We start from the raw sequence: 72,089 nt of genomic DNA, 5'->3' as shown, positions 1-72,089 counted from the left end.
CAAAGTAAGCATGTATTATTAGTGTTACAATGTCTCTGTAATTGAATCATTCTGGTAAAATGTGTTTTCTGTCTCAACCTTAAATTTTGTTTTTAGTTTGTGAATGGAGGGAGTGAATGGAGAAAGCCATGCTTGATAAATGTGAAGCATTGCTGGCTTCAGTAGCAGCTGTGCAGGTATAATAATGTGTCCATATGTTTAACAGAGTCAAAATACCTTACTTTCTTCATAAACTTAGTCTTTAATTAGATTTTGAATTCTAGATTTTATATTCATCAATTGTAACTATGAATGACTAATGGGATCAATAATAAGATGTTTACTTCCATGAGGTGGAGCAGGGCTGATTCTATTATCCTAGAGGTCATGGATCTGATCAAGGTCTTTCTGAAACAGACCAAATTTTACATGTATTTTCTTCCTAAAAAGGGTCTAGTTGTTAACGCCACCCTTAATTTTTCTGGTTGCAGGGGTGGAGATCATGTGCAGTGACCACGCTGGGTAGAGATGGTAGTACGTGATTTGACAGCTACAACCATTGGTAAAGCACGTTGGCAGGAACTTGACCATGTTGTGGAAAAACTGGAGAAAATTTTGTTGTCAATCTTCAACACCGATCAATATCTCATTGAAAATTTGCAGAAATCATCACTAATATTAGAGAAGGTGTTGTACTGTGTTTTGCCAAGTACTTAGAAAGCATTCCCTATTTTCTTTTGTTCTCTGGTTGATGACAAGTGTTGTTCAATTGATCAAACAGGGTTATCAGCTATATATGTATTTGAATCTGGTATTCATGTTTTGGTGCATTTTATATAAAATTTATTATTTGGCTTCTTTTGCACCAAAAATAAAAATCTGGTATGCAAAATTGCATGCCAGGTTTTTTTTTAATCAATGATATGCATTTTGCGACGGCACTGTTGCCGTCGCCAATGACCAACGGCGACGGCAATGTCGCCGATGTCGTTGGTGGCATCGCCATTGCTATTTGCAAAGGCGTAAATACCATCGCCAAAGTTCATGCAACGGTCAAATTGCCGTCGCAAATACCAATGGCGACTCCACCAACGACATCGGCGACATTGCCGTCACCGTTGGTCATTGGTGACGACAATTTGGCTTTCGGCGACGGCCTTGCGCCGTGGCCAATTGAATTTTTTTTTGTAGTGATTCTCATGGGACGAATTTTATTGTTGATCAAAGGATTTGTTTGTGCCTCATTCGCTCTCTTTCTAGGGTAAGAATCCTTCGAACCAACCGGTCTATATCACTTCCTCGCGGGACCTGCAGCCATAGATGCCACATCACTGCCAATTTGGGTAGTGGCGCCATCTCCTGGTATCTCAGGAGCGCCGTTACGTCTTGTATTAGGGACGTCAATCCTTACAGGCACATTGGCAGAAGGTATATGTGATCTCGTCACTTTGACAGTATCAGAAAACGCTTCAGGCAGAGTATCTGCTACATTCTGAAACTCAATAATTCTTCGCACTTCAAGTTCGGACTGTGCGGTACAAGGATCAAGATGAGACATAGTGGGGATAGACCACGACAATTCATGTCGTTCCTACTTCATTTGTGTTCTTATCTCCCCCTAACAACGGGAAGACTATCTCATCAAAGTGAGAATCCACAAATCTAGCAGTAAAGAGATCGCCTGTCAAGGGTTCCAAGTAGCGGACGATAGTTGGAGCCTCATATCCAACATATATGCCCATTTATCTCTATGGACCCATCTTAGTACGCTATGGCGGCGTAATAGACACATAAATGGCACACCCAAAAATGCGTAAGTGCGAGATATCAGGCTCGTATCCAGTCACTAGCTGTAACGCAAAATAAGGTTGGGTGACAGTGGGTTGTAGACGAATTAGCGTCGATGCATGCAGTATTGCATATCCCTAAGCGGAAACAGGGAGATTGGTGCGCATAACCAATGTCCGAGCTATCATTTGTAGTCACTTAATGGAGGCTTTTGCGAGACCATTTTGGGCATGAACATGAGGAACCAGTTGCTCTACATCAATCCTTAGTGACATGCAATAGTCATCGAATGTTTTCGATGTAAACTCCCCTGCATTATCAAGTAGAATTGACTTAATTAGGTGGTCCGGGTAGTGAGCCCATAAACGGATAATCTGGGCTAGGAGTTTAGCATAAGCAACATTTCGAGTGGATAATAGTGTGATATGTGACCAGCATGTCGATGCATCAACCAATACCATAAAGTATTTAAAAGGTCCGCAAGGTGTTTGAATTGGTACACATATATCCCCTTGGATTCTCTGTAAGAACGGAATGAGTATTTTGGGATCCTTTGTGTAGGACGATCTTGGTCCTAATTTCCCTAAGGAATAGGCTTTGCAAAATGAGTGATGGGCCTTAGAAGTAACCAATAAGGATTTTGGTTGGGCCTGAGAGTCTGTAGCGTTATTCGAAGCAAAATTGGTGACTACATCACCCATCATGGCGTTGGGACCATGGAAACTGGCATCCATGGAGCCATGGCCATGGGGATTGGCATCCATGGAGTTATGGCCATGGGTGACGCCATCTATGGCGTTATCAAGGGGGACTGTAGCAGCCTTAAGCCCGCGGTGGACTGCGGGGCGCCAGAGGTGGCTGCGGCGGCGGTCACACTCAGTCCGGAAATCAATATTTGATTCTTGCTTCATTTCGCTCGAAAGAATGGATGTCCATGTGAAGTCTTTAGTATATCATATCACGACCAGGATGTCATAGTCGGTCATGCCAAAGCCAATATGTGTCAGAATCCAAGAAATCTTCTCTTATCACATTATTAGATTCAATAGGTCGAATTATAGTGACATAAAGTCCACTAGATTGACACATAAGTTTCTCTAAGATGCGCTTTCATCCTCAATCATTAGAGGTAATGCTAAGGCACTTTTTTCGTTCTCCGTATGAGTTTCCGCATGGAATCTATTGCCTTTGATGTCTTTAAAGCTCAATCAGGTTCGATTTGCCTTAGAATCGTAGAGAGCTTCAGCAACATTTATCAAGGTGCCGTTTGGCAAGAGGAATTGGGCTATTCCATGTCCTTGAACCAATCCTGATGGCCCAACCATCGTAGTCATAAAGGAATATGTAGGCAACATCTCTAAGAAATTACCTATGGCGGAGAATGGTGTGTGTAGTTGCATTATTCGCAAGACATTGCAGTTCTCCAAGATCCATTCCTAGAAGAAAAAGGTCGTTATTAAAAAGGAGTCATAATGAAAAGAACTCAACATTTATTAATAAGCCAAACGGAATTACATCATTGTCTCTTTAGCTAAAGAAAATATAATCCAATGAACTAGCTAATGCAAAACAATAGTAGTCGTCTAACTTCTTTCGGTAACTCCAAAATAAATGTGACAAGGTGAGTAGAGAGATTTCAGTGGAGCGAGACTCGCTTTAGTACCACTTATATCAAAATCTTCCTAGACATCACACTTACTTTGGATGAGCCTAGTTTGAAGAAAGACCAAACCATGGGCATTTACTAGATAATAATATGGCAATCGCCTATATCTCTTGGAAAATATAAAAGATTTAAACAAAATGGCCAGTTTCTTGATCTTGGCCTTTGAAGTCTTCCACCCTCAGATCGAGATTGCCATCTTGATCTTCTTGCTCTATGTAATTTGCTTCCCTTGCTTCATGATACATCTTGTATGCGTTTGCAACATTCTGGGATGCTTTACAAGCTTTGGCCCAATGTCTGGACGCTCCACACTGAAGACAAGCATCATTATGGTCAGGCTCCCTTGATCGGGGTGCTTTAGGGGCTCAATTATGACAGTTATTACCCTTGGTGGCATCACCACCATAACCGGAGGCTCAGCTTCCCTCTCTCTTCACACATTGACCTCCACGGTTTTGTGCACGCCTGTCTTGGCCGTTTCCTTCCTCCTTGCGGTGAGAATATGGACCAAAACATCCAAAATTATCCCTGGTCCTAGGGTTTCGCTCCTTGCACCCTCCCTTAGCGTGACTATAGATAGACTCTGGAATAGGCTTGGTTCCCATGGGTCTAGAGTTATAGTTCTTCACAAGGATATTGTCGTGCTTTTCAGCTACATTCATGGCTCTAATTAGCTCATGAAACCTTGTGATGTGTCCTACATTTACATCGATTCGATAATTCTTGAAAATCATCAATGCAGAGACGGGGAAGGTAGAGAGAGTCTTCTCGATCAACATCGTATCAGTGATGTTCTTTCCACAGAATTCCATCAAAGACTTGATACGAAGGGCTTCCGAGTTGTAGTCAAGTACAGACTTGAAATCACAGAAGCGGACGCTATGCCATCTCACTTCTAAATTAGGAAGTAGGGAGTCACGAGCGTTGCCAAATCGCTGCTCGAGTTCTACCCATAGCTTTCTAGGGTCCTCTTCATTGAAGTATTCACTCTGGAGTGCGTCATTCATGTGCCTTGTCATGAGAATGATGGCTTTAGCATGGTTTGTCTCCATAGTAGCTCTATTCGCTTCCAAAGCAGCAGCTTGTTGAGGAGTAAGCACGTTATGACTTGGCTCTAGGATCGTATCCAGAATTCCTTCAGCCTTAAGATGCTGGCGCACATCACAAACCCATTTGTGGTATCCTGCACCTGTTGTCTCTAAGGGAGCAAAGCCCAACTCGTTCAGGTTACTCATCCTGAAAAAACAACAAGAAAAGATGGTTAGTTTCGGAGCAAAAAAGGCTACCACGAAAACAATAAAAATTTCTGATCATAATCGCTCCTAAGAAATAATAAATTTCCGAGCGTAATCGCTTCCAAGAAATTAGGAATTTCTGAGTCGCTGCCAAAAAAATTCAATTCCAAGAGGTATTGGATTAGATCGAAACAATAATGTGTTTATGGTCGATCATAACTTCTCAACAAACTCTAGGTTCGAAGAACTCTACAAGCTCCAAGTTTGGAGTGAGCACGAACCCCCACAGTTCAGCTTTTGGTCTCCCATATGAAGAAGAAAGGGGGTAGAAGAAAGGAAGTTGCAAGTCCTCGAGAAAAAGAAAAGAAATTGAAAGTACAGAAATCAGAAACGTCTAGGAAAAAAAAAATTCTTTGAATTTGACTGAAAGTGTGGGCCGCTTCCTCTTCCTTTTTTTTCTTCTGCCAACATGGGCCGCTTCCTTTTTTTCTTTCTTTGCTCCCTTTGACTGAAAACGTGGGCCGCTAGCTTTTTTTCTTTCTTTCTCTTTCTGCCTTTGAGCGTCTTGCGTCTTCTAGCTTTTTATTTTTTCTTTCTTTCTGACTTTGAGCTTCTTCTTCTTCTAGCTTCCTTTTTTTTCTTTGACAGCAGTGCTGCTGCGTTAGTGTCGAGGGAGCGCAAGCGAGGCTGTTGTTTGTGCTGGGCTGGGCTGGCCTGTAACTAGGCTAGGTGGAACTAGGGACTGGTGCAGGTTCAGTGAACTGGTTCTGGGAGGCTGACCGGTTCAAGAATGTGCAGTACTTCCGCAGGTCGGTTCTATAACTTTACAGCCGGTTCTGGGTGTTATGTTTTTGGTTCTCGGATTCTGGAGTCAAGGCGCCGTTTGTGACCAAATTTGACGATAGAAGGCAGTATAGAAGGTTGTGAACCAAGAAAGGATCTTTTTTCTCTTCTGGGAACCGGTTTGGTACTTTTCTGGCTTGTTCCGGTGACTCCACTGTCGGTCCTGGGCTCCTGAGATTGAAGTCTTCGAGGTGTGTGGCGGAGGTTGCTAGGGTTTGAAGGCTATGATATTAGGGTTCCAGGGTTTGGCCTTCGTGCTAATAATGTGTTTAAGGAAATCGATATTTGGGAGAGAATTTGTTGTGCTTTCATTGATAATAGGGGCCTCTTTATATAGAGGATTACAAGCATAGAATTAGAGTTGTACATGGAAACATTTTTTTTGAGGTTTTTCGATCCAAGTCCTTTTTGTTATATAAAAGTTGGATGTAGTCCGCGCATTTTTTTCATGTTAATTGCGGTTCATTTGCTTTTTTTAGTAGTCTATTTTACCCTTAGAACCAATCAACACCAAATGAGGTAAATAATTTCAAATTCACTGATTAAATCACAATTTTCGCTCAATTTTAAATTTCAAATTCAAATTCCAAAATCTAGAATTCATGAATAAATAATTTTCAGACATATAAGATTAAATGCATTCCTTAGATATAGAGATATACTGATATAGAGAAGCTTGGAATTTTTTTAAACTTGTGAAATTAACAAGGCATGTAAATGTGAAATAAAAATGTCTGATCAAATTTTATGACAAATGTTACCTATACCGCCATGATCGATTCTATATCAAACGTAAACGAAAACTTCTTACCAAGTTTATAATAAAGATTGCTGCAAATTGAAGAAATCACATTAGTCAGACCTAAAAACAAATTAATAAGGGAGAAGCCGCACAAAAAATACAAATATGAGAGAAAAACAAATAAATGAAAAAATGAGAAGTATGTGTTAGAAAGAAGATATGCATGGAAGAAGAAGAGGAAAAAAGAGATGATTCGGTAGAAAAGAAGAAGAAGAAGAAGAAGAATAAGACAATATGTAATAGGCAATAGCAAGGAAAAATAATGTCTTAATTAGAGGTGGCAAACGGGCCGGCCCGGTCCTGCCCGACCCATTTTAAGCAGGCCTAGTCGTGCTTCGTGCCGTGCTTGGACCGGCCCATTTATTATCGTGCCGGGCTCGTGCCGGCCCATTTACTTAAATATTAAGCCCGGCCCGGCCCATGGCCCGAGCCCATATAGTGCCGGGTCGTGCTCGTGACGGGTCAATAACGGGCCGTGCTCATGCCTACCCACTATAAAGTACGATTTTAAAATCTTAATTTGAACAAATAAAAATTAATTTTATTTAACTATTTAGAAAATTAAAATAAATTAAGTTCTACAACGTTTTTCTTAATCTTAGCTTTTTAAGATTAGATTTCTAATAATTTTTTATATTCCACTATAAGAAAGAAAAAAAAAAACTCAAAATATATTGTTTTTAGTATATTATTGTGAGATTAATCTTTATTAATATAATGAAGATTTAGTATCTATTATTCTTTCCTTCATTCTATAGTTGTATTATTATGAGATTAGTCTTTATTAATAAACATATATTTAATATTTAGAAAAAATACTTATGTCAAAACAAGGATATAATGTTTTGTTTCATTATTTTGACAATATAAAAGAAAGCATTGGTGAAATTGTCATAAGATTTTAATTAAAATGTCTCATATTCAAATCTCATCATTGTAGTTTTTTTATATTTTTAAAAACAAAATGAATTTTTGTGTGTTGTAACGGGCCGACCCACAATATGTCGTGCTCGGGCCGTGCCGGGCCTATTACGGGCTCGGGCCGGGCCGGGCCAATGGGCCAATATTCTTAGGCCCAGCCCGACCCGTTATTCTAACGTGCTCGGGTCGTGCCGGGCCACTAACGGGCTTGGGCCTTGCCGGGCCGCTTTTAAGCGTGCCGGGCCCATGCCGTGCTCGTGTTTAGTGGCCCGTTTGCCACCTCTAGTCTTAATATATAATGATTGCTCTTTTGAATTCAATCAAAGATCTCATAATGTTAATTAAAGTCAATATATTAAAATTACTAATTTTACATTAACAAGATTGCAATAATTTAGGATTACAATTAATATATTGATTTTTATTGTTTATTGTGTAGAATATATTAAATAAAGGTATGTTAGGAATGTAAAATCTATGTGTTGAGTCAATAAGATAGAAAATGAAACAAATCCAACATGACAGCTGAGTCATAGGACCGCGGTTAGTAAAAAAATTCATCCGGACTACATCTAATATGGGGTGTGAATTTTGGACTTAATTTTTTTTTTTTAATCAATAAAGAGGATCAAAGGATTTCACTTCTATCCCCATGGTGACTCGACCCAAGACCTGGATCCTAGGCATGGAAACATAATCGTACAATGATCGGATATCTACGAATATCTCCGAGAATATCTCTAACATTAACTCTATTACAACTTGCATAAGTAATCTAGAGTTTAGGCCAAACACATATTTTCAATATACTTAAATAGAGAGTGAATAATTCGATATATTATTCAATGATGTGTCAAGGGTTATATAGAACACAAGTACTACGTGTAGTAAAGCACAAGTATTCTTCTCCTACAAGTAAACTTCTCTTACAAGTAGACTTCTCCTACAAGAAAACTATTAATAACAGCAACAATATTTTCATTTCAAAACCGCACTAGCACGGAAGCCATAGAACTAGACAGCAAAACCAAAGCTTTTCCACATTTTTCTTTCACATCTCCTTTTCATTCCGTTCTACTGGGAAAAACGATCGAATTTATAACCAAACTATCTGTATTTGGTTCTCAAGGAAAGTGTCATTTGACACACGCAGAGGATATTTTAAAAGGTTAGTCTGTGATTTAATTGATGGATATATGTGTGTTGGGCATTTACCTCATAACTTAGATTAGTGGTATTTCTAGTGTAATTAAAATCACTAGTTGCAGATGGCATGTCTTTTGCATTTGATGGAGTGTTAAGTACTATGTGCATGAATATATAAAGTCTAATGATAAAGAGGCGGTTGAATATAGCTGCAGGTGTTGATTAGCATGATAAGTGGAGGTGTCGAACACACAAGAACAAGCCGCTCCCAACTCACACGAAGCAGCCAAACTTGGTTCTGCAGATAAAGATGATCTCATTTCTCTGCCGCCTCTCTTAAACCATAAAAAGGCTAGGGTTTTAAAGAATTTACAAGCATAAATTGAAATAACAAATAACCTGCACAAGTGTATCTCTTACCCCAAAAACATAAATACAGTTTAAAACGAAAGTATAACCTGCATAACCGTGTAGTTCGATTACAAACAGTTATTTGCGACTGTTTGGATGAGATTAAAACCGCTCACGACCCTTCGAGTTCTACCGCTCACGAGTCACGACCCTTCGAGTTCTTGCCTGGTAATTTGCTTTTCATGATATATGATGTTTTTTCTTTCATATTTTTGTGAAAAATTTACCTAGAACTGTGATTCTTGTATTTAACCTTATAAAGGTAGAGCATGCATGCAAGTTCAGAATATTAGACTATTTTCTATTTTTTTAATTAGGTAATGAAACTTGGATCTCTGAAAACCTTAACAGTTCCATTAGTAGTTAGGTATCATTTTCTTTTGATATCTTGACGAAGTTTGGCTAGCTAGAGGGTAGTCTATAGTCTGTTACAGAGGGTACCATCTTTTTATAAACAGGGTAGTCTGTAATGGTGCTATACTGGTACACTGAGTGATAGGCATAACTCGTCTATCACTCCTTGACAATTACCTGGGAGAGGTAAAGTCTAACGACATAGTGATAGGCTCTTTCCTCTCTTTTTGTTTGGCAAAAAGAGGTTCTTATTTTTGTGTTTTTATTTTATTTCAATTATGCTTGGAAGGAGGATCAAAATTTCTGAGTTCATCTCAACTTCATCCTACACTGATCTCTTCACAGGTGTTCTTGAGTCCTCACAAAAACAAAGATCAGAAGCCATTATGGCCATGGTGAAAGTACATGGAACAATACACCATGGTTGCTTTATTCCCCTGAAGAGGGCAAGAGTTGATGTTATTCGACACCTTCCTAGAGGGCGCGGATCAAATGTTAGGCTGCAAAAGGGTGAATGCGAAGATCTTGATTATATCGTTGAACCTACTAATAAAGATGATGAACCTGCTGCGAAGATTGATAAGGTGTGTGCGCCTCGTGAAAGGATTGATAAGGTACCATCGATCTAAATTTTAGTGTATGTATTAACGTTAACCCTATATATACCTAGAAAATTTTTACCATCAACTTTAGGTTGCTAAAAGATTTTTCTATATCGAGCAAGGAAAATCAGTATACAAGGCACACAATATTTAGCAAGGTTGCACCAAGTTCTATTGCCTCAAATAATTGTCAGAGACTGGAGAGCAAAAGTTTACCACCACCGGATCGCCAATGCCATAATGAGAAGGTTTCTGTTGCTAGTTAGCGGTTGACTGATCCTGATGTGGAGTCCAAAGATCGTTCCAAGGTGAAGAAGACCCTTGATGCATATAAGGAGATACTGACCAAGTTCAACAAACGAAATTGCTCAACTTACATTTTAGCAGCAATTCGTTTAAGGAATGAAGGAAAATGGCTCAACATGAGGAAACAATTAGGAGCCATTCGAGGAGTAAAAGTTGGTGACAAGTTTCGATATAGAGCTCAACTAAATATCGTTGGGCTTCATCGACATTTCACCAATGGAATTGATTATATAAAGAGCAGAGATGGGAAAATACTAGTCACAAGTATTGTTGATTCTGGTCGTTATGCCAACAATATGCAATGTTCCGATGTATTGATCTATTCTGGTGAAGGTGGAAATTCCCCGTTTAATAAATTGAAACCAACAGATCAGACACTTGAGCGTGGAAACCTTGCATTGAAAAATAGCACAGAAGCACAAACTCCTGTAAGGGTAATCCGCACCTTTAAACTTTCAAAGAGTTCATGTTATGTTTACTATGGTCTATACATCGTAGAGCATCTTTCAAAAGAAAGGGGGCAATTTGGTAAGATGGTTTATAAATTTAGGTTGAGAAGGAAGGCAGGACAACCAGAAATAACATTCAAACTGTAACTATAATTCTTTTATGCACCGATAGTACGTGCAAATGACCTACTATCTATCAGGTGATGATCTCAACCCTTATTAATTCTATATCAGTTTATAAGTCTATGTATTTATCTTAGGTAACTCAGACACCTTTTGAGGTATCCTTTGCTTTGTTTGATTTGGCTTGTGAAGAATGAACAAAGACTTATATGTACACTCTTATCCAAAAACAAAATTAAAATGATATCCTATGATTTTGTATGTGTTGTAAATTATATTAGCTGTATGGCTGTTCATGTAATTATTATGTACTATCTCATTGGTTGATATATTCTTGCTTTGTAAACTGTAACCCTATAGTAGAAGGTTAAACCTTAATTTCTCATTTTTAAGAAATAGTTTTACAGGACTGTGAGAGACATATAGATCTCGATTATATGTATATATAGAGTTTAAAATATGAAATTATAACAATAGTGTTGTAAATATTATATATATATATGTGTGTGTGTGTGTGTGTGTGTGTGTGTGGCTGTCCACTGTAAATACTCATTAGTTATCTCCTTTTATGATGTAAACACTACTCCTATATAAAGAGGTTTAATGAGAATGAAACACAAACTTCTACCTCCTCCTATATTCTGTTTTTCTATTCTATCTCTCTCTTATTCTTTAGTTTATAACATGTTATCAACATGCATTTACTCTTATTTTCTTCTTCTTCTTCTTTGAACTCCATGATGATCCGCAAGCCAATGGTGCAACATAGTTGCCTATGACCAAGGCTAATGATCTATGAGTTTTTCTCTCATTTTCAACGAACTGCTTCATATATAACATAGATAAATTAGATTATCGCATAACAGATCTAGATTTCATGTTTATCATTTTTGTTCCTATTGTATATTAACATCAATTTTTTTTATGTGATCATTTACATATATTTGTATGTATTTCATATTCGACTTTGAGAACCATTGTTCCAATAGTCAAGACTCGAGTCTACTGACTAAGTAGTCTTAGACCTATGACTCTACAGACATCACACGAATGTTTCTCTCGTGTTTCCATATAAGATCCATTGTTCATATTTATGAATAATTCAAAACCTCTGTTTCGTATATGAATTTTCTATCATTGTTCATAGAACATATAGTTCTAATACTTATGGATCCTAATATATCTCGTCTTTTGTCTTTGTAGAAAGATGATATATAATTAGAAAGAAAACATGTAAAACATAACCCACATTTTCCCCCACAACCTAAATCGAAACCCCTCTTTTTCTTCTTCTTTTTCTTACCACGCTCATTACAGAACTCCTCCTTCCACCAGTCCTTCGACTTCCTAGCCTTCTCCTTCTTAACCTTGTCTTCATCCAAAGACACCCATCATTCCAATTTTTTCATGCACTTCTTGGCTCACTATTAGTGCTCAAAGAAGCAACCTACTATCTTTTCGGCCTCTCTTTCTTGATCTCACTCCCAATTCCTAGACTCAAACCCACCTCCTCCATTCTCCTGCTTCCACCACCAATCCCTCCTCGAACTTCCTTTAATCCTCTTCCCACTAACTAGTTCTGTGGATACTAAACTTCTCCGTGTCAATACTAAACTTGTCAAAATCCCTAGTGAATTCGAGACAATCACTCGCTGAGATTAGGTCTCGATCTCCTAAGTCTTTTTTTCTTTTTCTTTTTTCTTTTTAGGGCAATAGGTTAGTATTACCCCTGCATATCCAATTTATTTACACAATTACGTATCTGCATAGGATACGGAAGTATCCATAATATTCCAAAATCAGGATCCGCATGTCCTTGCTTATCCATGACATATCACACTCGTATCCCATATCGATACAGGATTGTAGACAATTTGGCGTATCCGTGCATTGTAGCTTATAGTACGTCAAAAAATTTTCATCAGATGAGTAAGGGCCCGTTCGGTATCATTTTACGATACATTTTTTGTTTTACAAATTCAAAGACTTATGTAATTCACGTTGGTGCATTCAATTTTTTTTTTTTTTTTTTTAAAAGGAAACCAAATGTTAGGATACAACTCAGGGACTAAGAATAACAGATTTGCTCATCTTAGGGACTGTGAGGGACAAATGTATCTAAACCACATGTATTAAATATAAAAGCAGAAATTATAACAACTTAAAACTGTGTATTTATTTTCAGCCGTCAGATTCACTTGTCCCTTAAAAACTGTTGCTTAGGTGAGCAGACATATGAAAACCACTTTTTTTCATTTTCGTTGGGAGAATAACCCATCCTGCAAATGAAGAAATTGATTTATTTTTTTACTTTTATGCACATAGATCCTCAAGACTCTTCTCCTCTTTCTTTCGGTCATTCTCTCTCTCCCACAACTTCCATTGGAATTTCTCCTATCTTCTCCTCTACTTTATCTATTGGAGCTTACAAGGACAACACCTTTGTTCATGCCATTGTTTTAACTTTCTTCTTTCCCATCTCTTTCAATCATGAAATTTGAAGAGCTCTTTCATGTGTTAGACTAATTTGTATGGATGATTACTTAGTATTTTCTGCTTCAATACAATTGCATTATCTTATATATGGGCTAAAGGAATTAACACCTAAGGTTGGGAGATGTGATTGAATTATCTTCTTGACCCAAAGAGTCAAGAGCTTGCAATTTCAAAAGATATATTTTATAAACAAAATTGACGAATTTGGTTCTTCTTGTTCAATCTCCTTCATAATACTCTGTTTCTTTTCTTATAGCATAGAGGATTCATAATCAATATTTTAAACAAATTAGTCAATCTTTCATGATTATTGAGGAATACTGACAAATGATCTTTTCTCTTCGATGAAACAAAAAAGAGTTTTAGATTGTTTATAAACTGAGCCAGACATATGTTTTTGATATTTCAAATACTTCTACCGAACACATATTTAGATCTTAAAAACTTATTGTTTATTTCCCCGTTTTTTGTTTTGCAATCCAGTATCACTTTAGACCTATTGGACTATGAAACTTCTCTCACTACATTTCACTATTTCAGCTAAGGTCCTCACTTATCTTCAAAAACCATTCATGCCAAACATCAATTCTAAGGAACAATCTACCTTTGTTTTTGGAGGAGAAATTCATGATAATGTTGTTGTTCTTCTTGAAGTTTATCACCATCTCAAATTACTATGAACGGTTTCTAACTAAATTGGGAATCAAGTTCGACATGATTAAGCCTTATGACAACCTTAAATGAGATTTCCTCTAAGTTGTTCTACATAAGATGGGATTCTCTCAACATTGGACCACTTTGATCATGAATTTTGTTTGGTCTGTGAACAATGGAAAACTTTCTGAGCTTTCACTCCTACTAGTGGATTACACTAGAAAGACCCCTTGTCCCTGTTTATCTTCCCTTTTGACAAGACAACTTGTTACCATGTCTTTGGGAAACAATAGACCTATGATCAGTCATCTCCTTTTCGCAAATGACACGTTGTTTTCATCAGAGCTACTCAACAAAATTGTGAGTTTCTATCATACATTCTTAAGGCTTATTTGACAGGACCGGCTCCGGATTTCATTATGAAATCTGGACTTGCGGGGCTCACCTTAGAAGAAAATTCTACCAAAAATTTGGTGGAACTTCCCCTAAAAGTGGACTACCTAAAATTTGTAAAAATAATCTAACACTCCTCAATAATCATATCCATCCTAATCTCCTGAAGCTTACCTGCTCCCCACAATTCATCATCAACTCCCCAACAATTTCAATAAATTTAAATTTACTCAAAATATAAAGTTATACAAATATTGGTAACCAAAGCAACTAGACAATAACTGAATAGAATGCAAGTAGGTTAAACATATAACCTACATCAATGACGGGAGTGGCAAACACTATGCCGACTCCTACATACGCTCGACCTCAACATATCTGCAGACTGAGCATGTAGACCCCGTGAAATTCCGAACATCACTTTTTGACGGGATAATTTTTCGTGACCTTTGTTTGGCCAAAGACTTTTGGAAATAGTTTGGGCTTGGGCCTAAGAATAGCATAAGGATAGAGTCCAAAATTTACTCTGGACACCCAACAGACAAGTATGCTAGTGAACCTAGCTCAATAAGTTAGTCGACCTTTCACCCGAACATCTCCCTTGATCCAATATGGTCCTTGTAGCTCATAATGACATCTTTGCATAATTTTGAAATATACTTGTGCGTGCGTTTACGATTTCTCGTTTTACCTTATTCCTTACCCGTTGGTTGAATTCCTACTCGCCGTACCCGACGCTTACTCGTCAACCATCTCACCGACTTTCAAAAGCATAATTTATTTACTCCTTATATTTTTCAAACTCAAAAAAAATTCTGACCAAATTTACCCTGCCATTTTTCTATCTACATACAAGTTTGGCAAGGCCCAATTCTTATTTAGTCTTGCCAACATTTTTAATTTTTGAGTTTTCTTTTTTTTATTTGTTCAACTTTTATTTCCCCATCATATTAGTTTTTACACCCTATTTTTCCTATCAATGCCTTAGCTGATCCAAACCCTTTTCTGCCCACACATTGAGCTTGCTTCTACCTATACAAAGCCCAAGTCTTTCCTTCTTTCCTTGTTCACGTCAGAGTTGGGCAGAGAGAAAAGTAACGTCGTTCAGCTCTTCCCTTCCACGTTATCACCATGCATATGGCAACTCCTCCAAGAACATCACTCCAGACCTTCAAAAGGGAGAGTCCCAAACTAGAGGTCGATGTCCACCCTTCTTTTCTCGCCCTTTTTCTCTCTTTGCTGGGCATAACAGTGTGTTTTCATACCTTGAAACTCCTAGTTAGGGACCTTCGATCAAAAACCTTTCTTCAACAAAGTTGTTCACCTATGTCTCCTCTATCTAACCTCCAAATTTTAGCTCCATCGGAGTCGGTTTGAGACCTGTACACCCCTCGAAGCAGAAGCTATGCGGAAGCGAGCCTGTTCCGGATTTCTGCATGAATTTCCTCTCTTGCTCTACCCGAATCCCTCACATCTTACTTGAGACTGATACAAACACTTGGTAAGATTTTGGAACCATCAAGTTCCCCTTTCTTTCTTCAATTTTTAGGCTCAATACGTTCAAAACAACTATTCCACATATTGAGAAGTTTTTGTTGCACTCTGCATGTTCGAGATTGAGCGAATTTCTTGACCTGCAACTGGGCTCGATCCAATCAGCTCCCTCAGTTCTCTTTCCTGTTGAAATCCTCAAGAGAAACTCACCTTTTTTATTAGTCTTTGGTGAGTATCATCTTTTCCATAAAACTCTATATATTTTTGGTTGTTATTACGAATCCTTGAAGATTATGAACTTGTCACTGCTGTTGTTGGTATCTTGCTGCCTTAATTTTGATTTCTCATCCATTCTAATGTCTAGGGATTCTGCTAGGTCATGGCTACACCTTGAGTATTAGAATCGTATTTGGTTCAAAGGTTATTTGTTGTTTGTAGCTGTCCAAATATCATGTTTCAATGCATTATGTCATCGAGCTACAGCACCTGCCCATATAGTATTAGAAAGTAACTTGAGCTATAGATCATGAGGAGCATTAGACATGCCTCTTAAGTGTGTTGGGTTAGCTTCGACTGGCCATATTGGGTACCAAAAGAACTTTGAGCAAAAGAGCAACTTTCTGCAGTGTTTCACTTTTCGGTACATTCTGACCCAGTTGCATTTATTCCAAAACTGGTGCTAAACCGCTAGGAATTTGGATCAGTTTCTTCTAGAGAAATATAGTAGATACATAGATGAACATTCCGGATTTTGAATCACCTCAAAAATATTTTTCTAGAATTAGTTATGAATTTTTGAAAAAGGTGTACAGAAGCTGGTATTTCTGGAAAGAATCTGCACATTGTTTTACTTTAGCCTTTAAAACCTTTACTCTTTGTTTGGTTTCACTTGAAATTCAATATCCATTTCAATCTTACTGAGTTGGTTGTCAAGCCATCCTTCTTTCAAAATTTCTCAAGAATTTACCTTAAGTATTTTGAACAATTCCATGACCCTTGACAACTCCTTTAAAACTCAGTTTTCAGTTTTTAGCAACTTGTCTTTTAAAAAGTGTTCTTACCCCCTCTTCCTAACAACAAACTCCTTATTGGAACCCAAATGGTCTGGTTATTAGTTAGTAATTAGGTTAAGGGAAATGTTTTCTTCGGAGAGTATTGAGAGTGAATAGCTAGCCTAGTTTATCGTTATTAACGTCGCTTATTGATCTAGGCTTGATACTGTGGTGGAATCTTGTGAAGTTGGTGGTTGCTACAAGGTTGCATTGAGGCCAAGTGCTGCAAGAGAAAGCTCGAGTTCCAGGTAGGGGATGCCTTTAACTCTATCTATGTTTTTCTTGCATATACTATGTTTTATATGAGGCCTCTTGCATGTTTTGGAAATTATATGTTTTTACAACTTGAAATGGTTTGCGTGGATTGGATTGATGTGTTGGCAATTGATGGGCATGTAAGGAGAGGTATGTTCCTCCTTGAGCCACCGGTGGTGGGCAGTGTGCACCATGCCCTTGTTATTGAATACCCCCCTTTGTCTCTAGCCTTGTGATTATTGAATTCCAGAAAGTGATTGGCTAGATGGACGGTTGTGATGGAAGTGTGAAAGATGATCAATTTCCGTGGGATTGTAATTACGTGGTGTCGATCACGTGGAATCGCAAACCAGTTTTTATCTATTACTTTTTCTCAAAATGATAAATCATATTTTTTTAACTTAGATATGGGGGTGGGCATGGGCAATGACTGGATGTAGGAGCCTAACCCCTACTTTAGTTTGTTTTGCAGGCTGTTGTTGTCGAAGCTTGGGTATGGAGGATAATCCTTGGAGGCCAAAATGTGTTTTGTTTAAAGTTTGTTTTTATTTGGCTTGTTCGATCTCGTAAAATTTTTGTAACGTTATGTATGGTTGATGATGCGTGTGATTGTTTACCACCAAAGTGGAACCCTAGAGTTAGAACCTCCATTTGAGTTTAGGTCCTAGTGGGCTAGACCTAGAAGACTCACGTAAATTACATTCAATGAACTTAATGCAAACTTAGGCTAAGAACTAAAAATTGACATAGGTTCTAAAACTCAACACAACACCACCTTCCTTTCCTCTTCCTCGCGTAGTTCGTAATCTTGTGGTTACGAGCCAAGCCCACTATACGAGCCTAAGAATTTCGGGCTTATAAATATCTTGTTTTCCAACCTAAAGACCTTGTCTCTTTGAGGAATTCTAGGCCCAAAACACTTACTCTAAGTGTTGCGGGTGTAGGGTTCCTTGGGGAGGCGGCGCTGTGGTAATCCGGTCTCCGGGTCGCCACAGAGCATGTAAACCGAAAAGCCCAGGAAAAAACATTTGAAAACTGTTAGAGTAAGTGGACGAAAAATAAATAATTTCAATGAATTAAAAATAGAATTTAATGCTTTTCCATATTTATTTTCTGATAAAATAGAATTTATGAAAGTGAAGCCCCCGGTCAAACCGCATTTGTTGCTGCCTGTATAGCTTTCTAGAGCAGAGATCTAGAACCGCATTCCAGGCACATATCATTGGTAAGAAATTCAGAACTCTTACCTCAAAGGAAAATCTTTCTTTCTTTCTCATTTGCTGCCACTCAACAACAGGTCTCGATCACTATAATTTCGTAAAAATATTTCTAATCATTCTCTTACATTGAAATCTCAAAATATGCTGATATCTCACCTCAAAATCATTTCAAAACCTCACATAATTCAAATCATTCTAGAAATCTGAGAAATCTCGAATATACTGTAAATCAACTAAAAAATCTGTTTCAAATCCTATAATAAAGATATTTAAAAATCAGTTGTAAATCATCTCTTTATAAAATAGGCGATGACTAGAGAAAACTGCCGACTAGTCATCTCATGCCACCTGGCGCATCAGAGGGTACTGCTGACCAGAATATGAGGAGGCGATGGCTAGAGGGTACTGCCGACTAACCATCTCATGTCATCTAGAGGGCACTACCGACCAAATGACGCATCGAAGGGTACTGCCAACCGGAATAGATAGTTAGAGGGTACTACCGACAAACTATCTCATGTCGTCTAGAAGAAACTACTGACTAGATGATGCAACGGAGGGTATTGCCGACTGGAATATATATTCTGAATGGTACTGCCAACCAGAATATTGTCTGGAGGATATTGCCGACCAGACTATTACCTAGAAGATATTACTGACCGGGTAATGCATGTATGTGTTATCATACTCATCTATCATAATAACCCCCTCAATTCATAACTGAACTCATAAATTTCTCATTTCACAAATTAACTCATCAACTCAAAATATTTAAATCTCTGTTTTACGAAAAGAAAATTCTCAATAACACGACGTGCCTTTACCTTTGCTTTACTAACCACCTTTTCAACAAGTTTGCCTTCTTCCTTGTAGAAATCAGTCAAAGTATCATCCAATTTCCTAATACAAAATGAAACAAGAGACATTACTCAAAAAAAAAAAAAAAATCACTACATATTAATCATTTACTGAAAAAAACAAAAAAAAAAAAAAACAAAAAATTCATAAACTCAAGGTCTAAGCCATATTAGTATTCCTAGAGTGTCAATTTCACATTAACGTATATGCAAAAGCAAGATCTGCTATGATTTTAAATGGAGACATATCATGTTCAAGTGTTGGGCTTTCACTTTTTCACTTCAAGTCTAACAATTTATGACAATTTCAAACAGTAATCATGTTCAATCGACCTCAAGAGTTGAAAGGTCAAGAACAAAAAAGAAAGAATGAAATTTTAAGTTCTAAGAGTGCAAAATTCATATAAAAAATTAAATGAATCAAGAAAGTAAAGTGAGAAAGCATGAAAACCTAAATACCAAATCGAAGAGAAGAGAAGACCCATCTTTTCTTAGCAGAGGGTTGAGGAATGGGTAGTCGTTCTCGAAGTTGAGAAGGTTATTGAAGTCCATCATACCGTGAAGAGAGGCGCAATGTAATAATCACCTTGCAGGTACTGGAAGGACCTGGTGACCTTCTATCGATAATCAAAGACGATATCGGAGTCTCGATGAGGGATTTGCCGACAAAAAGATCATCGACAACACCGCCCCGGGATCCTATGGCGATGTTCTTGTTATTGGCCTCTTTGCCCAACTTGTATAAGTAGTCGTCGCCCATAGAGTCCTCACCACTTCGCCTTCCCTTCGCCCCACGAGTCTACGCCAGGTCGCACCTCCTCCTGCCAAGCCTCGAAGCATCTCTTTTGCAAGAAAATTTTCATCAATTTCAACCTGCAATAAGAAAAATCATGAGAATAATGTAAGAAACCAGATAAACCCCAAAATCAAAAGAACTCTAAACACCCAAATTAAAAAACTATTGTCTTTGGGAGAGAAGCCTTCTGGGGATTGGATCTGAACAGAGGCTTGAGCCAGAAGAGGAAGAGGCATAGTTTGGGGCATGTTGGTTTTTGATTAAGAGTGATTGCAGTGGTCTGTTGGGGAGGTTGCGGGGTTTTGGGGAAGGAGATGGAGAGGAAGAGGGGGTTTTGCTGAAGGAGAGAGAGTTTTATGTTATGCCAAAAGAGACCTAAAACAAAAAAAGTCAAACTCACCTTATTCAGACAACACAATTTCTTAACTGTGTTATCTGAATATCACCCTATTGATTAGTCAGCTATAGGGTTTGGGCACTTGAGAGGGAAAAGACTCAACTTGTTGGAGGGAAATCTAAAATTTCTGCTAGGGTTTTTTTTTCCATCTTTTCAAACAACATATAAGTGTCGTCTCAAACTAGCTGTATATTCAAAATAAAACAAGTATGGTTTCTATGTGTATTCAGACAACACATTTAATTTATATGTCGTCTAAAAAATCATCATAAAAATCATGATAAAAAATCTCAATAGTTCATTAACTTTCCGAAAGAAAATCTTAATAACTCGAAATTCAATTAACTCGATAATTAATAAAACATTTCAGAAAGTAAAACTCAATCTCAATTTCATCAACTTCGTAAATCATCAATAAAACATAGAAAACATAAATCATGATAAATTATTCATACTCGAATATAATTATAAAAATTAATAAGTTAATTAACACTCAAAAATATATATTTCATGTAATTAAAACGTAGAAAACATAAATCATGATAAATTATTCATACTCAAATATAATTATAAAAATTAATACGTTAATTAAATACTCAAAAAAAATATATTGCATGCAATTTAATTTAAAAGCAAATGTCCACTCAATGAATTTTGATTATGACGGCCATCCGACAAATTTCCTCATCGAGATTGATCTACACTTTATCCTAAACAAATTGATATTATGAATAACGGATTTCGAGAATCGAAATTAAATTGATGATAACAAACTGAAACCCCTAAACGGTAATTTGTCGAAATCTCAAATCACGTCGTAATGAGCTCGAATTTCATAGGCTAGGTTAACTTGATAATTCTAACAACCTACCCAAAAATGGGGTCGATCCAACGGTTGGATCTTCCCGAATCGAAACCCAAATTTCAGAAATTCTTATCGATCCCAAAGTTCATCATATGGCTACCGAACTATATCCACATGCTTGTAATGAGTTTCCCATAATAAATCAAAACATAAGGCCTAGAGTGCCCAGATGTGCCCCCACGTACTGCCACCAGCGACCATCAAATCGTGGTTCAAGAACTCTGTCAAAATCTTCCTTACAACATCCAACAATTTTTACAACGGCCACAACGTCCAATTTCAATCGAGGGAGTTAGAATTTACCTTAAAAGTTTTGGTGGCTGGAATTGTTCAATTATGAAATTCATCTTCCTCAGGTTGAATTGAGATGTGAAACTTGATGGATTTGTAGAGCATCGCAAGACAAACAAAGCCCCGTTAGTCTCAATGCCCAATTTGGCCTGAGATGGCCGGAATTTGAAAAATATGTCGGAAAAGGGTTGTACCATCTTTTATTCGATTGATCGTGTACGGTGAATAATATAGTGCAAGGCTTATATGGATGGAAAGACACTCCCCAACCAGAAGAGTGACAACGAGGGCATCGAGCCCTACGTGGGGAGGGGGGGGGGGGCGAGTGGAAGTGGATTGTGAGATCCCACATCGACCGGGAGAGAGGAGGTGATATGCTTTATATGTGCAGACTGATCACCTCCCCATATTAAGTACGCGTTTTAGGTGGGAACCCAAAGACAAAACTATGAGGGCGGGGTCTAAAGTGGACAATATCTTGCTATGCAAATTGGGCTATGATAGAATGGTATTAGAGCCACTTCCCAGCCGAAAGAGTGCCGACGAGGGTAGCGAGCCCCTACGCTGGGGGGGGGGGAGAGTGGAGGTAGATTGTGAGATCTCACATCGGCCGGAGGAGAGGAGTTGATGTGCTTTATCTGTGCAGACCCACCTCTCCATAGTAAGAAGCATTTTAGGGAATCCAAAAATAAAACTGTGAGGGCGGGCCCAAAGTGGACAATATCATACAATGCGGACTGACTGTGACAGAATACGAGTTTTGTTGAACTTGTCACCAGGCTAAGTTGTTTACCTCACCACATAGGCGGATGAGCTATGATGTCCTTGCCACTAACGCAAGGGTTCACCTCGCCATAGAGGCGGAGAACAAGGCATTAGGCAAAGCCATCTTATAAAGAATCATATTACCATAACATACACATAGTATGGTGAGAATAAAACATGAAATTAAGTAAAAACACACATTTCCCAAAAAATCTTGCACCTATCAACAAACCCATCAACATAAATCTCAACATCTCAAAGCATTTATTAATTTCTCATAACTCAAATCATAATGGAACTCAAAAGCGAGATTTTTATCTAAAATAAAAAATCAACCGAGAATTCAACTTCAAAATATCCAGCGAATATCATAAGTCAAAAATATCATTCAAATATGGAATTCTTATTAGACATATAACCAAAGCAAAAGTCACAAATCATTTTTAAAATCGCAAATCCAATAAGCCATAAAGATAATAAGAGCATTTGTTCAGATCAGAGAGATCAGGGTGGCTGTGTGAAAGGGAAAGATCAAGTCGGTAGTTGGGTATTAGTTGTTGTCTCACTAGGCTAGTTGGCATAATGGTTTGGCATTGCAGGTTCAGAGGTTGACTAGCAGTGTCGAGTCCGTGGAAGCGCAGATTGGATCAGATCAGACTCATCCGATCTGGGTTGCGCTTTATGGATCCGATCTGGGGATATGTTTCTTTGAAAGAGGCGACGCCTATCTTAGCATGGCGGGGATGGCGAAATCATGATGGCAGTGGTCGGGCAACAGTAGAGGAGTGAAGCAATGGATGGTCCATCAGTGGTGGGGTTAGGTTAGGCTTGGTTGGCGACATTTGCTCTTCCTTTTTCCTGGGCTGAGGATTGGGCCCTCCTTTGGGGCCCTTTTTGTGATATATTTATTTATTTTGGTTCGGTTTATTTACTTTATTGTTTAGTATTATCACGTCTTAGGCGTGTAATAAGTCTCTGCATGTATCTTGTAGGGCTAGTGAGGCTAAATGCTTGTATGTGCACTCTTAGTGTCTTGTCTAGCCTAATGAGGCAACGTTCCATTCTAGTTAAATGGTTGCAACTTTCTAGGGACATGATGAAACTAAGCGTCATCAGATTTATTCTCTGACGACATCATAGTAGAAAAGCTATGATATTGGTAATTATTCTTTGTTATTGAGTTATCTTTCCGTTATGTCACTACTATGTCAAAGTAAATGGAATAGCCAGTAGAACACTCTTTGCTAGTTGGTGCCTGTTAGAATACATTTATTTTATAGAGACTCTTGATATCATTTCAGGATATGCATATACATGTCTGTTGTAGCCTTGTATTCGGCAGTTGCATTAATTAAGGCTTAAGGGCAACCGCACCAGCCCTTTATACAAAAAGAAAAAGAAAAAAGATAATGAGAGGATTTATATAGAAAAAGGATTGCAAGCATTTTATTTAAAATAAAGGTCTACTCACAGTATACGACAAAGTTAGCCGTGCGTAGGGATCTTCGTCGAGTGATGGCTAAGCAGGTCATCCAGTACATAATGATAATTCATAAACAATAATTCAAAGATTCAAAAGTTAAATACGAATTCTAGAATGAAACCCATAAATCCCTAGCAAAATAATTCGTCAAATATCTAAAATCATATCGGAATGACTCAAACTTCAAGGGCTTCATCAACTCAATTATTCTAAAATCCTAAGGAAAAACAATTATGATCTAACAGAGGGATTTTCCCAAATCAAAACCCAAAAATTCAAACTACAAAATTTTCGATTGATTATTAAACATTCACCAAGTGTAACAAAAGTTATATCAATGTGTCCTGAATACTAAGCTATAACCCAACGAGCAAAACCAGAAGGCCAAAGGAGGCGGCACGCTCTCCCACTCGCTGCCATCTCAACCCTCAATTCGGATAGCAAAATTTGTATCAAAATGTTCTTTACAACAAGTTCAACACTTCTTTCAACTACAACAGCGATAAAAAACAAGTGGATATATAAGCCGGAATTTTACCTCAAAGCTTAGGGAATAGAAATCTTCGAACCCTTGATTCCCCGTCTCCAATAGAATCTAGCTATGTCGTTTGAAGGGTTTGATGTACGTCGGGAGAGCTTCAAATCCCAACTGGTCTAATCGCAAATGGTGGCTGGAAAATGGAGTTCCGACCAGGTCTTGTCGCGTGGCCCTCTTAGAAGGTTTTCACTTTGATTCTCCTTCCTCAGTGTAAGTTGATCCAAATCACTTCCACAGAGCTCAAGGGGAACAAGATACGGTTCAAATGAGACTGGTGGCGTGCGTTTGGTGGCCGGACAACAGATAACCCGACGATCACTGATTCGAGTCGGGTCGCTTCGCAGGTTAGTGTCATGAGAATATGGTGAAACTGAAATCGACTTACCCTAAGTAGAAAGTTTTCCTATTTATAGTTTTATACTAAGGTTCGGAAATGATTCAATTCCTACAAAGAGCAAATCAAATACACATTTGAATCCCAATGAGATCGCTGCTCCTGAAAATATTTTTAGGCTAAACTAAACTTATGCCAGGAAAACTAAATACTCTTGAAAAACTTAGTGCTTTGCGATTAGTAGTCCAAACACCATCCAACATAAAATCGGTTGGTTACAAATGAGTATTTATCTGAAGCGCAATGAGAAAAATGAGACTGCAAGATTTAAAATGTGACTTGTTCTGCAAGTGTTTTCACAAAATACTGGGATTAATTATGATGAAGCATATTTTCACGTGATGGATGCAGTTACGTTTTGCCACCTAATAAGTTGGTTTTAAGAAGAATTTGATATGCGAAGCATGGGCGTTGTCACTGCATACACATAATGATATATGAAAAAATCACAAATATATAGATCCCCAATTTCAGGCTATTAGATGTTTTGATACATCAATATTGTAAACCATCAGTTCGCTACATCAATATTGTAAACTATCTTTTCTACGGTGTTTTCATCATTTTGACCTTGGTGGCCAAGAATCATCTTGATTGTTTTGTTTTTCTTCTCTTCTCATCTTCCTCTATCTTTCTAATCTCCCTCGCTTTCTAGCTATTAGAATGTTCGCAAATGCAAATTGATTTGCCTAATTGATTCTATTTAATTGAGTAGAGGTTTTTCCAACTTGGGATTCATCTTGACTAGGCCTGTTCAATAGTGCAATAGATCAATAGTTCTGCAACTCGTGATTATCAAATTCTTGTGTATGGGTTTAGGTATTTATATCTGCAGGGGTCAATGCCATACGATTTGAGAGAAATTGATGTAACTAAAGTTGAAATCTGGGATTCTGGGTGGTTGGTGTTTATTGAAATGGTCGATCGATTATAGATGGTTTGATGAACTAATTTAATCAATCTAGGAAGAAATTAGGTTTTTGAAAATTTGGGAAAAACAAGTAGATTTGGGTATGATGTCTTTGATCGAATTGGGGAAGTCAAGAATGAGAATTTAGAGTTAAGTTGGATGAGGTCAACTCTATTGGTATAGACAAATAATAATACAATGCCATGTGTATTTTTTTATTAAGGACTAATTTCAGTATGAAAATATATTCTTCCTAAAAATCATATATCAAACATCTCAATAAGAACTTAACCATCAATTTTGATCTCGCAAAAAGAAAAGATAAATCTCGTAAATTCAGTATTTTCAGAAAGAACTGTGTAAATCACTACTCAAACAATTTATCAGAATTAGCAAACAAGAATACAGACATAAATCTTCAAAATTCAAAATAACAGTAAGAGGGATATCAAATCATGGTCGAGACACTAATGTATAATTCATAACCCTATCCACATTAACCCAATAAGTCTCACTTCCAAAACCCACTATGAAAATGAGCAATCATTCCACCCTTTATTTCTTACCACCCTGGATTGCCTAGATGGACTATGGCGTGTGGAGCGTTAGTCGACATCGGAAGGGTGAGACATGTTTGCGTCTTTGACTTTGCTTTCCCAAAAATCCTTTCCCACAGTCGGAACTCAATCTTGAATTCCCATTTCTACCCTCTCGCTACCAGGAAGACGACGAGTAAAGAAAACAGCGTATATATATATATCTGTAAAGGCGGAAGAACCGGGTTGATGACTCGGTGAAAAAAAAAAAAAAAAAAGCAGCAGAAGCAGAAATCACCAAATAGTTACCCTTCTCTCTCTCTCTAACTTTCTCTCTCTAAAAAGACTAAAACCCTTTTTCTTCGTCTCTGCTAGATTTTCTTTCCTTGTTTGCCAAACTCATCATCTCTCTCCTTTATGGATCTACCATTTCCCATGGCTCTGAAGCTTTGCTAAATCGCCGGAATTCGAATCGAGATTTGAGAGCTGAAGACGAAGAAGAAGAAGATGAAGGTGCCGTGCTGTTCGGTGTGCCAGACGCGCTACGATGAGGAAGAGAGAGTGCCGCTGCTGCTGCAGTGCGGCCATGGCTTCTGCAAGGACTGCTTGTCCAAAATGTTCTCCGCCTGTCCCGACACCACGCTCGTCTGCCCTAGGTGCCGCCACGTCTCCGTCGTCGGCAACTCCGTCCAGGCCCTCCGGAAAAACTACGCCGTTCTGGCGCTGATTCACTCCAGCACCACCTCCAATGGCGTCTCCTCCGCCGCCGCCGCCGCCGCAAATTTCGATTGCGATTACACGGACGACGAGGGCGGCGATGAGGATGAGGATGATGATAACGACGAGGCCTCGCTGTCGCGGCGCCGATGTAGCCGCGGATCAAACGCGTCCAGCTCCGGCGGGTGTGGGCCGGTCATTGAGGTGGCGGTGCACCCCGAGTTGAGGTTTGTGAGGCGGATAGGGGAGGGCAGGCAGGCTGGGGTTCAAATGTGGACGGCAGTGATCGGCGGGAGTGGGTGGCGGTGCCGGCACCGTGTGGCGGTGAAGAAGGTGGCAGTGGTGGCGGAGGAGACGAGTATGGATTGGGTGATGGGGCAGCTAGAGAACTTGCGGCGGGCGTCCATGTGGTGTAGGAATGTGTGCACATTTCATGGGGCGGTGAAGAATGAAGGGACTTTGTGTCTTGTTATGGATAAGTGTTATGGGTCTGTTCAATCCGAGATGGAGCGCAATGAGGGCAGACTCACTCTGGAGCAAATCTTAAGGTTTTGTAACTTGGTCTTTTCCTGCTGTTATCAATTTTTCTTTCTTGTGTTTCATGCTTCTGATTAAATTAGGGTGGCACATAGTCAATTGTGGATGGTTGAGTTTGCAGATTTAAGGTATAACAGTTCCATGATTGGAAACAAACAGTGATCCAAATCTGTTTCACAAATAAATTTCATTTTAGGTCTTCTAACTAATTGCTTTGTGGTAAAGTTTCCTTGCATAATGCTGTGTAAGTGGGGTGTGACCGAGTCACTTAAGGGGAGTATTTTATCATATGGACAACTTTGTCCGCTTCTTGCCTTATGTTCCTCCAACTTTCATTCTTTTTTATCGGCTTCCTGATCGCAAATATCTATCCTGGTGATTTTGCTGGTATGTGACTCAGAATGTGCATTGTTTGTAATCATGTTACCATGAATTTTGAAGATGATCTGAATTAAGAACTACTTAAAAGTACATTGTGTTGAGTGTTTTGAAGAAATGTTCCAAATAAAATAGAGTAAGTCCTGTTATCAGTGTTTTACTATGCAAGTGGGTGATATTTTGTTTAGTATATATAAAATATTGTTCGTGAGATTCTAACACTACAAAAACCCTTCAGACCAAAAAAAAAAAAACACACTACAAAAACCCGTTTTTCTCTATGTTGTTGGTGTTTCAACGCTACTGTTAAAGCTAGTGAACATACACGTATGAATGCTATCACCGAATTCGGATGGTTTCCAGAAAAGTTGTCCTCACTTAAAAGCATTAAGAAAAAACAAGTTAGTACCTTTCTTACCGAGTCAATTTTACTTTGCTCCAACATTTACCTCTCAGTTGTTGAACCTGCAATGCTACTTTATAATTTTCTGAGAGTGTTGATACACTCACAAGGGACAATGTGGAATGAAGAGAATTTAGTATTTTAAGTTGATAGTAATGGATGGGCATTATGGAACAGGTATAAATGCTAGGTGGGAATCCTTTGTTGAATGGAGGTGTATTGATATCCTTTTGGTATAACAAGACTGCTGCCAATGTGGAAATCTGTCCAATTTAAAGTAACAAAAAAGAAGAGGAAATTAATGGTCCTATACTTTTGTGAATCCATTACAGTTATGCAGTTGCATTGGTCTATGTCATGCTTAAGATTAAGCTTGTAAGAGCTTTACAGCCTTAGCTATAAGCTGGAAATAACTACCGTCAATTAGATTTAAAATTATAAATAGCATTTTTAATGTTCAAGTCGAAGGGACTTGGTAATAAATTGGTCTTATATTATTTTCCCCTTCAGTAGGAAGTCAATAAAGATCGGCTGGCCAAGTTTAGTTATACTGTTTCTTTTCCTAACCACCAATTGTGCCATAAATATTTGATATAGGATGCAAAGGCTCCATTTTTTGATGTCTGAACAGGCTCTAGTTTTAATTTATTTATTTTCTGTTGCTGCATTTCGATTAATTTGATTGCAAAGAAGTAGAAAACAAACTGTTGAAACATCCCAACTGATGATGAGACTTGTCATTTGTTGTGAAAAATCTTCAGTCTTCATTATGGTGGAAATTTGTTTCTTTCATACACAATTTAAATGTATTCTTGTAGAAACGTGTTTCTTTTTGTGGACTCTAATTTGATATTTAGAAGGTAAAGTGGAGAATACTATCACCAATAAAAAGTGATCATGAATTTGTATTCTGATTGTCGAAGATCATTCTCAAGTCTGAAGGCTGAACAAATATAGAACACGGAGTGTTGTATTTAGTGGAAAAATACAAAATATACATTGCCTTTCCTATCAGCGCCAAGGATAGATTATTAAAAATTACTCGTTGAAACAACTCTCTTTACAAAAAGATTAAGAAAAACAAGTTTGCAATTTCATTTTATACATGTTGAATTCATTTGGTTTAGGGTTAATACTTAAATTTCTAAATGAGTTAGACATTTACAATTCCAAGCTTGTTAGTATTGGCAGGCATTAGCTCTTTCTTGACATTTGAGTTCTTGCAAATTGTAGATATGGTGCTGACATCGCACGAGGAGTAGCTGAACTCCATGCCGCAAATGTTGTTTGTATGAATCTAAAACCATCCAATTTACTTTTGGATGCGAATGGTCATGCTGTGGTTTCTGATTATGGAGTTGCTGCTATTCTTAAGAAACCTTCCTGTCGCAAAACTCGATCAGAATGTGACACCTCAAGGATCCATTCATGTATGGAGTGTACAATGCTAAGTCCTCACTATGCAGCACCAGAGGCATGGGAGCCGGTGAAGAAGTCACTGAATCCATTCTGGGATGAAGCTATTGGTATCTCTGCAGAGTCAGATGCATGGAGTTTTGGTTGTACATTGGTAGAAATGTGCACCGGTTCCATCCCGTATGTTGAGCAACACTCCATATTTGAAAGTTTTCATTCTTTTTCCATGTATGGATTGATTTTAGTACATGGTGAAATTCAATCTGCAGATGGGCTGGTTTGAGCACAGAGGAAATTTACAAGGCGGTGGTCAAGGCTCGAAAACTGCCTCCACAATATGCAAGTGTAGTAGGTGTTGGAATACCTAGGGAATTGTGGAAAATGATTGGTGAGTGTCTGCAGTACAAGGCATCAAAAAGACCATCCTTTAATTTAATGCTAGCAACTTTCCTCCGCCATTTGCAGGAGATACCGCGGAGCTCTCCTGCTAGTCCTGATAAGTAAGTGAAGTGTTTGATGTTTTTGTTAGTGGCATCTGATTAAGTTCTCACTTAAGCTGATGGTGAAGAATAAATCACATAGATGTATTATATATATATATATATATATGTATAGTATAATTGCTAATAATATGGATGCTTGGGGCCCCACTTCACTGAGACCAAAATCATTGTATTGGAAGTTATAATTGCTAATAACTTGTATTTAATTTCAGTGACATAGCTAAAAGCTTGGGATCCAATGTGAAGGAACCATCGCCTGTATCCTATTCAAAAGTATTTCAGGGTAATCCCGCCCTTCTGCATAGACTTGTGTCCGAAGGGGATGTATATGGTGTTAGGTCAGTGCAGTTTATCATAAAATTATTCGATCTAGTTTTTAGAACCTAGATCTTGTCTGATTCTTCTTATGTTGAACTTATGAGATTATACAGAGATCTGCTTGGAAAGGCTGCAGCGGGAAGTGACAACAGTGTAATATCGTCTCTATTAGAAGCTCAAAATGCTGATGGCCAAACTGCTCTTCATTTGGCCTGTAGACGTGGTAGTGCAGAACTTGTCGATGCTATTTTGGAGTATAGAGAGGCAAATGTAGATGTGTTGGACAAAGATGGGGATCCTCCACTTGTTTTTGCTCTAGTAGCTGGATCCCCAGGGTGTGTTCATGTTCTCATTAAAAGAGGTGCTAATGTGAGATCTCGGTTGCGGGAGGGCTTTGGTCCCTCTGTTGCTCATGTTTGTGCTTATCATGGCCAGCCTGATTGTATGCGTGTAGGTCTCAGTTACATATGTTTTGCTTCATATGGCTATTAAAAGCTGTACTCATATAATACTTGCATAATATCAGGAGTTACTAATGGCTGGAGCTGATCCTAATGCGGTGGATGAGGAAGGGGAATCTGTACTCCATAGAGCTATTACCAAGAAGTATACAGATTGTGCACTAGTGGTTTTGGAAAATGGGGGCTGTAGGTCAATGACTGTTCTAAATTCAGAAAAAATGACGTAAGTACATAATTCATTTCTTCTTTGCTTATTTTCTCGCTGTCTCCGTCTTTTTTTTTTTAAAATAATAATGGGCATACGTTTGCCACTCGGATGCTGAAGTTCATCGATGATGTGTGGTGTTATATCTACTGCTTGTGCTTTTGTAAAATGTGCACAATCCACTAAGTTGTATTCAGATTTTAATAAATAGTCTTTATTTTATTTAGACAGGCAATGTGCTGGGAACAACAGTAGCAGGGACATTGGAAATAATTGAAATGTAATGGGGTATCCAAGATAAATGTTTAGTTTAGGAGGCACACTAGAAAGCTGGTAACCTAGGGGGGATCCGTTTACATATACATTAGTCTCACTTGTTTGTTAAATAATTGTATAATTATCACGGGTGAGCAGTTCTGAAAACAGACGGGTATTATTATAAAAGTTAATTGAATTTTAAAGTTCAAAGAATGTAGGATTAAGAATATTTATACTTCAACACTTATAGAGACAATGTTAGAAAGTGACAAAAAATTTCTGTCAGCCAATAAAATAGACAGGCAAATCCTGACTAATTCAAATGGAAAGAAGCAAATTCTGAATAGGTATCAAAGGCTAATGAACTAATTATATATTTTGCTTTCCTTATGTGATAATTAGGGTTTACATGAATTGCAAGGCTGGCCATGTGTTAAATTGTTTGAATTCTATATGTGGCATATTGCTGGTTAAGTCTTCTAATTTTTGTTTCAAACAGCTTGTTTGGAGTCAAGCTTGGCCCATTACTTTCCTAGATTCAGAGTACATGCTTGGCAGACCTGATCTGTTTCTCAGTTAATTGTATTTTTTACAGTCCAATAGTATTTGCTTGCTTCTATCTGTAAAAATTTTAGTTATTGAAAGTAGTGGGTTTTTCATTGAACTACACTACAGTTTGGCCTCAATTTTTAATTGGCCTGTTACTCTTATGGTATCGTAGGCCATTGCACTTGTGTGTGCAAACATGGAATGTTGCTGTTGTTAGAAGATGGGTGGAAGTTGCAACACCAGAAGAGATTGCCGACGCAATTGATATACCAAGTCCAGTTGGCACTGCACTGTGTATGGCTGCTGCTCTAAAGAAAGATCATGAAATTGGTAATCCTAGGTCCTTAAAATTCCTTTAGCTGAAACAATGAAGTTGCTTAGTTATTCTTTGTTGACAGCCAAGTTTAGCTCTGCTTAGTTTGTTTTTTCTTTCTTAAGAGAAACAGAATTTTGTTAGTTAAAGGGAAAAAAAAGAAAAAGAAAAAAAAGAAGACAAACTTTGACCAAAAAGAGGAGAGTAAGAATGGTCGAGCCCATGGTTTGTTCCCATGTGGTCTGGGGCTTGAATACTGTACCTACCTACCTACTTGCTAGATTTTTCCTGTCTCCTATAGATTGTATGGTTCGGCAGGAGTCCCTAGATTTGAGCCTGGGTCCTCAATGCGGGGTTGGAGGAGTTCTGGGTATGAAATAGTGGATACGTAGTTGGTTCCAAATTACATAAAAACACATAATCACTTGTTTACATATTGATTAGTCTGGGATTTCGGTTAATCTGTAAGTATGGCATCCAATATAATTGATAGAAAATATATATACTCAAAGTCCATAACTTGTCTGTTACTTTGTAAAATAAACATGGATCAGAAGATGGATTAAGTGTTGATTTTAAGAACTAAGTTATTGTTGTTTGATGGCAGCAAGTTTTCATTCAGGTTGATTGGTATTTAAATGCTGTCTTAAAATGGAAATTTTAGTCTACTTGTATGTCTTGAGCCAAAATAGAAAATGGTGTGAAGGATGTCACTGCTATGATAGCTATCTTTTGGGTTATTTGGACGGAAAGAAAAGGATTTTTGGGGAGGAGGTGCTTGATCATTTGTGGGATAGAGTTCGATTATGGCTGTTCTTATGGGCATCAGTTTCTTCAGTATTTAGGAATTGGTCTTTCTCTGCTATTTTCTGAGTTATAGTTTAGTTTTTCTTTATTTTGAGTAGTTCCTCCGCTGGCTTTGGCTGTGTATTCCCACTTGCACTATTCGATTAGTGGGTTTATTACCCACTGTTGTATACTTCCTCTTTTTGTTACTTTCCTATAAGAAAGATGTCATAGACTCTGGATGTTTGTGCTTGTTTTGTTGATGAATATTTACAAGCTAAGTTTTGGAGACCCATCATATATAAAATGCTGAATCACTCACCTATAGCTACAGATAACAACCTTCTCATCCTTAGCTGTGTCTATTTTAGCGCTTTCCCTTAGGGTGAAATTGTATAAGATCATACTGAAGTATGGATTGGAACTTAAAACCTCAATCCTAAATGTGTTGTCAGCAAATAAATGCTGGCATATTGGTTTCTCTGTCTGTCTATGCTCTTTATTCTTGTATTCCTTGAATTCCGTCATCTTTTCTTGATTTTTCCTCTTTTTGATAAACAAATGTGTAGTATCTATTTCAAATATGATTTCAATATTACTTTCATCCTCTTTCATCGTTAGTTTGTTACTACTAGTATTAATTTGTTTTTTGACTTGGCATTGCTTGTAGAAGGAAGAGAATTGGTGCGTATTTTGCTTGCTTCTGGAGCAGATCCAACTGCTCAGGATGCCCAGCATGGACGTACAGCTTTGCATACGGCTTCAATGGCCAATGACGTTGAGTTGGTGAAGGTATTCAGGATCACTTCCTACTACATGATATCAGAAAAATGAACCCCTTTGTTAAATTTTTGGTTGTTTATGCAGTATTCTTTATAAACACTTTGAAACTTTTGGTTTTATTTAAATAATATTGTTATTTTAAAATTTTGTTTTGACTAGATTATACTTGATGCGGGAGTTGATGTGAACATCCGAAATGCACAAAATACAATTCCACTTCATGTAGCACTGGCCAGAGGGGCGAAGTCATGTGTTGGGATGCTTCTATCCGCTGGAGCAAATTATAATTTGCAGGTTTTTTCAGTATTTCTATTGCACCATTTATATGTGATCATATTCAGCCATTTTATGTAGTATCTTACAAGGATTCATATATTAGCATATGTGGATGATTGAGGTTTCTCTTACTGTGAAATTTAAGTGTCCATATCTGATCAGGGCACACACACACACACGACCTGACATGTGTATGGGTGCACTTTTATGGGCCTTTGTTCTGATCTTTTCACTGCCTTAGCGACTATCTAATTTATCTTCTGGTCATGGTTATCAGGATGATGAAGGGGACAATGCTTTCCATATAGCAGCAGATGCAGCAAAAATGATACGTGAAAATCTTGAATGGCTTATTGTCATGCTTAGAAATCCTGATGCTTCTGTTGAAGCCAGAAATCACAGGCAAGTAGCAATTAAGGAACTGCACTTTTATGTGGCTTGATAATCATTGATGAAGATATTCAACTATATCTTTGAAGTTCCACAGGTTTTTTTGTTTGTTTGTTTTGGTTAAAACCAAATCTATTAATGATATGTGCAAAGTTATGGACAAGTTGTTAATGAATATTAAGTCTTGAACTTTTACCTCTAATCCATTAGTGCGAATTCCAAAAATGTCTCAAGGCATAGGGTCAAGTATACGTTACTAATCTATACATTTTACATTGATGATAGTGGCAAGACACTGCGTGACTTTCTGGAAGCTCTTCCCCGGGAATGGGTATCTGAAGACCTGATGGAGGCACTTATTAATAGGGGAGTTTATCTGTCTCCTACAATGTGAGATTATATCATTTGCTGTTTTGATATTTTTGCCATGTCTTGACTTTTACACTTGCATATGTCTGGTGGATTTTATAATTTTTGTTTTCTCTTTGGTCTAGATTTGAAGTGGGGGATTGGATCAAATTTAAAAGAAGTATCACAAATCCGACATATGGATGGCAAGGTGCAAAGCATAGAAGTGTAGGCTTCGTGCAAAATGTCCCAGATAAGGACAATCTGATAGTATCATTTTGTTCTGGAGAGGCTCATGAGGCTCGTGTCTTAGCAAATGAAGTTATAAAAGTTATTCCATTAGACAGGGGGCAGCATGTCCAGCTTAAACCCGATGTTAAAGAGCCAAGGTTTAATTCTAACCAGTTTCTAAATATATACAGACGCAATTAGAATTATTGTACTAATGTAGTGGTGTCGTTTTCCCCTTTTGGTGAAGTATATCGTGTGCTTTTTGACATACTTATTAGGGCTTGTTTATTGCTTCTGTAGGAGTTCTTTTGTTACATAGCACTTCCAGTAGAAGCGGTTTAATTCGTGGCACATAGAGTTTTGTATGCAAATTTTGTAAGTGTGTTTTGTAAAAGCACCCAAAGTGCTGCTTTTAGGAACCACATGCAAGTGCTTCTCCAAAAACCACCAAAATGCCGTGTCACTCAGCAAACACTTTTAACTCTTTTTGCCAAACGCTGCCCAAAAGAGCCTTTGATAGTGTGAGCCTTTGCCAATTTTAGAAGCAATCCTAAATGAACCCTTAGTTATCTAATTTGGAATCTTTAACGCAATTGCCGTACGGTTAAAGTGTTGACGCATACGTTACTTACCAAGCAAATCACCTCTTATGGAAGCTTTACTATATATAATATTCATTAGTGGTACCAACTTCGTTGTTTATGGTAAATTTCTATTGTTGCAGTCTGTATTTTAGGCATCCCAGATAATATGCTGGTCTGAGTGTAGTCTGTATTTATGCATTCGAGAGACCAGACTTGCTTCATACTACCCAATAGAGTCTACTACCTGACCGTTCATAAGATACTGTAATTTCTCTTGATAGCAGAGTAATACTGATTCATTTCTAAATCCTTGGATTCACTTTTTGTAGGTACCAAACATTTTAAAGATTGTCCTAAAGTTTGCCTATTCCTAAATCATCTATCTAACTCGTTCGTGAATGTGTTTTATCCTTAAGCTCGTCTAAGTTTTACAGTTAGTTAAGTAACGGCTCATTCATTCTTGCCTAATAGTACTTAAGTCAGTCTGCCAAAATGTTATCTCATTCAGAGTTCATCAATCTACATTTTCTGAAACGTGAAAATAGAAAGTGACCTTAATGTAGATTTGTTCTCATATATAAGGATAAATGACTAGTCATTGATATAAATTCAGTCTGAATATGCCAAGTATTTTAGAATTAGACAGTTAGATTTGAGGGCCAAAAAAAGGGTTAAGTACAAGAACATGCAAAAGCAACAGTGGAGAAACATAATACAAACATGGGTTTTGTGGCGGCAAATTTGATGACTGACCTTGCTTTGTTATCAGGTTTGGGTGGCGTGGGCAATCACGTGATAGCATTGGTACTGTATTATGTGTTGATGATGATGGTATCCTACGTGTTGGGTTTCCTGGTGCCTCCAGAGGATGGAAAGCTGATCCTGCAGAAATGGAGAGAGTTGAAGAATTCAAAGTTGGGGACTGGGTTCGTATTCGCCCGACTCTCACAACAGCAAAGCATGGATTAGGATCTGTTACACCTGGGAGCATTGGTATTGTGTATTGTATACGACCAGATAGTAGTCTGTTGTTAGAATTAAGTTATCTTCCAAATCCATGGCATTGTGAACCAGAGGAGGTTGAGCCTGTAATCCCCTTCAGGGTAAGTGAATTGTGTTGGTTATTATATTCTGTAGATATGACTGATAATTTTGTTATCCACTTTGTTTGCTTGTTTGTTTTTTAGTTTGCTTGCTTTTTGTTTTCCCTAAACCCTAATACATTGTTGGCTTTATAGATTGGTGACAGGGTATGTGTGAAGCGATCAGTTGCAGAACCTAGGTATGCATGGGGTGGTGAGACCCACCATAGTGTTGGAAGAATAAGTGAGATAGAGAATGATGGCCTCCTGGTTATTGAAATTCCAAACCGACCAATATCATGGCAGGCTGATCCTTCTGACATGGAGAAGTTGGAAGATTTCAAGGTAATATTTGACTGTTCATTCTTACTATATTGATGATCTTAGAATATTGAGGGTAGCTTGTTGATAATCTTTTTTGTATCTACATATTATAATTTCCATGATGAGCAGGTAGGAGATTGGGTTAGAGTAAAAGCTTCAGTACCCTCCCCCAAATACGGATGGGAGGATATCACAAGGAGTAGTATTGGGATAATCCATAGCTTGGAGGAAGATGGTGATATGGGTGTTGCTTTTTGCTTCAGGAGCAAGCCTTTTTCATGTTCTGTCACAGATGTGGAAAAGCTACCTCCTTTTGAGGTGGGACAAGAAATTCATATTCTGTCATCTGTCAGTCAGCCGCGACTTGGATGGTCAAATGAAAGTCCTGCGACTGTTGGAAAAATAGATAGAATTGACATGGATGGAGCTTTAAATGTAAGAAGGCTTCTCTCTCTCACTCACTCTCACGCACACACAATATATTGCACTACAGCTTTCCAGCATATAATGTTCAGATTATTGTACCGGCTGGGACAATTTCACTAATATTATTTAACACTCATATGCTTTAGGCCTATGTGATGTGTATGAATTCAAAGTGAACCTAAAAAGAAATTTAAGTACTTTTATTTTTTAATCATGGAACTCTCTGTTTTCTCTCATCACTTCCTCACCTCTTTCCCCTTCTCTCTTTAACTAGTGCTTCATCTTTTTTGTCAAACTGATTATGAAACTATTTGGTCTTTTTTCTCTGTTGGGGCATATGATTGACCACTTCTGTCATGGCTAAAAGCATAAATTTGTGTGCTCATATCTAATAATAGGGAGAGTCTCTTGTGAGGGCTTTAAAATGAGGACTTTCAAATCAACTGTTGGATGAATGGTCCAAGTTTTTAGTTGAAATATTATTTTTTTCAACACACAAGTCATCCAACCAGTGATTTAAAAGCCTTCATGGAGTCCTTATTAGAGTCTCACCCTCTAAGAATAATGTCAACTGAACTTTTTTGCCCCAATTAAATATTAATGTAGATGACAACAGATCTTGGTTATTTGATGTAGGTAAGGGTGCCTGGCAGACAGAGCTTGTGGAAAGTTTCTCCAGGAGATGCTGAACGACTCTCTGGATTTGAAGTTGGTGACTGGGTACGGTCAAAACCAAGCCTGGGAACTCGACCAAGTTATGACTGGAACAGTATTGGAAAAGAAAGTTTAGCTGTTGTTCACAGTGTACAAGACACAGGTTATCTTGAGTTGGCTTGCTGTTTCCGTAAAGGCAGGTGGATAACTCATTACACAGACGTTGAAAAGGTTCCATGCTTCAAAGTTGGCCAATATGTTCGGTTTCGTACTGGTTTAGTTGAACCAAGATGGGGATGGAGGGGGGCTCAACCTGATTCTCGAGGTATTATAACTAGTATTCATGCTGATGGGGAAGTGAGAGTGGCTTTCCCTGGTTTGCCAGGGTTGTGGAGAGGAGATCCTGCTGATTTTGAGATAGAGCAGATTTATGAAGTTGGAGAGTGGGTGAGATTAGAAGATCATGCAAATATGTGGAAATCTGTTGGGCCAGGGAGTGTTGGCGTGGTGCAAGGATTAGGATATGAGGGAGATAAATGGGATGGAACCACTTTTGTAGGATTCTGCGGGGAGCAAGAGAGATGGATTGGGCCTACTTCTGATCTTGCAAGGGCAAACAGGCTCTTGGTTGGCCAGAAGGTTAGGGTTAAATTATCTGTCAAGCAGCCCCGATTTGGATGGTCAGGCCACAGCCATGCAAGTGTTGGAACTATAGCCGGGATTGATGCTGATGGAAAGCTGAGAATATACACTCCAACTGGTTCAAAAGCTTGGATGTTGGATCCATCAGAAGTGCAACTTGTGGAGGAAGAGGAGCTTCATATTGGAGACTGGGTTAGGGTTAAAATATCAATATCAACCCCAACCCACCAATGGGGAGAGGTGAATCGTTCGAGCGTTGGGGTGGTGCATCGGATGGAAAATGAGGAGCTTTGGGTGGCTTTTTGCTTCACGGAGAGGTTGTGGCTTTGCAAGGCATTGGAAATGGAACGGGTTAGGCCCTTTAGAGTGGGGGACAAAGTGAGGATTAGAGAAGGGTTGGTGTCCCCACGGTGGGGTTGGGGAATGGAGACGCATGCCAGCAAAGGAGAGGTAGTTGGGGTGGATGCAAATGGAAAGTTAAGAATTAAGTTCCGGTGGAGAGAAGGGAGACCATGGATTGGAGATCCTGCTGATGTCACTCTTGATGAAAACACATGACCCAACTTCTCTAACTCGTGTTCCTTTTAACCGGCTTCTCTGCGTTCTTGGCTTTTGGCCCTCGCGGCATGTGCAGACAAGTGAGAAAGCCATTGTTGCTCCACCGTGTAATCTGGTCTGGCTTGGAAACTATACCTTTGTTGTAATGAGGCTTTGAGGGACGATTTATTTGTTGTTAATACAGGAGAGTACAAGAGATGGATAGATAGGAGTCATGAGAGATTAATTACAGGAGACACGGGAGGCGAAGAGAAAAGTGGCATTTTGCCATTTGTGTTTCATAGGTGTTGTGCAGTTGACAAGCTTTAGAGGTATATATAAATATATGGTTATTTATATTGCTGTACAAATCGAACCTTTGATATTGTTAATACATTTTTTCTTAGGTCTTCCAAAGTAAAAAGGGGACACTTTCTATTAATATTTATTAGGTTGCATTTGTTACGGAGAGTCGGTTTTGTTGTTTTCATGACTAAAAGAGAATTATACAAATGGTCATTAAATTATAATCCATTTGACATTTTGATCACTGATTTTTTAAAAATATCATTAGTCACTCAAATTTAATTTTGCATTTCATTTTAGTCATTTTCATTAATTCTGTTGCCGGGGTCAGGTTTGCCGTTACTTGGAGCATCTCCTATTTTTGGCCTACCACCCTTTCCCAAAGGATCAAGAAAAAAATTTGGCCTCAAATATTGCAAGTCAGATTTGGGCTTGGTTTTGGTAAGCCATTTGGTGGGTCACACTCAATTTTTTGTTTCTTTAAGAATGTGTATTATACATTTAAGAAAATCAATTTTCCGTTATTTATAATGTTATTAAATATTAAAATTATATCATTAAAAATACTAAATATTTATAATTTTCCTATATACATCTTTAGAATTTTTTAAAATAAATGTGTAATTGATTTTTATGATGTACTTATTTCTAATTAAGTAAATTGACTAGTTTTATTGATAGCCTCATCAAAACCATATTCGGAGATATATTCCGAGCTGAGAGATTCGGAGATATAGTTTTCAATTTATAGCCCTGGGATATGATGATGTTTGATTTTTAACTTATGAAATTTGACCTGCGGTGGCAGTACTGTTTTTTGTTGATAAGGATGGCCAAATAAGCATATTGGAGAGAGTATTATGTTTTTGATAGCTAAAACTATTTGGCTTTTGGCCTACTATAGGAGATGCTATTAGGTGAGGTAAATGACGATCATCTGTCAAATGTAATACATGGGCGTCAAGAGATAAACTGGGTAGGCTAAAGTAAATGTCTTCACTCCTTCGATGCTTGAGTCAGTCATTGTATTAGACTATTAGTGTTGACAGATGAATGGTATTTTGAGTAAAGAATGCCTACCCTTGATGAGGAAAGAAGATTCCTTCTATAGAGACACGGGGGCTATTCCTTGTTGGTGTTATTCGATGTGACTTGTTGTGCTTAGATTGGTTCTAGAGACCACCTTTTGAAAGGATGTTGTGTGTTTGCATGAGGGCGCGTCTAGGCATGATCCTCATTGGAAGTATTGCTGGAACCGTAGGTTACTCTGACAAGACTAGCCAGGTCAGAATAGTCATTGGATTTGTGCTATTTCTATTTAATGATAAGTCTTATTTAATATTTACAGTAGTTTTATTTAATATATAACCCTTACAATCATCATTTAGATCCAAAGATCTTTCTTCTGATAAAGCTTGCAAAATGTAGGGATTAATTTGTTGTTTATAACAAAGATGCAAATAAGACTAAATGGTTTATGCCTTCCTTGGTTAGAAGTTTTATTCCTACTTGGACTGGTCCAATATGCATGAATTGGCAATTTTTTACCCTTGTTTTAGCAACTTCTTGAGCAGTTATCATCAGGAGATTTGTTTCTCATGTTGTACATGAAGTTGTAAACTCCAGTAATTTGAAATGGTGACTATCCAACATTTCAAAACTTCCTCTGAATTCTAATTTTTTTTTTTTTAATAACTGAATTCTAATCTTTGTATTGAAGAGTTTTTTTACCACATTTTCAATTTCATTGAATTCGAACTCTTCAGCATTTAAAAGCGAAACTCCTTTCTTTTTTTCAAAGATACTTATCATTTTAATTTCTCTGGCTACCAAGTGTTGAGGTTTTTCAAGTTTGATACTAGTCAAATTTGTTGTTTGCTCTGGAACAATAATTTTTGAAACAAGATTCTTCATAGGTTTTTCTAAGAGAAAATATTTCAAACAGTACCCGAACTTAGGCAGACTCCTAACTTCAGTACCTGACTATGCAAAACTATCACTTTGGTACCCCAAGTTTGAACCCCGACCCAAGAACAGTATACGCTGTCCATAACAGTGTTAAGAGCCCAGCCACGTGGCAATACCTGAAGGGTAATTGAGTCATTTCAACCCAAATTCACTCTCACTCTCTCAGTGAATCCAAAATTCAAGAATTCCACCCAAATCACAACACCGGTACCAACTCCTCCACTTCCTCCGCCTCCTCCACTACCCACTAACTCAAACCATAACCCAAGAAATCCCAACATCCATCGAATCGCAGTTCACAAACACAATACACAACCAAATCCTTCATGGCTTTATCAATTTCTCTGTGAAATTCGTAAACCCTGTTGCACAGAGAGAGATAGAGAGTCCTTTTTGATTCTGGTAAAGCTTCATATCACACAAACACACATCAGTGACCAAATGGCTGCCTCTTTAGCAGATCCCTTCTTCTTCTCCTCGTCTCCTTCATCTGGGTTTTGTCAGCTTGTGATTGGAAGTTCATGAGGAAGTTCATGATGAACTGGTATTCAAGCCTCAATAACCACAACCCAGAAATCTTCGGAGTTTAATTCCCACACAGGGTCAGGCCTCGTCTAGAGAAGCAGTCGAACCAGAAACTAGGCAGGAATGAGTCGAGAACAGCCGGAAATGTCGCCGGTGTCCAAGAACACGGCTGCCCGAGACCAAACCCAGAAACCAAGTCATTAAAACCCGATCAAATTCAAAAAATAATTGCACAGGCTTGTTGACGAGGATATGAGATTTCATACCACAGGTAGCCAAAATGGTGGTCGAAATCGCCGGGAATTGCAGAGCTCGCCGGAGAAGTTTCGGAGCTTCCAATCGTCGTTGCTCCTTCTCCGTTCAATGCATGAGTGATCCAAAGGCACAGGGACGTAGGCGACACAGAGACGAAGGGAATGGTGGCTATGTGCCATCGTGGGGTGACCGGACATTGTCTCTGCAGTCGGATTTCTTTCTCGGGTCGCGGCTGGTGTTCGGGTCAGAGAGCAACCAGCTCGCTCTCTCTCTCTCTCTCTCTCTCTCTCTCTCTGTTTTTGTTTTTGGTCTCCCGATCTCCTTGTTGGAGAGGCCTTAGAGGTTGGCTGTGATGGCTTCTTCGCTCTTGGTCATCTTGGCCAAAGCTCGCGTAGGGACAAGTGTTATTGGTGAGACCAAAAAATTGGTCTCAAAATTTTTTTTAATTAAAAAAAGAAAAGAAAAAAAGAGTTGGACCGAATTACCCCTCAAAATATGCCACGTGGTTAGCTAGTTAACGCTGTCATGGACGTCATGGACGGCGTGTACCATTGTTGGGTCGGGCTTCAAACTTGGGGTACCAAAGTGATAGTTTTGCATAGTCGGGTACTGAAGTTAGGAGTCGGCCTCGGTTCGGGTACTGTTTGAAATATTTTCTCTTTTTTCTAATGGTTTAAAGGCATTAGATCTTTTAAATTTGATCGGTACTGGAATGCTTTTTCTTTCTTTCAATATTTTTTTGACAAAATACTTTTATTTTGATCATCGATTTTTCTACTAACACTTGTTAGCTGTTCTTCTTTGTTTTTTAGAGAAGATTTTTGATATAATCTAGTTTATTTTCCAATTTTTCTAGTTGGGAGAATTCTTATGGTAGTTTTTCTAGATGATCTTGACATCTAGATAATTCTTTCAATAAGTTGTGATTTTTTTCATTAGAAAATTTTAATAGAGAGGTCAATTTCTCTATTATTATTTCAGACATTTTTCTCATAGGGGGATTCCTTTTGAGCTTTAAAGCAAGCTCTGATATCAACTTGGGCGGATCTAACCGATGCTTTCCTCTTCAAGGGTTCTTTGATAATTTTAATTTCTTCTTCAAATCTATAGATTCTTTGTTGAACTCAAAAAATAATCTTCTAATAATCGGGAGTGTCTCTGCTAAGCCTTGATCTAAAATCCTTCTGTTTTTTTTCAACTTTTTTCGTTCTTCTAGTAATTCTTGAATAGTTTCTTTGCAAATAGTAAGCAATTATGTTCTAGTAAGGATTCAAATTATGGATGGTAAAAGTTAACTGTTTACCTTCGAGCATAGTGGATAGATTTATAACTGCAATATGTCAAATAAACAAATTCAAGAGTATGGATGGACTCACCATGCTCCGTCAAATTTTTGTTGAAAGTAAATCAAAATTGGAGTAACGAAAGGATAATAGTAAGAGAAGGTTAACCAGTTACAACTTGATAAATTTTTCCAGATTAACAAACATATACTGATAAAGGACAGCACATGGCAGACACATGGTTGATCTGGATGGTATGCAGAGCTGCATACTAGAATTTACCCTCCGAAAGACGATACCTAATAAAATTGCCATATTGATTTTTTGACTAGGTCCATGACTCAAAAATCTTTTACTAATGCTTCTCAGTTTTACACTTTTACCAGACCAGGTCAAATTACCTTGGGCCTAAACCCTCGTTTCTTGAGAGGCATGCATACGAAATTTCTTTTTGAGGAAAATGTTAATGATTAAATTATGTAAGATCAGAAAATTGTGTGCAACTTTACAGTAACTATTGTAGAATTGGAAGTGTAATTAGAACAGAAAATGTTCTACATAAGGGCACATGTAACAGAAAGCTGTTTTATAACCCTCTGAAACATGAGGGACAGCAACTATGCAAGTTTGTAGCTATATACTGTCAGTTGATCAACGACTGGAAGTAGAAAAGTGCCCCCCGAAAACAATTCCAACAAAATTCCAGCAAACGTGATTATGTTCTGAGAATGCACCTAAAAAAGCCTTTGTTCATTTCAGGCACATCCAACTAGCAATTCAATGTTACATCCTACCCTGCACCTATCATCTTTTCTGCATGCCACTTTGAGAAACCCTCCACCAGGGCCTCACTCATCCATGCATGCCGGCATCTACCAGTAGCCTCTTGAACAGTCAGCCAAGTTCTGTTTCGAGTGCTCTGTTCTGGCCATGACTCAAGCTCCTCCTTGACGAACAATGCAAACATAGCAGCTCTACATATACCTTCTGGGTTTAACTCATCCTGGTGAGTTTTACTCTTAAATTGGTAATACCCCACTAAATCCTGAAAGTCAAAAATATCAACAGGTGCTAGCTTTAGTCCATCTAATGAGACAAAACAACAAATGAGCTAATTGCATGGAGGGTGATTTCATAAAAGTAGCACTAATGGATACCCAAAAGCATATTCCATGCCACTCCAAAAAATAATTAACCCAGTTTGAAACACAAATACTTTCACTCTAACGGACCTCTCCAATGTACAAAGGGCAAAAGTTTAGGAAAGCAAAAAAATTATGAAGATGTATTTCACCATTAGTTCTCCTCGAACCCCAGCTTCTTCAATAGCTTCTCTTACGGCAGCTTCCTGCACAGTTTCATCATTCTCCCAGCCTCCCTGTAAGTGAGTAATGTATTCATAAATCCAAAAAGCAACTTATTATAAGCGCTCTATTTCCTAAATGGCAAAGAAAGCATATAATACTTTTCTACTAGAAATGCAAAATGCTAATGAAGCAGCTATTGGACAAAAACGGGTACAACATTAGCACCAGAAAAAAACATATCACCCATAATCCAAGGTTATCTTTTTATCAAACTTCAGATGCAGAGAATTCCAATCCTAACACAAGTCTTCAACATACTGCGATTGCTAATAGACTATCTCCAACCTTCCTAATGTAAGCACTAAACTGCTTTGCTCCTACATATGTTAAGAGGCTCTTCTATGACATTTTCTCAATCACATTAGCACCAGAAAAAAAAACATATCACCCATAATCCAAGGTTATCTTTTTATCAAACTTCAGATGCAGAGAATTCCAATCCTAACACAAGTCTTCAACATACCGCGATTGCTAATAGAGTATCTCCAACCTTCCTAATGTAAGCACTAAACTGCTTTGCTCCTACATATGTTAAGAGGCTCTTCTATGACATTTTCTCAATCCACCCTCCTTCCAAAACATAAAACTCTAATACCCACTTATCAATTTTCTTATATAAAGTTTTTTATCAATGTTCAAGATGGTCTGATATAGAAAACAACTCCATAAAGAATAGGAATGAAGCAAACAAAGAAATGGATTATCACAAAACCCTGTGACACGGGAATTGAAAGTGACCGTCCGATGATTCCACTTCCACTGCATTCAATCTGTCTTACTGATATAACATTTTATAACTAATGAGGAAAATTTACCCAGTTCATAAACATTTGTTTCATCAGAATCCACTCCTAACATGTCTTTCCTTGGGCAACATGTTTGATACTCCATAAAGAATAGGGATGAAGCAAAGAAAGAAATGGATTATCACACGACCATGTGACACAGAAATTGAAAGAGAACGTCCGATGACTTCCACTTACACTGCATTCAATCTGTCTTACTGATATTAAATTTTATAACTAGTGAGGACAATTTACCCAGTTCAAAAGCATTTGTTTCATCAGAAATCACTCCTAACATGTCTTTCCATGGGCTACAACTTTAACCCCTAATCATTCACTGTCTTTGAACCACCTATCCTATGTTTGCCTCTGATCATACCATGCTATAGTCATCCCATACTAATTTAACTGAATCAAATTGCCCACCCCTAGTGAAATTTTGATAATTATTGGGACAAGCTTCCAAAAAAAGAGTAAACAACAAAAGGAACCAAAAGCATTGTATAGGTTACCCATAATTTGATTTGTTGATCAGTAGCTGAGCGGATATGCCATTTACAACCACTAGAAAATTGCTAATATTTTCTACTTTTAGGTCTTCAAACCCTAGGATCATGATATTGGCACTTAAATATAGGCAATTATGGCACAGGCATTAATTTCACTCTAATAACCCAAGTGTTCCCAAATAGCAGTCATATGAACCTCCAACTTGATATCAACTACTGGTCCCCGACTATGAAGCATGGATACGCCAGAAATCTTAGTATGGTGTATCGTATCGGTATCCGATACAGATACGGGTTGGATACGCGTAGGGTGTGTATCTGGGACTCTCCTGGCGTATCATTGACCATGTAGTGTGTGTTGACTATTTCGATACGTCTTGGATGCACGCTCCCATGATTTGGATGCTAAAACCTAATTCACCACAGCCGCACTACTCTTTTCAGTTCTCTCTTCGAGTCTCTGTTCTTCGCTTCTTAGCGGCTTCGTCAACGAACAAACGACCAAGACTTGAAGGCTTGAACTCCAGATTGAAGGCTTGAAGGCTTGAACTCCTTGAAGCTTGAAGGTTGATCTGTGCCTCTGTGGGTTACTTAAAGCCTTAAAGAGTTAAAGCCTTAAATTGGTTATTATAATTGTTATATACTTGTTGTGACTTGTGACTTTGTGAGTAGCCTCTTGTGTCAGTAACCAACTAACCATCTATTTATTATAATTTATATGTTATATAAATTAGTTATTGTTTTTATGTGATTCTTGGCCTCATGTTTTGTATGATTGTCTGAATATTATGTCTTTCAATTGCTTGTTTCATTGCAATTCTATCGTTTTATACGCAATATTTGTCAAATATATTTGTTAACACTATATATATATATATACGGAGGCGTTCCAAAGAGGACGTCCGCACTTTCGTTAAAGTGCGGACGGCGCTGCTGCAGCTCGGCTCGGGGCGCGACGGAGCGGCGAGGGTTGCCGGAAGGACGCCAGGGGTCGGGCGGAGCCGTCTGCAGTAGGTGGAGTCGCCGGCGACGTCGTTGGAGGGCTGCCCAGAAAACCTGCAGTTGCAGGTCGGGTTGCTGCCCAGAACCTGCAACCCCGACCTCCTCCGACCGTGAACACTGCCCAGAACAGTCCAAGATGCCTCCGGCCTCCCTCCTACAAGCCGCGTGCCGCCGCCGCCGCCTGGAACGCCTCCGCTGCATCGCCGTCCGCACTTTAGCGAAGTGCGGACGTCCGCTTCAGAACGGGCCTCTATATATATATATATATTACATATTATTTTAAAAAACATATCCAAAACGTACCGTATCTTGTTTTTTCTAAAGAAAAAAACGTATCTACGTATCGTATCGTATCGCACCCGTACCCCGTACCCGTGTCAGTGCATCATAGGTCTCCGACCTACCTCTAACCCAATTTTTTTTTAAGCATAACACATGTCACAACTTTAAGCTTCTGTTATCATTGTATTTGTTAGTTAAGGTAATAGAAAAAAAAAAAACAAATAAAAAAATAAAGGCAGACACTGAATAAAATTTTGGAATAAAAGAATGTAACATTTTAAAACATGACTACCTTAGGAAATAAAAGACCTGGTCCACTGGATGAGTTAATCATAAGGACCTCAACAATCTTCTCAGAATCAGCATCGCCACTCTCATCAGAATTTCTGTACCTGAATGGAATACACCTGTTAAAGATCACCTGAGTTAGTTTCTTCATATCAGGAACACAGAAATAAAGAATCCATGTACAAGAAAGAAGTTATTTCAAGATAAGTTACAGCAACCAATATTTCAATCACTAGCTTGATAATAAAAATAAAGCTTCTCTCATCGATCTTTAGCAATAAATTGGAAATTACAAGGTGTATTGTGCATTCACAACTTGTCCATATTCCTTAGAGCTTACTTCCGAAGTGATTCTGTTAGAGCAGATTACAAATAATTACTTCTTAGAAAGCACCAGTAGACTCACTCTTGAAACAAAGAAGCCTAAAGAAACCAATTTCTATAGCTTCTCGGCATCCTCAGTGAACCTTTTTCATCTCCCTTTCCATTTGGTTCTAACTAGAATCACCACACTTATTTATAACAAAATGCCCAAGAAAGAGCTGTGTGAACCATTTGAAATGCAGGTTTGACATCCAATAACAATTTACATATGTATAATGAACCACCTTCAAGAAAAAGGAATCAATTTCAAGAGCAACACCCCACCACCTTCAAGAAAAAGGAATCAATTTCAAAAGCAACACCCCTGTGTGACATGGCTTTTCTGTAAGCACAGCGTAACAAAGAGGGCCACACACTGACTGATGGAGGCTTGAATAATTACAATATTCATTTTCTCAAAGCCACAAAGCATCATGCCCCACAAAGAATATAGCCATCAAACATAAAGCTACTCATATGCTTACCCATAACTTCTGTACTACTGCAAGATTATGCATGACATGATCATTAACTAAGCATTTCATTTCCAACACAGAAAAAAAAAACAAGAGATTCCAATTCATCTAATTGGAGAGATTGCCAAAAAGCAAGGGAGTGACCACTTTTCACACATTACTGCTTTTCACACATTACTGATATACCCGAATAGAATATTATACTCAAAGGAGAGCCAAACTGGCTGGCTTGGAAACAAGGACTTCAACTTTTCCTCCTAAGGAATTCACCTTACACAAGCCACTTTTTCATGCAAAGCTAGGACTCGTCCAAAATAGTTGCCCCAATTAAAATTCTCCCAAATCATATCACCTAACCTAACATAATCATATTCATTAAAAGATTATATTTTACCAAATTTCTAGCTCCCCCAACAACACAAAAGTAATGACACAGTTTCATAAAAGTTGGAAAGCTCTCAAAATGAAACAAAACACAACCTCACCACAGAAAAAACACCCCCCCCCCTCTCTCTCTCTCTCACATATGTGATCGACCCAACCTCTTTTTTAAAAAAAAAAATCACAGACAGAGCTCACACAAGTACATATAGAGGTCGTTGTTTGTCCTTATAAGCTATCATTCCCGACCTACCATGCCATGAACACACATCTGTACATATGTCCAAGCACAATAATACAACAGAAACAGATTAATCCCCACTACTTCAAAAAAAAAAAAAATTTGAATCGCAGCTATCAACCTGTCAAAATCCAAATTAAAAGTTTGCCTCCATTGTCCCCAAAAAAACAAAGAAAAAAAATCCAAACTAAAAGTAACCAAAAATCATGCAAGTATGGGAAACACATAGGTCCCCCTTAACCACCACATAAACAAACACCATACACATCAACATCAACATCAACATCAACATCAACATCAATCAAAATCAAATAAGACACAAGAACAATCATCTAATTAATATAAATTTCATTAACCAATAATCAAATAGATACAGAGATATAGTGATACAAAGAAACTCACGAACCCGGCAACAAGGCGACACCCGGCCTCGTAGCGTTGCTGATGACGACCCGTACGGGCCACTATATCACACATACTAAGCTCCCAACCGATGCAAAAACCCCCCCTTCCTTCCTTCCTTTTTTTTTTTTTTTTGCGTTAATGTTTTCAAAGATTCCTCTCCTCCTTCTCCTGGGCCATTGAACGCACAATGCTCACGCCCGCACGGGATAACTCGCCCACCGCTGGTTCTCTGGGCTTCGACGGCGGCGACCGGCGTTCTCTCGCATTATCCAATGGGTGCGGTTCGAAATTAGGGTTTGGTTTGCAGAGAGAGAGAGAGAGAGAGAGAGAGAGAGAGGGAGGGAGAAATGAGGGGAGAGAGAGAGACAGAGAGAGGGAGAGAAGGGAAAACAGAGAAAGTAGAGAAAACACAAAAGAAAGAGAAAGCGTTAAGAACGGATCGGACGGTGATGGTGGTCAAAGTCACGTGGTTGATTGGTCAAAATGCGGGCCCTACCTTGTTGTAGATTTTTTTTGCTTTGTGTGTCAGGCGCTCCTATACTAAACGCAACTCCTCGCACGCCATAGGGGCCTTCGCCAGATATAGGAAGGAGTCCGCGGATTCTGTGGGCAATATGGAATTAAACTCGAAAACGCAAGATTACAATTGTCATTGTTTGAACTACACCAAGGGGAGGGGTCCGGAGGTTTGTGCTAGATTCATAAAATCATTTAATAAAGCACATTTTATATCTACCTCCAAGTGAGAGCCTATAGCGCTAAAGCACAGTGTGATTCGATACTGTTTGAGGCCCAAACCGCAACCAAACTGATTTCGAAGTAGGCTGCGGTAAATTTGTATTTGATAGAGGGAAAACATTACAAATAGTTAAGTCACTCAACTTTTACATATTCGACACTTTAGTCACTCGCCTTTTAAATATACCACGTTGGTCACTCAACTTTAACTCTGTTATTCATTTTAGTCACTTTTTCAATTTTTTTCATTAAAAAAAAAATTATTTGCCACAATATTAATGATATTTTCATCCAACCAATTGTGAAAAATTGAGAAATATGTATTAGAATGAATGAGAAAAGTGATCAAAGTGAGATAAAATGACCCTTGAATGACTAAAGTGATTGACAATATAATAGTTGAGTGACTAAAGTGTCAAATGAGTCATAGTTGAGTGACCATTTATGGAATTCTCCTTTTGATAAAAGTTCCGAAATATTTGAATATAAATAAATTAAAGCTAATTGCCAAAATACACCATAAACTTGACAATAATTGTCAATTTACACCTCTAACTTGCAATTGCCAAAATTAACCCTTTGAACTTAGCGAAAACTAGGGTTGGGCAGAACTGAATTTAATCCGATTTTCCGACTGAACTATCCTGAAATATGCCGTTCGGTTACCGAATCGAAAGTGAGAAGGAATAAAACAAAAAAAATGGAACTGAAACCGCTTCCATGCGCTTATTTTCGACCAATTAAAAACTAACCTGACAGATTTTCAAATATATTTATAAAATATATATTTTTTATTATGTGTCAAATATTGATGGGCTAAAATTTTCTATCTGGTGCACCCCTACCGGAGCGAATGACCACGAAACCCTAATACCCACAGCTGATTTCATTTCTCTCTTTCACAAAACTGAAAACGAGAGTTCTCTCTCAACTCTCATTCTCTTTGAAACGAAAAACTCACACCTCTCAATCGATCGCGCTCATCAATCTTTCTCTGTCACTCTCTCAGTTTTAGGTATGTATCATTTTTCACCGTAATGTTAAGATCTCTCACCGTAATGTTCAATTGTTCATTCTTGAATCTGGGTTTTGTATGATGTTCTTGTTATTTGGGTTTGTTTGTTAGTCTAATATAGAAATAGGGTCTCTTTCTTCTGATTTTTTGAACTTCCGAGTTTAGGGTTTCAATTTTAGTGGCTTAGTGTTCTGATTTGGCCATTGGGTTTAAAAATTAGTGTTATGATTTGCTTGTTCATGTATCCAAAAGAACTACATGATGCCTTTTTCTGTTATTGCGTGTTCATGTTCTTCTTGGTGTTAAAATTAGTGTTCTGAGTTTAGCATAATTGTATTTATACTATAGATTGTGTAAAAATGCTTCATGGGTTTATAAGTTTATCAGAACATGCTTGGTCTATTAATGCTTCTGCAAAATCTGTAAAAATCAAAGCAATTCTATTAGAACATGCATGCTTCATTGAACTGTGTTAAAATTAGTGTTCTATTAATTAGAAATACATGATTGTAACATTGAAATCACTCAAATCAAATTGTTGATTATGTTTTGTGTTTTGTTACAATTATAGTTACAATCAAGTTGACTTATGTTATCCATTTCACTAATCTCAGGATGGAAGTCAACACTGAGGCTGCTGCAACTGGAAGCAGCATCGAAACTACACCAACAAGCACATCATCGGCTCTTGTTTCATCTGATGAACCTCCGTTTGCTCAAGTTCAATCTGCCCAAGTTTCTACTCAAGTTCAACCTACTGATGCAGCAAGCAGTCAACTTCCTCCTGCCGATACTGAAAGCAAGAGAAAGAACAAGAGCATAGCATGGAATCACTTCACCAAGCTACTGAATCCTGATGGTTTGAAGATGGAGAAGCCTCGAGCCAAGTATAATTACTGTCCCCAGACATACTTTGTGCACTCGAAGTCGCATGGGACTACAAGCATGAAGAATCACACGCTTTATCAATGCAAGAAGTGTCCCCTCTACATCTCGGCGAAAAAACAGAGACATCTAGCATTTGATTCTGTTGAAAATGGTGCAAATCTGAAAGCTTTTAGTTATAATGAAGATGTCGCTAGGATTGCAAGTGCTAAGATGGTTATTAGTAGGAGTCGTCAACGGGCCGGGCCGAATTGGTTCATAGCCCTTACAATTCTTTTACATAATGACGAGTTGGGCTTCATTATAAATTTCAAGATCCAAACCCATCTATATAAACCTAGCATTGTGGGTTTTTTTTTCGAGCCGGGTAGCCCTCATTTATCCAGACCGGGCCCATATTCTCTAGTTCCAAATAATAAATAACTTAATCTACATTTAACTTTTTAACTAAGTAAGTTAATTAGGGTTCTTGAAGTATAGCTTACAGTATTTAATTTTGAGGAAGAACATGTGCATGTATGTGTGTGTCAGTGTGTGCATCGCCATATGCATGTGTGTGTGTGCGCGCACATATATATATATATATATATATATATATATATAATTAACTATATAATATAATATTTAATTTACGGGCCTTTGGCGGGCTGGGTCTATGGGTCGGGCAGGGCTTCAAACCCCTAAACCAAGCTCGGCCCTCTACCCACCGGGCTAGGCATTTTTCGGGCTTTTATGCCGACTGGGCCTGACTTTTACCAGTCAGGCCTTCTAGGACTCCATCGGTCTATCTGATTCATGAGCCAAATGATGAGGCCTAGTTATTAGAGATCAACTTTCATTTAATTTTGTGGAGGGACAAGGTTTATGGATTTCATGAAGGTAACTTAGTGTGATGACCTTGATTTTTCGTTATTTAACTATTACAATTAATAATGGACTAGTTATGTGAATTATGAGTATTTTGCTTGATTTGTATGTTGTGTGTGAAGTATAATTATTTTCGGACGAATAATTATTCAAAAAGTGTTGTTTTAGGGTGGAACGAAGTTTGACTTTTTATACATTGAGATTCTCTGAAAACTTTATTCACAAAAGTCGTAGAGCACATCAATACAAGTTTGTGGACATATGGCACGTAAAAATCGGAGTTCGTATGTGAAAGTTATGGTCTGCTGAATTTTTGAATATTTTTGGAAACCACTATAAATAGAAATTTCCATATCTGAAAATTTACTATTTTCATTTTGGGCTTCCTTTTCTTGAAACTTACAAATGCTATGTTCTCTCTCTTCAGCCGTGCAACCCGACCCGTATTTGGTAACTCGACCCGGCTTTTTCTCAGAGCTCCGGCGACGGCGGACCACCGAACAAGCTCAGACCTCTTCGCCTCCACCATGTGCTCCTCTCTGTGGCATCCTCTAGAGACGATTTGCACTGTTCGCGGCCCTGGAAGGCGGCGACTTTGAGTGCAGTCGGACCCAGTAGGAAATCATAGTTCCGACGACGATAGCGGCTCAAATTTGACTTCTTGAGTTTGTAGGAGCCTCCCATGTTGATCCTTGGTGGTTGTTTGGAGCGATTTACATGGGAATTGGTTCAACACGAGGTGAGCAGTGATCCTCAACTCGTGAGCGTGATTTTGGCCGATCTAGACTAAGTTGGTTCAAACTTCAGATATTAAGTTGCTCTACTTGATATTCTTGACATTTTGGACAGTTTGATTAAGATGGTTTTAAGTTTTGGCCGGCGGTGATCGTAGTGGTTCTACCACAGACCGTGGTGGCATTTTGGCCACGTTCTGGCCATGTAAGGGACAGTTTCTTATTTTATATATCATGTACTCGTCGATACGAACATTTTGATATATTATACGTAATTTTTGGAGATCGTATGAATATATTATGATTTTTACGGTTTCGAACCGTTTGATTATTAGATCCATGAGGATTCGAGCGTTTGATCGACTTGTGGTTTTGACATATCGATCGTAGAAGTATTCCAGAGACTTTGGGTGGTCTCGGATGTGGTTTCGCCTCGATTGGTATCACGTTTGGGGATTTTAGTTCAAAACGGGGGTTTCATACTTAAATCGCTTGTAATTCATATACTAAGTTGAGACCGTATGTGATTAGGAACTTGACGAAGTACTCTTGGATGGATATTTTGTGGTTGTGGTGCTTTATTCTATATTAAAGATACAGCAGGATTCAGAGGTGAGTAATCTCACAATTTTCATTTACGAACGGAGTTACCATTATTGTTTTAGGCGTTATTTATTTAACTGCAAACTATAGTTGGTATTAGTAGGTATTCATGAGCGAATGACTACGTGTGTATATATATATATATATATATATATTCTTGTGAGTGATGTGTGATGAAACAATATACATGATTGTATTCATATTATTGTTGAATGTGACTTTTCAGGAAACAATATTGTGGAAAAAGATGTTTTTTGCTGTTGAAAAGTGTTGAGTTTGATGTTACATTTTTGAGTCAAGCGTGACTTATTTTAAATGTATTGGTCTTTGTAACAAGAGTCACAGATGGTGAGTAGGGATGGGGAAATCTTCTAACGTATTGGTCTTTGTAACGTTTTTAGGTCAGGTGCGACTTACTTAACGTTTGATTAATTCTAAGACTAGATGGGGTCTGAAAATCATACGTCACAGATGGTGACAGGTCGCAGATGGTGATCAAGGCAAGAAATCGAGAATCATGCTTTTGGCCGGGCAAGTGGTTACGATCAGTTAGAACTCTAGTATGTCTGTCATTATAGCTTATGGGGGTAACAGTAGAGGTTGCTGGAGACTCAGAAGTGTGTAATTTAAAAGAGAGTCTCTAGAGTATTCTTTCTTTTATTGTCTAGATGAGACTTGATTTGCTTACTGATTGTGGAGTTAGCAAATAGGACTTTGTCACAGTGGTGACTTATGTTGTCCCTTCGGTGGAAAGGACATGGAATGTTGGAAGGAATCATGGTTGCGTTGTTTCCTTAAGTTGATTGGTGTGTGTTGTTGATTGACGTCCATGAGTTACTCATGCAAGCTTTCATAAACTTACCGGGTTTGTTGTGTGGCAACTCGGTACACAATTTAATGGTGTAGGGGTTAATCCTGTAGGTCACGGTAATCGTGGCTGAAGCTGAGGTAGCTTGCTGGTAGTAGTACGGGTCGGAAGCAAATTTTGTTGGCTTTGCCATTGTTATGACTTCAGCTATGTAGTAAGCTCTGAGGAGCATTTACGTTTATTTTGTTGTGGCAATTGAATTCGTAACTCGTGTAATATATGACTCTGCGGAGCGAGTATATATTGACGTTGTGGGTTCAGAGCATCAATATATACTTGGGTTAAAAGGAAAAAGTTTTCCAGGTATTTAGTATTGATGGCTGAACCATCACGCATGTATAATTATGAGATTATATATTGATTTTTATTTGTGTTTAAAAATCAGGGTGTGACACTTAGTTGCTATTCAAGCCTCCTTCCCGTAGGGCTATAAGGAGAGATATCGGGGATCTGTTTCAATGTGAGAAAACTAGGATTAAGAATATCTTCGCCACCTATTCTCAGAGAGTGAGCTTCACCACTGACACTTGGACTTTGATCCAAAATATCAATTATATGGTCTTAACTGCCCACTTTATTGATGACAACTGGGTTTTGCATAAGCTTATCCTTAATTTTGTTGTCATCCCTAATCATAAGGGCATGACAATTGGGAAGCTTGTAAAATTGTGCTTGATAGGATGGGGAATAGAAAAGGTGTTTACAATTGTTATGGACAATGCTAGCCCGAATCAAGTTACACTTGATTATATGTTGGAAAAGATAGGGAATTGGAAGGAGCTTGTGTTAAATGACACCTTTTTGCACATGAGGTGCTGCTGCCATATCCTTAACTTGATTTTTAAGGATGGCAAGGAGGAGTTGGACAGCTCCATCGACTCAATTAGAAACTGTGTTAAATACATCAGATCCTCTCTTGCAAGATTGGAGAAATTTAGTAAGTGTGCAGCTCAGGAAAAAATAGAGCATAAGGGTGGGATTTTTCCCTTGGATGTCTGCACCAGTTGGAACTCGACTTACTTCAAGCTTGACATTGCTGTGAAGTTTAAGAAAGCTTTTCTAAGATTAGAGGATGAAGACACTTAGTTTAAGGGCTATTTTCAAGAAAGAGTTGATGGGAAGAAAAGGGACGGGCCTCCTGATTTGGTTGGTTGGGACAAGGCAACAAGATTAGTGAAGTTTTTGAAGATTTTTTACAATGCAACAATTCAGTTTAGTGGCAGCAAGGTTGTGACAGCAAATCAACCACTTCTTTGGATATAAACCATTGTTGAGGAGTTAAAGAAATGTATCCAAACTGATGACCCTCTCTTGGTGGGCATTGGGACATCGATGAAGAAGTTTGATAAGTATTGGAGAAAGCTTGAAGATATGAACAAAATCTGCCTAATTGCTGTTGTGATGGATCCGAGATACAAATTGTTGTATCTGCAATACTTATTCCCTAAGTTGCAGCAAGACAAGTCAATAGTGCAATCGATGGTTGGTGAGATCAAGATAGTATTTTTGCAGCTGTACATGGAGTATTCTAAGGCTGATGTTGAAGCTACCCGAGCTTCAATTGAGGCCACAATGCCTAAAATGGACGCTGCAAATCCTTTAAGTGTTGAGGAAGACAGCCATGCTCAAAATCTTTATGGTTTCATGAAGCTGAGACAAGAGCAGGATGTGGTGGAGATAGAATTAGAGGTGGATAAGTATCTTCTAGAAGTTGCCGAAGACCTTAAAAATCAGAACTTCAACCTTTTGGGCTAGTGGAAAGAAAATATAGCTAGGTACCCCATCTTATCGCAGATTGCTAGACATGTGTTTGTTGTTCATGCATCTACAGTTGCATCTGAAAGTGCATTCTCTCTTGGAAAAAGGGTCATTGATCCTTTTAGAGCTAGTTTAACTCCAAAAATGGTGGAATGCCTGGTCTGCTGCAGTGATTGGCTCAAAGCAAATAGTGTCTACCTTGTACAAAAAGCCCATAAAAACTGAGCTTGATCTATATGCTGAACCTTGAAGCGGGTTTTGGAATTTTGCATTTAAAAAAAAAAAATATATATATATATATATATTTCAGGTTTGAATAATTAACTTTATGAATTTTTTTTCTAATACTTGCACTACTAGAAAAACCCCCCATCACACGGAAATCTGTGTGAATGCATGAATACACACGGTACAACGACGGATTAAAAATCCATACGTATTACTGCCGTTGCTAATACTATTTACACACGGATTTTTTTGTCCGTGTGAATACAATTGGTGGGTCCCACTTAAATCACAACTCCAGCAATTATGTCCCATCACCCAAAAACTGTATTCGAGATATATTTATTGAATTTTATTAAATTATTTACGTATTTATAATTTGGTCCCTCAAATTATTGTCCTTTTAATTCCCAATACCACCGTATCTCCGGTCAATTTGAATTTCCAATACCACAGGAGGGACAGAGCCAACTTGTCAGATTACTCACAAGTCTGTAATGCATATATGTATCCAAGATCGGAAATCTAGTACCTAAAAACTAGGAAATTGACCAAATCTAGAAGCAGAGCCGAAGTGAGTTGGTTCGATCTGTTACGAATTCTTCTGCAAGCGACGAACAAACTTTGGATCAGAGAAGTAGTAAGAAGCCCACAAAATCGAGGAAGGCAATCGCAATACTGTAAATTGGGGAGAGATGGAGATAGAGAGACTTTACAGTGTCTAATTTGCTAATAAAGATCGAAACTTTTTTGCCTCAATTTCCCGCTGGGTGCTAAAGATCCTATTAGAACCAGCAACATTAGGCAGATCTACAAGAAACAGTAAAGAGAGGAAATTGAAACCCATTCCTTACGTGGGGATTTGGCATCTTGAATTCATAAATGAGGTTAACTAAGGGAGAGAGAGAGATATGAGCATCTTCCACCAATTCTCCTTCTTTTCTTTTTTTTTTCCTCTCACAGCCTCTGCTTGCGAGGCGACGGCGCAGGAGGAGCTAAGGAGTCAGGCGGTGGGGGTTGAGGAAGGAGGGGTTTTTTTTTTTTGGGGGGGGGGGGGGGGGTTGACTGGGAATTGGTGATTGGAGTGAAAAGGAAAGAAATAGAAATCAGGGCTGGACGTGGGTGTGGGGGTGTGTCTACCGAGAGTGATGGGAGTATAAAGATGAAATAATCCACAGCAAGCTTCTCATAACTTCTCAGCCACCAGTAAAAGATAAGGTAGTATAAAAAAATTTTGAAAATTGAAGTTATTCCAGAGGAGAGAGAGAAGTTATCAATTATGAGATAATGAAGAATATTAAAATTTACAGAAAAAAACAGTTTCACACGGATGTTTATGTGAATCAAATATACTTATTAAATTTTATGCATTTAATTTGTTTTTATATTTATTTTAAATTACAATTCACACGGAAATCCGTGTGAATTTCTGACACAAAAAAGATTCTCCGAAGAAGAAATAAATTTTCACATGGACGGCTGTGTATCATTTTAATTCATACGGACTTTCGTGTGAATTTCATACAGAAATCCGTGTGAAATTTTCTGACCCCACTTTTAGAATATATTTCACACGGATATCTGTGTGAATATGGTTTTCACACAGATATCTGTGTGCATTGCAGTGTTTCTCACACAGATTTCTATTTGTGTGAATATCTGTGTGAATCTCATCTGTGTGCATTGGGGGGTTTTTCTAGTAGTGTTGTTTCAATGTTTTTTTTTACTAGAGTTTGGAGTTACTTCAGTCTCTGTTTCTAAGGATGGAATTATGAAGAACTGAAGATGTTGCTGATCTGTTTGTGATCTAATGTTGATGAAGAGTGAAAAGGGTCTGCAACTTTTCATTTATGTTTATCATTTTTATTTTTAGTTGAACTGCTGGTTTGTAATTTGGTAATTTCGAATTTGAACCAACTGTTGGATTGGATGTTTTGGTTCTGGAATTTGAACTGTGATAGGATGAACCAGTGGTTATGTTTTTGTGTTGAGTTGGATGTATTTCATTGTATGTTTAAGTTGCAGTTCGTAGTAGTTGATGAATTATGACGACATGAACTTGGTTAATAGTTATGTTTTAAGGTTTGAATATTACTGTAGATTTGCACTTTGCAGGTTGTTGAAAATTTGAAAGTTTGATTAATATTTGTGTTGAACTGGACAATTGGTAGTTGTGTTACATTTTCAGTTTGCAAGTTGGAGGGTGTTGAACTGATAGTTGTGTTCCTTATTCAGTTTGCACTTTGCAGGGTGTTGAAAAGTTGAAAACAACCATTTTGGGCTGAAAAGTGTAAATGAAGATTTGAGCTTTAAAATGAATTAAAATTTGGTTCAAAAAATAAAAAAATTGGGCCCAAACAATAATCGAAACAGAACCGGCCGGACCCGGTACTTCGGTTTAACCGATTATTTTGGCCCAGCCCATTTCAATTTGGTTGTGGGTCTCAAATCTGGCCCAACTGCTTTATGCGGTTCAAATTCGATTTGGGCCTGGGACCAAACCAGCCCGACATATGCCTAGACCTAACGAAAACTACCAGTTTGCACCCCCTCCGTCAAATTCAACGTTTTCCATCCAAATATGAGGGGCAATATGATCATTTTATACTTTTTTTTTAATAATAAAAATAAATAAAAAAATCTTTAGAGGAAGATTCATGCCCTTTCATCTACTCATTTATTATTATTATTATTTTTGTACAATTTCATCTACTTATTTACTCATTCACTTCAGGCATTTTTGTTGTTTTTTTTTAATTTTTATAGCAAAATTTTGCCTACATTATATTATTTCATATAAGAAAAATTAAGTGGAGAACTAAAAATCAATACTGTAGTTTTGGACGCAAGAGATAAGCCTATCTTACCAAACCTTGAGAAATTGAGGACTTATCTTATGCTAAGAATAGCAAAGCAAAGATAAACCAAGCTAAATTTTTATTTCTCCACTTAATTTTTCTTATTGAAATAATAGAGATAGTGTAGGTATAATTTTCCAAATAAAATAAATAAAAAATTCGTGAAGTGAATGAGTAAATAAGAAGATGGAATTGTACAAAATAAATAAATAAGTAGATGAAAAGGCATGAATCTCCCTCTAAAATTTTTTTTTCATTTATTTTTATTATTCAAAGAATTTTAAAAAAAAAATTAAATATAAAATGACCATATTACCCCTCATATCTGGATGGAAAACGTTGAATTTGATGGAGGCGTGCAAATCGACAGTTTTCGCCAAGTTTAAGGGATTAATTTTCGCAATTGCAAGTTCGGAGTGTAAATTTTGCCAAATTTAGGGTGTATTTTAGCAATTATGCTATAAATTAAGTTTTTCACAATACAAAATCAACTCATTAATTAGAACAAGTAGATTTCATTGCTACATATAAAACTGATAAATTTAAATATGCGCCGCCAGTAAACCCTAGCCACCCGGGCTTGGGTATTCAAAGATGCTTTGAAGCGTCGAAGTCATCACTGGTCGGAGTCAATTTCGCCGGAATTCAATGTCAAGCACTCTTGACGACTTTCCTTTGGGTCCTCAGTCTCCGATTTTCTTCTGCGTTCGGTGATGCAAATCCTGGAACTGTGCATCATACTCAAGATCAATTGCGACTGGGTTGGGGGATTCGACCAAGGGTTCGGAAGAAGAAGACCCGCGATCATCTGCGATTGGGTCGTCTTCTGTTGACGACGACGGTGGAGCGTGGCGGTGCCAGTTTAATTGGGTTCATTTTGAATCCCATTTGGAGTGCGGGGGTGCCAGTTTGGCTTCTGCTGGAGGCTGTAATGGGTTATGAAGACCTCACCGTGATTGTGTTTCCCATTGCAGTGGTTTGTTGGCTATGGTGGAACATATGGGAGGTGATTCGAAGTTGTGACACCAAGGACCCCTTTCGGCTCTGGGTGTCCAGATCATTTTGGGTGGCTGTGCATTTGGCTTATCTTTGGACCCGAGTTCAAACCCGGATCTGGGTGACGTCGATGGCAGGAGTTCTCTCCTTGTGGTGGCTGTCTGATCGGCCAAAATTGATGGCAGCGCCGTCGGCATGGTAGTCTCCAACAGAGAAGCTCCTTTTGGGCCTTAAGCTTGTTGGGCCTCTATCTGGGGTGGGTACCCTATTTGGTTTTGGACTTTTGTTGGGGTCCAGAATGTCTAGTGGGGCTCTTGACCTTGATGGGCCGCTGGTTCGGCTTAGAGCATGGAATATGGGTTTTGGGCCTAGCCTTTTTGGTCCGAAATGATTGGTGGGTTTTTATACCCACCCTTTAGTTAGTTTTTCTTTTAAACTTGCCTATTACTATGCGTACTGGTCATGGTTAATAGGCTCGCTTTGAATAAGTGAGCATGACATGTTGAATGAATGGTCTTATCCTATGTATCACTGTGGTGTCTACTGCATCACAACTTCTTGACTATCTGTACATGGTAGCGGAAGGATATGTAATGGTCATTTTGGCCTTACCCTATATTAATGAAATCTATATAATCTTCTTTGTCAAAAAGATAAATTTAAATATGCAAAGATGCAATCTGACTACCTAATCTTAAGCTGTACTCTATGATTATTTTAAAATGCATTCAATATTTCCAACAAAAAAAAAAGTATAAGTTAGTATGCATTCACTTATAGTACTAAGAATATTAAACACTTCCATCTCTATAAATTTCCCTAGCTTCTATGAATGAAATTGGTATTTGTAAGCCCTAATTTCGTAGACTCAACCCCAAATTCAGAAACATTCAAATTAAAATTTTAAACTTAGATCTATAAAGAGAAAGACAATGTACCTCTTGAAGAAACCTGTTTGAGAGTTGATAGTACAATATAGATGAAGAAAAAGAAATAGGTCGACAACCGTCTAATCTAAAGAAGAAAAAGAAGAACTGCGTTGGAGACAAAAAAAAGGACTTGTTCAAGTAAACCCTAATTTGTGTTTGGCCCAAACTCTATATTACTTGCTCTACTGGTAATAGGGTTAAATTAAAAGGATTTAGATTCCTATTCAATGTACGATTACTTTCCTTGTATGATTGAGATTCTATGCATTGTAATCCTCTATATAAAGAGGCCTCTATTATCAATGAGAATACACAGCGATTTCCTCTCAATTTCAGTTTCTCTACAACACGTTATCAGCACGAAGCCCTAACCCTGAAACAAATAGCCAAACCCTGATTCAAGAAGCTAAAAACCTTGAATCCGAATACAAAACCTTGATGCCTTTTCTGCCTCCACCTCACACCTTGAAGAACTCGATCCCAGGAATCCAGAACCGACGGCCCCACCCCAAGAACGGGCCGGAAACCCACCGAACCGGCCACCGGAAGCTCCATACAACTCGCAGCAAATATTCCACCGGTTCACCATCTTCCGGACCTCCAATTTCCACCAAATTTTGGTAGCAGAAGCCTCTTGATCTGAAGTTTCGGGAACCGGAATAAAAAGTCCAAAAACCAGTGAAAAACTTGCTGAACCGACCGACTCAAAGTCCTGCAGAAAAACCGGCAAAAGGAAAAGAAGGAAAAAAAAAGAAAAAAAAGGAAAGGAAGAGAAGCCTAGAAGCCCAAGACCAAGCCCAAGGCAGAGGCCCACTGACGCAGCATCAGGAGGACCCACAGCCACGTCAGCACAGGGACCCACAAGCCACGTCAACAGCAGGACCCACTACCACGTCAGCAGCAGGACCCACTGCCACGTCAGCACCCCCGGTCAACGACTTTTCCGGCGACTTTTTCCTGTCATTTTCCGACGACTTTTTCCGGTCAAATTTTCCGGCGACCTATTCCAAGGTATTTTTTTACTAAACATTCCCCTTTTTTTAGAGTTTTTAAATTTTATTTCTCTTCTTTTTCGGGGACTTGCAACCTCCCTTCTTCTACCCCCCTTTCTTTATCATAGGGGAGACCAAATTAAGCCGAACTGTGGGGGTTCGTGCTCACTCCAAGCTTGGAGCTTGTAGAGTTCTCCAAACTTAGAATTTGTTGAGATAAAACGATCGACCGCAAACATCATTGTTTCGATCCAATCCAACCCCTCTTGGAATCGAATTTCTTGGAAGCGACTACGCTTGGAAATTCCTAATTTCTTGGAAGCGACTACGCTCAGAAATTTTATTTGTTTTCGTGGTAGCCTTTTTTGCTCCGAAACTAACCATGATTTCTTGTTCTTTTTCAGGATGAGTAACCTGAACAAATTGGACTTTGCTCCATTGGGAACAACTGGCTCTGAATATCACATGTGGGTTCGAGATATCCGCCAGCATCTCAAGGTCGATGGAATCTTGCATACGATTCTCGAGCCTAGCCAGGACGTGCTAACTGTTGAGCAAGCTCAAGCTTTAGAAGCAAATAGAGCAGCCTTAGACAAATGTCATCATCCTAATGACTCGTCATATGGATGATTCGCTCCAGTACGAGTGTATGAATGAAGAAGACCCCAGAAGGCTGTGGGTCTCACTCGAAGATAGATTTGGCAACGTTTGTGACTCCCTGCTTCTGACCTAGAAGTGAGATGGCATAACCTCCGCTTCTGTGATTTCAAGCCAGTTCTTGACTACAACTCGGAAGCACTTCGCATTAAATCCTTAATGGAATTCTGTGGTAAAGAGATCACAAATGCGATGTTGATTGAGAAGACTCTCTCTACTTTCCCCGTCTCTGCATTGATGGTTGCTAAGAACTATCGAATCGATGTTATTGCAAGATGAATCACAAGGTTTCATGAGCTCATTGGAACTATGAATGTCACTGAAAAGCATGACAACATCCTTGTGAAGAACTATAATTCAAGATCAGTGGGAACATGGCATATTCCGGAATCCAATTATAGTCGCGCCCCTAAGAGAAGGCGCCAAGAGCGAAACCCTAATCTTGGGGATACTTCTGGACGTTCTGGTCCATATAATCGCTCTACTTGGGAAGGTAATCGCCAAAATAGGCGAACACGGAACCGAAGAGGTAAACATGGAAAAAGAGAGGGAGGCAACGCCTCTGGCCATGTTGGTGGCGCCACCAACACTAGGAGCCATCTAAATGACGCTTTCAAAGTGCCTCAATCAATGGAGTTTGAGCAAAGACATGTATGTTCTCAATGTGGAGTGTCTAATCATTGGGCACACATTTGTAGAGCTCGTGAAGAAATTGTCACTGCCTACAAAGCATATTGTGAAGCAAGAGAAGCTCACTATATGGAACAAGAAGATCAAGAAGATGATCTAGAGTGAAGGGTTGAAGACTACAAATCTGGCTGGGATTAATAGATCGCCAATTCTGTTTAAGTCTTTATTTTTCCAAGAGATGTAATAGGCAATTGCCATATATTTTTGTAGTAAATGCCAATGGTTTAGCTTTTCTTCAAAGTAGGCTCACTCAAAGTAAGTGTGTTGTCTAGGAAGGTTCTGAGATTAGTGGTACTTAAGCGAGCCTTGCTCCACCGACATCTCTCTACTCACCTGGTCACATTTATTTTGGAATTACCGAAAGAAATTAGACGACTACCATTGTTTTGCATTAGCTATCATTTTGGATTAGATTTTGTTTAGTCAAAGAGACAAAGATGTAACTCTGTTGGCTTATGAATAAAATTTCGAGTTCTTTATGACTCCATTTTGATTCTGAGCATATGACTTTTGTGACTACGATGGCTGGATCATCAGTATTAATTCAAGGACATGGAATAGCCCAAGTTCCACTTGCCAAATGGCACCTTAATTACTGTCACAGAAACTCTCTACGCTTCTAGGGCGAATCACACCTATGAATAGTCAACGGATTCCATGCGAAAACGCATATAGAGAATGGAAATGAGTTCCTTTGTAATACCTCTAATGATTGTGAACAAAGGCGCATCTTAGAGATGTTTATGTGTCTCTCAAGTGGATTCTATGTCACTATTCGAGCTATTAATCCAATAAAGTTATGAGAGAAGATCTCTTAGATTTAGACACATATTAGCTTTATCACGACAGGATAGATCATCCTAGTCCTGATATGATGTTCCGGACTTCACATGGACATCATTCCTTTCGAGCGAAACGAAGCATGCATCAAAAGTTAATTTCTGGACTAAGTGTGACTGACGCTGCTGCCTAGGGCACCGCCTCTGTCCACCACCAGCCTGGGGCTGGCACAGTCCCTATCCATGACACCATGGATAGCGTCCATCATGGTGATGGCGCCCCAGGTGATGCTGCAATCACCAACTTGCTTCAAATAGCGTTTCAGACGCTCAGGCCTAACCAAAATTCTCATTGGTTACTTCTAAAGCATCTCGCTCGTTTTACAAAGCCCGTTCCGTAGGGAAATTAGGACTAAGACTGTCCTATGCAAAGGAAATGAACATACTCATTCTGTTCTTACATAGAATCCATGGGGATTCTGTGGATTGATTCAACTAACTTGCGGACGCTTAAATATTTCATGATGTTGGTTGACATGCAAACACGCTGATCACGTGTTGTGCCATTGTCCACCTATAAATGCTACTTATGCTACACTCCTAGCACATATCATATGACAACAGGCTCACTCTCCGGATCATCTTATTCAGTCAATTGGATTTGACTATGCTAGAGAGTTTACATCGAAAGACTTTCGATGGATATTGCAATAGGACTGATGTTGGACATCACATTCCCATGTACACACCCAAATGGTCTTGCGGAAACGACTACGATGGCAGTCCGGACATTGGTAATGCGCACCAATCTTCTTATACCCACTTGGGGTGATGCAATATCGCATGCAGCTATGCTAATTCGTCTACGACCCACTGCCACTCAATGTACCTCTGCGTTACAGCTAGTGACTGGGTACAAGTATCGTACTTACGCATATTTGAGTGAGCCATTTTTGTGCCAATTGCGCCGCCACAGCGCTATATGATGGGTCCTTCCAGACAAATGGGCAACTCCGTTGGATTTGAGACTCCAACAATCGTCCGCCACTTAATGCCCTTGCAGGGCGATCTCATTACCGCTAGCTTTGCAGATTGTCACTTTGATGAGACAGTCTTCCCGTCGTTAGGGGGAGATAAGAACATGGATGTTCAGCAGGAATGACAGGAATTGTCATGGCCTGTCCCCACTATGTCTCATCTCGATCCCTGTTAAAGTGACGAGATCACACAAATATGCTGCAAACATGCCTGCAAGGATGGACGTCCCTATAAGAGGACGTAGCGCCACCCTACACAAAGGTAGGCATGGCGCCAATGCCATAGAAAGTGGCACTTTGGTGTTACAGGCCATGGCCCCAGCTAGGATGCGTGGGAGGCCCGTGAGTTCGAAGGATACTTTGGCACATTCCAATCCTTTGATCATCAAGACTCAAAATCCGTCTTATGAGAATCTTCTGGATTATGGTTATCGCTGGGGGACGCCTCAACGTCAAAACCTATTCTTGAGAATATAGAGCTCTATGAAAATTACACTAGTGTACATGAGACATGGGATAGAAACTCCATCATAATTGTTGATGTAGTTGTGCATTTCGTTGCGCATGAGTTTGTTGATTCTGATGATATCGAACCACGGTCCGTTGATGAATGAATGTCAACGTAGAGAAATTTGGCCTAAATGGAAAGATGCAATCCAGATTAAGATGGATTCTCTAACGAAGAGGAAGGTAATGCCAACACCTCCTAACATAAAACCTGTTGACTAATGGGTTTTTGTTAGAAAGCGTGGTGAGAAAAAGAGATGGTAATCTCGCCTTATGGCGCAAGGCTTCTCATAAAACGCCCTGAAATCGACTACGATGAGACATATTCTCTCATAATGGATGTCATTGCATTCCACTACCCTGTCAGTTTGGTAGTTTCCGAATAACTGAACATGCAGCTTACAAATGTGGTCACTACGTATCTCTATAGGGATCTAGATACGGAATATACATGAAGGTTCATGGTGAACTTCATTTTCCCAAGTCAAGTGGCTCTGGACCACGGAGCGCGTTTACAAAGAGGTTGAAACGCTCGCTAAAATGACTACTTGATTGGGAAGGGATATGCCCACGCGTTTCCATAACAAGTTTCAGATTCCATCGCGGTTCATGTTGGACATGATCTTCATTAGAAGCCCTTAAAGAGTTAAGGGAAACCGCTGAACACTTGAAATCCGATTTTGAGATGAAGGATTGTGGGAGAACACGATTATGTCTTAGTTTGGAACTTGAGCATCGTGTCGATAGATTCTTAGGCATTTTGACAAGGTCAAACCTTCAAGCACCCCCATGATCGTCCGTAGTCTTGATCCTTAAAAGGATCCTCTTCGTCTGAAGGATGATGACGAAGATGTGCTAGAGGCAGAAGTGCCTTACTTGAGTACAATAGGCGCATTATTGTACTTAGCTCAATGCACAGGACCAGACATCTCGTTTGCAGTAAACTTGTTAGCTAAGGTATAGCTCTACGCCAACGCGACGCCATTTTGATTGGTGTAAAAGATATCTTTCAATACTTGAGATGTACGATTGATATGGGCTTGCTCTATCCCTACAGAGAGATGATGGATTCGGACCCATCACACACTAGGAATGCCGCCAACACTGGCCTGCTTCCTCTATCCCCATCCCAAAACGATATAAGTGTTTCAGAAGGTTTTACTGATACTAGGTACCTCTCTGACCCACACAAAGATCGCTCCCAAACTGGTTAAGTGTTCACCATGGGAAAAGACCTTGATATCTTAGAGGTCTACAGAACAGACCGTACGTAGTCACTATATCTTCGAACCATGCAGAGATTATTGCTCTTCACGAAGTGGTTCGTGAATGTTTATGGATTGGATGCATAATCACGCATGTTCGAACAATTGTGGTTTGAAGTCTACCACAAGATGAGCCTACGAGCATTTAGGATAATGTTGTTCGTTTTGAACAAATGAAGCAAGGCTACATCAAAAGCGACAACACCAAGCATAATCAGGAACAAAAGACTCTCCTGAAATACCAAAGTGAACTAGGTTCGATCTGAGGATAATGCGGCAGACTTGTTTACTAAGTCATTGCCCAAATCCACGTTCAAGAAACATGTGGCAAGAATTGGCTTGCTGAAATTATCTGAACTCCCATGATCGCAGTCATCAGGGGGAGACGCAGACATCAGGGGGAGATGTCTACATGTTCACCTTGAAACCTGAAGGGTGTGTTGTGCTCTTTTTCCCCTTCGACCGAGGTTATTTTTATCCCACTGGGTTTTTGTTACTCGGCAAAGTTTTTAACGAGGCAACAAGAGAAGCACCGCGTTTGGGCAACACAAGGGGGAGTGTTCAAGTAAACCCTAATTTGTGTTTGGCCCAAACTCTAGGTTACTTGCTCTAGTGGTAATAGGGTTAAATTAGAAGGATTTAGATTTCTATTCAATGTACGATTACTTTCCTTGTATGATTGAGATTCTATGCATTGTAATCCTCTATATAAAGAGGCCCCTATTATCAATGAGAATACACAGCGATTTCCTCTCAATTTCAGTTTCTCTACAACAGGACTATAGTTTTACTTTCTTATGGGATTCTATTTTTATTTTTTAATGCCATTACCCTGATTTAATGCCACTAATTTAGTAAAGAAAAAAAAAAGAGCATCAATTTTAGGTTTCTCAATGCTATTACCCTGAATTTTCAACAATCTCATCTGCACCAATGATACTACTTGGTAATAATGGCAACAAAAAGGTAATGAGTTCCTAGCAATTGTACTATTGCTAAAAATCATATGTAATATTGCTAAAAAGCATATCCTAAAGATCAATAGAACAAAGTTCAAGACATTGCTTGAAATGGCATTGTCAATGGCTTTTTAAAAAATGTTAAATTGAAAGACTATGATTTTTGACATGAAATGATTTTAACAAATAAAACATCAGATTGCAAAATAGAAGTTCTAGCCTAATTGAAATCAAATGCAGATCAATACATAGTTGAAATAATTTCAATCAACAAATCTGAAACATTGGACCCTGAATTAGCTATGCATATGAAAACCTAGCAAGAATTTCAATCAATAAAGTTGAACAAATCCAAATCTACACGAATACTAGACTACCATTCTCGGCCAAAAGAACGCCCTGAAGATCGATTATCTCCCTCAATTTACAAAAAACCTAAGCGCATGCAACAATGAATCAAGCCCTAACCATAACAAAATCAATGATCCAAATTTGGGCTACTCACCCTTGAGTCTACTCCCTCAATCGGAAGCAAGTAGAGTCTACTCAGAGGCAGAGCTACATGCAGTTGAGAGCAAGTAGAGCGAGAGAAAGGAAAAAATTTGGGCGCATGCTGACGATGGGTTTTTATGTCTAGAGTGAATGATAGGCAGTAATTTGGATCAATCTTATTGGCTCATTTGTCTATAATTTTACTTTCATTGTGCCACATCTCTACTAATATAAAGGGAAGCCAAAGTTTTGTGTCAAATGCTTCACCAAATTTTGAATTTTTTTTTTGTTGAAATAATTGGCTGGTGCAACTGCCCTCAAGCCTTCATTAATGAAACTGCTGAATACAAAGGAGGGACGTAAAGCCTAAACCCCGAACAATTAGTAACGAGAGAATATCCCGAATAATAACACGAACTCCCACTAATCCTATGTATTCAAACATGCACCAACTAGCAAGGGTTGACATACCAGATAACTGGGCAACTCCATTTACTTCACAATAGTGACATACTGGAAAGATAAAGCTCATATAAAGCCATAAAACAATAAAATCTGCTTTCCCACTATGCTGTCGACCAGAACTTCTGACGACACTTTGTTTCATCTTGCCACTAGGAGGTTGCGCCCATTTGATAAAGACTTACCTCCTCTCTAGGGCTGACAAGGCACTGAGGGTGCACACCAAGGCAAAAAGCCCAACCCGCCCTACTGGTATAGAGTAGGGATTTATTACTAACACAAAGCAGTAAAATAAAAACAATAAATAAAAAGCCCATAAGAAAACCCTAGCAGCCCTCCAATAGGGACCCAACCATATAGGCCCAACACAAACTGCCATCTCCTCGACAACGACAGTCAGCAGCCATCCTGAGCGCCACCAGATCGGAACCACCGCCATATCACCCTGCTGTGACCCCGCCATAACTCCGGTTCACGACGACGACGACTTGACCACGAAGCACACCAGATATAAAGCGGATCCAGATTGTACCACAAGAATATATGTCGATCTTGCAACATAACTCCTTGAATCCCTTGTCACAACGAGAGAGAACATTGCAGCAGACTTGACAGGGTCCGCCCCGGATTCCACCCTGAAATCCGAAGTGGCCCCGCGGGACCCACCTTTAAAGAAGGTTTACCAAAAATTTCGGCATAACCTCCCTTAAAAATGGGCAACCCAAAACCTGTAGAATTTCAATTTCACTTCTAAACAACCCTCCCAAAAACTCCTGGAGCCACCCTGCTCCCAAAACCGCACAACTCCACAATTTAGAGTATCAAATTATCCAATTAACTCAAATTACAACCAAGTCATAGGTTACAATATTAATACAAAAAAATCTCAAGGTTATCAGAGCAGTCTAGAACCAAAAGAACAACGATATACATAGTAGGTTAGCAAGTAACCTACGAGGGATAGATGACAGCAGTGGTGCTAAGCCTCAACTCCTAAAGCCGAACAGCCACACTGCGAACTGGGCATTTGAAATCGAAAGGCCCAGGGGAAAGTACATAAAAAACGTTAGCGTGAGTGGACAAAAATAAACAATTTCAAACAAAAGGGATTTTATACTTTCCCACATTTATTTCTTTAAAAATTCCCGATGCATGCAATGATTAACGAAAATAAAACAAGAGGAGTTCCGCTCATGAAAACCAACTAGCCCCGCTAGTCACATACGATTTAAAAGAAAAAGTTGGAACTCTGATACTCAAGGAAAAATAAGACCAGCCCCGCTAGTTAAACGAAAATCGAGCTAGCCCCGCTAGCCTAAGTAGTAAAGTGAGTAGGGGAAGGCGATAGCCATACGAGTGAGCCACCCAGGCTCGGGTGATAGCCTCCCAGGCTAAAATACTCCCATTACTCCCGTAATATACCCTTACGCCACTAAGTGTAGCGATAGGATACTGGGCTTCAGAATTACTGTCACAGAGACAGTAATCAGCGCCACAAAGGCGGAGGGCTTCGGTGATCCCATCACCTCGCCAAAAAGGCGGAAGATCAAAGCTAGCAATGATAAGTCACCCAAAGTATGGCAAAAGAAAATCCAAAAACCTCAAAATCCATAAAACTTCCCCAACTCTCCTAAATGAATTTCCAATGACGTGTCCCACACGCCAAGATAATCTCAAGTTCAAAATAAATAGGAAGAAATAATATTACTCGTAAACCGGAACAAAATCAATTTCCAAAATCATCAACAAGGCATTCTCAATGCCAAAACCGAAGTCGATAAATAAATAAGCATTAACTTCATCGAAATCCCATTTCGAAAATCTTTCTAAAAATCTCATTAATAAAATAAATAGGAGGGAAATAAGCATTCCAATGACGTGGCCCCGCACGCCATAAAACCTTCAAATAATCATAAATCCAAATCCATTTTCGAAAATAACCATATGCTCGAAAAAGTAAATTGATAAATAAATAGAGCATAATCAAGAAATAAATGCATGCATCATTTACTTAAAAACAAAAGTCCACTCACGATATACAGCTAACGTGGTATCCAAGCGTAAGGATCCTCGTCGAGCGATAGGTCGGTATCACGTCCTGTACACAATTATAATCCGTAAACAACAATTTGATAAATATTTACGATAATCAATAATTAATCTCAAAACCCATAACCTCAATTTCTCCAATCCTC

The 72,089-nt window shown here is 38.6% G+C and overlaps 3 protein-coding genes across 5 annotated transcripts; 2 read left to right on the top strand and 1 right to left on the bottom strand.

Annotated features, from left to right (window-relative positions):
- The first annotated feature begins 9,341 nt into the window (after nt 1-9,341).
- Nucleotides 9,342-10,980, top strand: LOC112182222. Of its 2 annotated transcripts, none has more exons than XM_040512865.1 (2): nt 9,342-9,759; nt 9,879-10,980. In XM_040512865.1, exons 1-2 carry the CDS (start codon nt 9,424-9,426, stop codon nt 10,011-10,013), a joined length of 471 nt encoding a protein of 156 aa, XP_040368799.1. In that variant the 5' UTR covers nt 9,342-9,423; the 3' UTR covers nt 10,014-10,980. The 2 variants fall into 2 exon arrangements, with proteins under 2 accessions (XP_040368799.1, XP_040368797.1); XM_040512863.1 differs by having other exon boundaries at nt 9,870-10,980.
- A 15,314-nt stretch (nt 10,981-26,294) lies between these two features.
- On the top strand, nt 26,295-39,938 carry LOC112175356 (E3 ubiquitin-protein ligase KEG). Of its 2 annotated transcripts, XR_005804709.1 has the most exons (17): nt 26,295-27,286; nt 29,290-29,652; nt 29,742-29,972; nt 30,188-30,313; nt 30,407-30,743; nt 30,820-30,977; nt 31,939-32,096; nt 33,536-33,657; nt 33,808-33,942; nt 34,202-34,326; nt 34,600-34,704; nt 34,809-35,051; nt 36,247-36,580; nt 36,716-36,904; nt 37,013-37,318; nt 37,946-39,474; nt 39,780-39,938. XR_005804709.1 is itself a non-coding variant. In XM_024313033.2 (16 exons), exons 1-16 carry the CDS (start codon nt 26,529-26,531, stop codon nt 39,161-39,163), a joined length of 4,908 nt encoding a protein of 1,635 aa, XP_024168801.1. In that variant the 5' UTR covers nt 26,295-26,528; the 3' UTR covers nt 39,164-39,607. The 2 variants fall into 2 exon arrangements, 1 of the variants encoding a protein (XP_024168801.1); XM_024313033.2 differs by lacking the exon at nt 39,780-39,938 and having other exon boundaries at nt 37,946-39,607.
- Nucleotides 39,939-43,983: 4,045 nt separating this feature from the next.
- On the bottom strand, nt 43,984-49,975 carry LOC112175155 (nudix hydrolase 16, mitochondrial). The gene is made up of 4 exons (XM_024312821.2): nt 49,580-49,975; nt 47,717-47,831; nt 44,774-44,857; nt 43,984-44,524 (listed from the first exon to the last, which is right to left on the bottom strand). The coding sequence occupies exons 1-4, from the start codon at nt 49,648-49,650 to the stop codon at nt 44,270-44,272; spliced, it is 525 nt and encodes a 174-aa protein (XP_024168589.1). The 5' UTR covers nt 49,651-49,975; the 3' UTR covers nt 43,984-44,269.
- Between the last annotated feature and the right edge of the window lie 22,114 nt (nt 49,976-72,089).

The sequence above is a fragment of the Rosa chinensis genome, chromosome 1, assembly GCF_002994745.2.
Source record: "Rosa chinensis cultivar Old Blush chromosome 1, RchiOBHm-V2, whole genome shotgun sequence".
Classification (NCBI taxonomy): Eukaryota; Viridiplantae; Streptophyta; class Magnoliopsida; order Rosales; family Rosaceae; genus Rosa; species Rosa chinensis.
The sequence above is the reverse complement of the archived record's forward strand: the minus strand, read 5'-3'. Positions and strand labels throughout refer to the sequence as shown.

Bases quoted from the DNA above. Each gene is read 5' to 3' on its own strand.
- LOC112182222 (XM_040512863.1), top strand. From the start codon at position 9,424: ATGCTTGGAAGGAGGATCAAAATTTCTGAGTTCATCTCAACTTCATCC. The intron at 9,760-9,869 runs GTACCATCGATC...ATATCGAGCAAG, and splicing joins CTCGTGAAAGGATTGATAAG to GAAAATCAGTATACAAGGCA.
- LOC112175155 (XM_024312821.2), bottom strand. From the start codon at position 49,650: ATGTGTGATATAGTGGCCCGTACGGGTCGTCATCAGCAACGCTACGAG. The intron at 44,858-47,716 runs GTAGTCATGTTT...ACTCACTTACAG, and splicing joins CAGGTCTTTTATTTCCTAAG to GGAGGCTGGGAGAATGATGA. The intron at 44,525-44,773 runs GTGAAATACATC...TTTGACTTTCAG, and splicing joins GGGTTCGAGGAGAACTAATG to GATTTAGTGGGGTATTACCA.
- LOC112175356 (XM_024313033.2), top strand. From the start codon at position 26,529: ATGAAGGTGCCGTGCTGTTCGGTGTGCCAGACGCGCTACGATGAGGAA. The intron at 29,653-29,741 runs GTATGTTGAGCA...TTCAATCTGCAG, and splicing joins ATGTGCACCGGTTCCATCCC to ATGGGCTGGTTTGAGCACAG. The intron at 30,744-30,819 runs GTAGGTCTCAGT...GCATAATATCAG, and splicing joins GCCAGCCTGATTGTATGCGT to GAGTTACTAATGGCTGGAGC.